This window comes from Vitis vinifera, chromosome 6 (assembly GCF_030704535.1).
Source record: "Vitis vinifera cultivar Pinot Noir 40024 chromosome 6, ASM3070453v1".
Lineage (NCBI taxonomy): Eukaryota > Viridiplantae > Streptophyta > Magnoliopsida > Vitales > Vitaceae > Vitis > Vitis vinifera.
This window is the reverse complement of record NC_081810.1, coordinates 7,739,400-7,810,454: the sequence shown is the minus strand read 5'-3', so window position 1 is coordinate 7,810,454 and position 71,055 is coordinate 7,739,400. Positions and strand designations below refer to the sequence as shown.

General features: G+C 34.7%; 8 protein-coding genes across 8 annotated transcripts; 3 read left to right on the top strand and 5 right to left on the bottom strand.

Moving 5' to 3' along the window:
- The first annotated feature begins 2,416 nt into the window (after positions 1-2,416).
- LOC100244897 (uncharacterized protein At3g28850) lies at positions 2,417-3,902 on the top strand. Its single transcript, XM_010652573.3, has one exon. It carries the CDS (start codon positions 2,852-2,854, stop codon positions 3,590-3,592), a length of 741 nt encoding a protein of 246 aa, XP_010650875.1. The 5' UTR covers positions 2,417-2,851; the 3' UTR covers positions 3,593-3,902.
- Positions 3,903-13,908: 10,006 nt separating this feature from the next.
- LOC100262036 (inactive receptor-like serine/threonine-protein kinase At2g40270) lies at positions 13,909-20,045 on the top strand. The gene is made up of 9 exons (XM_002278356.4): positions 13,909-14,338; positions 14,427-14,565; positions 15,529-15,600; positions 15,696-15,839; positions 15,922-16,062; positions 16,750-17,381; positions 18,091-18,281; positions 18,366-18,498; positions 19,164-20,045. Exons 1-9 carry the CDS (start codon positions 14,227-14,229, stop codon positions 19,760-19,762), a joined length of 2,163 nt encoding a protein of 720 aa, XP_002278392.1. The 5' UTR covers positions 13,909-14,226; the 3' UTR covers positions 19,763-20,045.
- A 302-nt stretch (positions 20,046-20,347) lies between these two features.
- Positions 20,348-26,324, bottom strand: LOC100256939 (ethylene-overproduction protein 1). The gene is made up of 4 exons (XM_002278378.4): positions 24,031-26,324; positions 23,445-23,736; positions 23,050-23,359; positions 20,348-21,181 (listed from the first exon to the last, which is right to left on the bottom strand). The coding sequence occupies exons 1-4, from the start codon at positions 25,974-25,976 to the stop codon at positions 20,946-20,948; spliced, it is 2,784 nt and encodes a 927-aa protein (XP_002278414.1). The 5' UTR covers positions 25,977-26,324; the 3' UTR covers positions 20,348-20,945.
- Positions 26,325-31,294: 4,970 nt separating this feature from the next.
- LOC100251804 (pentatricopeptide repeat-containing protein At2g30100, chloroplastic) lies at positions 31,295-35,164 on the bottom strand. The gene is made up of 2 exons (XM_002278398.4): positions 34,041-35,164; positions 31,295-32,523 (listed from the first exon to the last, which is right to left on the bottom strand). The coding sequence occupies exons 1-2, from the start codon at positions 34,800-34,802 to the stop codon at positions 31,750-31,752; spliced, it is 1,536 nt and encodes a 511-aa protein (XP_002278434.1). The 5' UTR covers positions 34,803-35,164; the 3' UTR covers positions 31,295-31,749.
- Positions 35,165-40,915: 5,751 nt separating this feature from the next.
- LOC100246669 (uncharacterized) lies at positions 40,916-42,421 on the top strand. The gene is made up of 5 exons (XM_002278420.4): positions 40,916-41,186; positions 41,325-41,401; positions 41,514-41,550; positions 41,656-41,761; positions 41,842-42,421. Exons 1-5 carry the CDS (start codon positions 40,916-40,918, stop codon positions 42,419-42,421), a joined length of 1,071 nt encoding a protein of 356 aa, XP_002278456.1.
- Positions 42,422-45,359: 2,938 nt separating this feature from the next.
- Positions 45,360-46,734, bottom strand: LOC104879605 (light-inducible protein CPRF2-like). The gene is made up of 4 exons (XM_010653125.2): positions 46,391-46,734; positions 46,183-46,273; positions 45,977-46,103; positions 45,360-45,893 (listed from the first exon to the last, which is right to left on the bottom strand). Exons 1-4 carry the CDS (start codon positions 46,732-46,734, stop codon positions 45,574-45,576), a joined length of 882 nt encoding a protein of 293 aa, XP_010651427.1. The 3' UTR covers positions 45,360-45,573.
- Positions 46,735-56,686: 9,952 nt separating this feature from the next.
- On the bottom strand, positions 56,687-58,194 carry LOC104879526 (bZIP transcription factor 30). Its single transcript, XM_010652576.3, has 4 exons — positions 57,761-58,194; positions 57,555-57,645; positions 57,319-57,445; positions 56,687-57,234 (listed from the first exon to the last, which is right to left on the bottom strand). Exons 1-4 carry the CDS (start codon positions 58,111-58,113, stop codon positions 56,915-56,917), a joined length of 891 nt encoding a protein of 296 aa, XP_010650878.1. The 5' UTR covers positions 58,114-58,194; the 3' UTR covers positions 56,687-56,914.
- Positions 58,195-63,930: 5,736 nt separating this feature from the next.
- Positions 63,931-65,037, bottom strand: LOC104879606 (basic leucine zipper 34-like). Its single transcript, XM_010653126.1, has 4 exons — positions 64,607-65,037; positions 64,372-64,462; positions 64,144-64,270; positions 63,931-64,043 (listed from the first exon to the last, which is right to left on the bottom strand). Exons 1-4 carry the CDS (start codon positions 65,035-65,037, stop codon positions 63,931-63,933), a joined length of 762 nt encoding a protein of 253 aa, XP_010651428.1.
- Positions 65,038-71,055: the final 6,018 nt, after the last annotated feature.

Sequence of the window (71,055 nt, the reverse complement as noted above, 5' to 3'; positions counted from 1 at the left end):
ATTAAGTTTGATGATTGATTTTACTGGCCTTAATGAGAAAAGTGTAATCTAGAATACCCAAGGTGGGGGTTGTTAAAATTTTCACACCTCCGGTGTCCCCTTAAGCCTCCACTTCTTCTAAGTGAAGGGTTTGAAGAGTGGAAGAGTGGAGGCTTTTTCTTTGAAAATAGGGCCAAACAATGACGGTTGTCCAAGCAATTGCTTCTTATGTTGATCCTTTTTCAAAAAGAATAGTCTTGAAAAGCTAAGTCATCTATCTTTGATGAGCTATTCTAGGTCAAACGGTTTTCTTAAGATGTTAAGCTTGTACAAGTCTGATATGAGAAGTATTATAGTTATAAGTTCGTTAAATTTCCTAAACCTCCACATTCTCAACTTGTTAGCGTAAAAGTACTCATTAATAATAATAGCACGACTATGCTGGTGCTCATTCATATGACTCTCATTGAAAACTCTCAATGGTAAATAAATATATTGTCTTGGTGGAAATGGGCTTGTCAATTTGCCAACCGGAAGAAAACTATCTATCATCCTGAAGACCAGCTTGGCCAAGTACGAACCATCCACCTTTGCATCTTATTCAAGCTAAGAAAGCATAACCAACAAATCAGAAAATGGGGAACAGGTCTTAATGGTTTGCTCTTGAGTAACACGAACTTAACCATGTTGCTTAATGCATCAGATTCCACTTTGAGCTATAACTAAACATGGTTTAAGTCATATAGATATATGTGCGTGTACATAGAGGTGAAGTCATTGATAAGATAAGCCAATCTAGACCAAAAAGGAAAACTTTACCAAATCCTATTATTTTTTCTCTCCTTATTGAATTAGAAATGCACCAGAAAAGACTCCAATCATCTTTATTACAGGCCCCTCTCGTTTTCCTCCTTGCCAACCTAGAAGGTGGACCTAGAGGGACTCTGAGATCATTGTTATTGCAGGTTCTAACACTTGCTTGTGACAAAATACGAAGAACATCTCATGGGTCTGAAAAAAGAAATTATTGGATGGCCTACCAGCCCTAGCCCATCTTGATTTCATCAACCGTATTAAGGTGAGCCTGTCCTGGGCGTCAATATGAAGGGTTGTGCATATAGTTGGCATGTGCAAATGATCCAAAGATTGATGGTAGGGTCTAGGTATGGTTTCACTTTAGCAACATTTGGAGACACTTATATGTGCTTGTTTCGTAACATCGCCATCATTATCATGTGCTGTCGAGCATGGATCTTCAGAAGGGCTCATCACTATCCACTCGTGTCTGGTGCACCTGTCCTAGGAACCTCACATAAGCTTATACGAGACAATGACGACTGCGAATATTATTGATCAGCAATTTGATGGTGCTATGCCCCACACAACATGACACCTCTCTTGGGCTCATTAAGAAGTTTGGTGTCTTAAAACTCCTGGGAATTCTAATTGCAATTGATACTCACGAGTAAACCCCATACCAGCTCTTGTTAGATGGAGTCAAACCTGCCTATTTGGATATTAGGATCCAGGTGGTGATAAATCTTGCTGGCTAGTAAAAGAAACCACCACAATTGATTTGGAAGGAAAACAAAGGGGTAGGTGAGGGTAGGAAGGAGATGAGCACCTTAATGAGGATGGCCCGGCATTGTTCCGAAAGTCAAAACAAATGACAATTTTGACATGCATGAGTGAGCTTTAAAGGGCATCTCTAGGTCTTCGATTCTTCCAGAATGGGCATGTGAGTTTAGCTCTCCACTTTCTCACCTCTGCCAGCATGTGAAGCTTTTCAGAACCACCACCCACTACTAGCTTGGTGGCTTTCACCTTTAGCTTTTAGAAACAATTCACTCGGTACCGCCATACACGCCTTGTCTCCGTTACAGTAGTTGCATACAATGGTCCCCGGAGTACCCGGTTGTCCCTTTTTTTTTTTTGGTTGTTTTTGGATTGGCATAATTCAGCTTTTCTACGGTATTATAAACACTTGGTGACAAACGCTATAATTATTAGGTAGCAATAGCATTGCTGTGTTAATATTTGAAAATGACAATGATACAAGGCATGTTCACTTTTACCTTTTACTTGTTCACTGCGTATTCACCCTTAATTTTTTAGTGAACTTGAACATTTCTAATTTAATATAGAATGATGAAGACTAGCAAGGTACTCGAACTCACTCCAATATAATCAGTCATAGGAGCTGATAAGAGCACGAGGGATGGTCAATTTGCTAGCATTTAACACATATCTAGACAATGAATACTGCTGTTCAGGACATTATCCCTCTTCTTGATCTGTCTTTTTCAGTAACTAATAGTTTTTCATTAAATTCCAGATGAATCATATTTTTCTCCGAGTAATTTGGATGAGGTGCTATATTAATAGCATATTCTTAAAAAACTAAACACTCAGGCAGACACCACTTTTGGAGGCCATGGAAGTATATGATGAGGAGACTTGGATTGACCGGGTCTAGGAGAAAAATATCTGCAATTAGGCTAATGATATCAGGTATTAACCAGGACCTCTCATCCGTTGTCTCTTAAAAACCCCCATTAAAGCAAACAAAACTACCCTCCCAACTAACTTAACAACCTCCTAACCCCATCCTGCTTCCCAAAATTTTTGTTACCTCCTGATTCTTTCTCTCTTTCTTTCTCTCTCTCTCTCTCTCGTTCAGTGCTAAAGAGAAAAGCTAACCTGCAACACCCGCTTTTGCAGCTACTCCTTCATTCCGCCAAAACGTTCTCTTTAAGCATATCATACCAGAAAACCCTATCTACATTTCGTCTCTTTCTTTCTCTATCCCTCTGTTTCTCCAAAGCTTTGATTTTTCTCTTGTTTGAATTCTGAATATTGATCCTTAGTCCTCATGTGGCAGCCGTGGGGAAAATCAACCGTTCGGATTCACACCCCATCCCCAACTACAAATTTCTCCTGCTCCTCATTTAAAGATATCCAACATCTCTGCAAAGACGAAACTGAGACACAAACTCCCAAGAAATCTTCCATCTTCCACCGAGTCCGTGTCGCCACAGCAGTCCTACGGTCGTGGGCACCCCACCCGGCCCAACAAGTAGAAACCAATGCAGCATCTGTGCCCGAAGAACCTCTCACTCCCTCTGAGCCATTGATCTCCATTCCCGGCGCCGAGAGTCGCATTGTTGTCTACTTCACCAGCCTCCGCGTGGTCCGCTCCACCTTCGAGGACTGCAGAGTCGTTCGGTCAATACTCCGAGGCTTTCGTGTCTCCATGGACGAACGAGATCTGGCGATGGACTCTGGATTCCTAGAGGAGCTACAAGGGATTTTGGGACAGACCAAGTTGACCCTACCTAGGGTTTTCATCGGCGGGAGGTACATTGGTGGCGCAGAGGAAATTCGGCAGCTTCACGAGATCGGCGAGCTGAAGAAATTCGTCGAAGGCCTGCCGGCGGCGGAGTCCGGAGTCTGCGAGATGTGCGGCGGTTACGGGTTCATTCTATGCCACGAATGCAACGGTAGCCACAAGTGTTACTCCGAGAAGGGTGACACCATTGGGTTCAGGAGCTGTACGGATTGCAACGAAAACGGTCTAATCAGGTGCCCTTCTTGTTCCGCTGTGGCACTTTGATCCGTTCAATCAGAAAAGAGAGGGAAAGGGAAAGAAGCGGAAAAAGAAAAGAAAATTGCAAAAAGAGAAGGGAGGGAGAAAAAACTCTGCCTTTCTAATTTTATATTTTTCTTTTTGGGGGGTTCAATTAGTTCGGTAGTTTCTTTACGGGTGAAGCAATCAGCAGCTATCTGATTGCTAGCCTTAAAGGGATATGATCTTTGTAAAGTAGCTAACACGAGGTAGAAGGATCATAACATTGTGTTTCTGTCTAATCATGGATCTTCAAAAGTAATCAAATTGGTGTGTATCATTCTCTTGGTCTTGCTTACATGTTCCCCGCAGGTTTTGAGTAGGGTTTTAAGGTTTTTGATGTTATTTTGCAGTAACTTCACTGTAATATGAACATATTGGAAGGTAGACAGATGGAAACGTATGTCACAGGAAAACCAAAATGAGATTACGAGTGTTTTACGATAAGGTAATTTTGATCTCACAAACCCCGGCAACTTTAAAATCGTTGTTATTCAACCCATTGAATAATGATTAGTTTCCCATTCATACTCAGGAAAGACAGTCCTAATCTGTTATCAGAGCTATTGGAGTAGTTGTCTTGTAGTCAATTGTATGTTTGGATTTTAAGAAACTTTTTCCATATTCATTTTGTAAGCTTAATTTGGATGTAGGCATACCTCCCAACCACATAACTCTGTGATCTAAGCTTTTTACTCCTGAAAATGTCTGGTTTCCAAAGTTGAAGCATCGAGAGGTTTTGCAATTTTAATTTGGATGTAAGGGCCAGCTTTGAACCACATAATTCCTTTATTTGCTTATTTTTTGTTGTTGTTTTTCACTTTTTTTGTCCTTTTCTTTTCTATGTTTGATTGTGTTTTATTTTTGTTATTATTTTGACATTGAGTTCGTGGGATGACAAAACACGGTGATCAAATAAAGACAAACTCGCAAGTTAAACTACAATAATAATTCTGTTTCTCCATTCCCTTGCAAAAAGTGAAAAAGGAGATAACTGCGCCCTCCAATAATTTTGGTCACTCAAATGATTGAAGAAGGGACCTTGAGTAGCTGGATAAGTTAGACATGCCAAATTCTACCATGGATAGTGCATATTAGGTGGAGTTATTTTTGCAATAAGTTCAATAGTACCTCGGCTCGTCCTACATTACTTCATAATATTGCTTAATCCATAGTTGTTTGCCTTGTAAATTTACTTCCAAATCTAAAATCGGTCAATAAGACGTGAAGAAAATTTCCATTTTCTTCATTCACAGCAACAAATTCGAACAACAAATTCAAAATTAGGTCAAATAAGAGATGGGTTATTGAGAGACTCCCCATACCAATTGAAGATCCTAATTTAGTGGCGTATCCACCTGTGCCATGTGCTCTAATGGATTGAACTTTTTACATGTGCGCTTTAGATAAGTATGTTTTATTCACCTACAATTTTAAAACAAAATTATTGTTTAATACAGACTTCCTACCCCGTAGGTTGTTGTGAATGTCTTCATGTCCATTATTATGAACTTCTGCTCGCGGAGGATTCTAAGGAAGTTTTACTTACCTACCTTAGGTTAAGATGATATTTATGAAGAAAAGGTTGCTGATTTCTCTATCCACAAGAAGGACCTCTCTACTCTCTCAATGTATAGCAATCAACCCCTATGGACGATGTTGATATGAACCCCAGAGATGGTATCAACAGAACGCTCCTTAGAATTGTGCTGATGAGATCTCCTAGGGAAGTTTCAGTATAATCCTCTAAGGGATTTTTTTTTTCTTTTTAAGGTAAAGAAAAATTTATTAGTAAAAACACAACCACATATACAGGGGCACATAAAGGATGCTGACAGGCACACCCACAAGGCCCCAAACCACTAAGGAGTCCCCTTATCAAAAGGCTACATCTCTTAGGATGGTGTCACTGTGGCCTTTTGATTGGTGACTTAAAGACGTGTGACTTTTTCCATAGGTAGACAGCCCTTGAATTTATTTTACTCAGCTACCACTTGGAATATCTTTGCACTTCCTTGAAAGCATTCACGTGGCATACATCCCTTTTACTGTATGCATGTCCAACTATAAAGCTAGGAGTAAAGTGATCCTACATAAATTTGGTGCACGTTGATAATGAGCTCCAATCTCTCATCATTCAGTACTTGATGAACACCTTGATTTGGTGGATAGAGAAGAGGGAAAATGAACACATAATATCAAAGCTATTCATGTCATCTTCAACACACTTTGGATCTATTAAGACCTAATTACTAGTTTTGGAGCCTCTTGTTCTTAGGAGGTACGGATTTTTTATGCTTTGAATTACAAGAGCATTTGAACTCATTTTGAGCTTTTTCAAGCACTCATGAGAGTTGAGAGCTCCAACTCCCCAAAGTCACTAGTAGTTGTTGGGGCAATAGCTTGATTTACATTGTTGACCGACTACTTCATAACTTAAGCTTTTAAGTTAATTAGTAACTTAACATCATGTTAGTCTTATTTGAAAGAAGGTCATGAGTTCAAATTTTAGGTCAATTGATAACTTCACACCAGCCTCTCCAATTTCCTTTTTCTTGTCAATTCATTTTACTAATCACTTCAATTCCCTTCATCAATTCATTCCTAGGGCTGTAGTCCAAATAAACTTGATATTCGTTATTGACCCCTATTTAACAACTTTTATAAGTAAACAGTAACTAATTCAACTCTCTTTCCCTTGTCAATTCATTCCTTATCTAAAACCCCACCTTGGATTGACATATTCTAATTATAAAAAAAAAAAAAAAAAATCTCATAAAAATTAGCGACTGGAACTCACCTCAAGTCTAATTTTCTCAGAGAAATTCACTGTTTGACAAATTTCACTTAATTCTTCACATGTACAAAAAAATTAACTTGATTATATTATCTTTGATAATAAGATTAACGCAACTGCTTTTATTAATATTTTTCAACCATTGGAAGGATTGAGTAGAAATCAATGAAAATCAAATAAACAAACAAGGGTTTTTTAAAGTAATCGTTTGTGATTGATAAAATGTTAGAACCTATTAGATGGTAGATCTTAATCGTTTAGTTTTTGATATGATAATGACTTGTGATGAAAAATTTGAGAACTGGATGATAATAGGTTAGCCTCAATCTAGTGTTAGATGCCATCTCCTAACTCTTACATTGTCGAGGGTTAATCAGGGAAAAAGTGAAAATTCTTAAGAATACAGAATGCAGGATCAAATTCTACAGGAAGCAAAAACATACCTGAAGTAGTAACCACACATGTGAAGGGAAAGTAAAATGTCTGGCTATAATCTTGTCACAGAAAAGATACAGCTGCGATGGTGGACTTCTGACGTCTTCTGTATTGGTGAAATGCCTCTGATCTAGTGGCAGAGCAGCACCGCACCCATGTTCCATCATCAAAGCTTGAGAGCAACTTGAGTTCTTGAGATGGAGTTATGAAGGATAGTGGGATAGTGAGGCTAATCTAGGATAGGTTTAAAAGTGAACCTGCATTTAGTGATTAGAAGAAACTCTCTTCCCGATGGGTTGTCCCCATTACCCTTTGCATTAATTCTCCAATTTCTAGACTTGTAACATCCTATATGGCCGTATCATAATTTGCATGAATAATGCATATATGATGCATATCAACATGATTTTGTGCCGAAGTCCATGGAAGCTATTTGGGTTGCACTGCAATCCATGGTAGCTATTCAGCAATTTCTGGGTAGGTAAGTTTAAAAATGACCTGCGGGAAGGCATGCCAACTTATGATCATAAACTAGATGTAGGGATTTTGATGTGAAAAGCTTATCTGACCTTAATATTGTAGAACTAAAAGAGAATGGATAAATTATACAATCCACACTTATGCTTTCTTCCATGTTTCAATTTAATTCCTAAACCTTTTTTTTTCTTTTTCTTTTTCTTTTTTTGAAACAATGTCACCCTTGAATATTCCCAATTGTCAGATAGACCCTTTGTTAGCAATTTTCATTAGAATGAATGGAGAAGCCCACATGACAAGCACATGGAAGCATACGTGATTTAGGCATGATTAAACTCTTCATATTTAATAAGTTATGTTTGATAAAAAGAAGAAAAAAAGATTAAAAACACTAAAGAGGAGATGATCATGTGCTTAGGGACTAAAGCCTGACGGTTTAGGGTTTATTAGGTGATGTTCTTAACTATGGAGGATTGAATTTTGGAGACTAAATATTTCCCCGTCTTCATGGATTGAGTTTAAGATCCAGAATTTGTTCCCTGGCATTGCACCTACAAGCTACAACCAAAACAGCTTGAACATTTCAATGCAGTGTATAGTGAAGTTGGTATCTACCCAAACGAGGATCTCCTACATTGTTTCTGGAATTCTCAAGTGTGTTTACAAACAATGTGTAGGCGCTCTTCACTTTGTTGTGCTTCTGTGGATGGAATCAGACACTTGAATCCTTCATCTTGAACCACCTTATTTGAGCCCAAGTCCATGCCGGGCCTCAACCCGTTCTGCAATCTCTATCTTCATTCACATGCACTTACACTGCATCCAACCTGATTTCCACACATTCCCTTTTCTTCTCCAAATCCTTTGGAACTTCTCCATCTCCTTCATCCTGATTTTCTGTTTACTGTGTTTTAATATATATATATTCTGTTGTGAAACAAAACCCATTAAATTTGAAGAGTTTAATCATGTCTAAATCACATCGTTATGCCCACATGCTTGTCACATGGGCTTTTGGATCCATTTTCACAAAAATTGCTAATGACAGTTTATTTGACATTCAAGGATGGTTAAATGGTTGCATTCTTTGGAAAAAAATATATGAGGGACTAAATTGAAATATGATGAAAATATATGGGTGGATTTGTAATTTACGTAAAGAAAATTGATGAATAATAACTTCCATACTTGTTTGATGGTTGCTAGTCCCCAAGACTTGCACTATTAATGTCTACACCTACTCTCATGTTTATGACGTAACACTTCCATACTCCTTAGTGATTCCTTAACAAGTTGAGAGGATATGATTCTATTTTGACGAACTCAAGAACAATGATGAAATCTTTTAACGTATGTTAAACATGGATACTAATGATGTAAAGTTTAGACACATAAAGGTGAAAATCGTATAATATGAGGTATATATATGCAGAATAAATCCTAATAAACTTAGATAAAATTTAGAAATCTATATATATATATATATATAGGAAACTCAAGAAACTTTAGAAACGGATAATTCTGGGTCAATTCAATGTTCAACCCTTGATCAATCCTTAAGTTGAATGCTCTTACATTAATTTTCATTTTTCAATTATGTTTCGAACATAGTTTCCTTTTGTCTTTTTATAAATTTTCAATTAAAATTATTTTTTAAATTAAGTAATTTAAGTTTATTCCTGATTTTCATATGAGGGACTATATTTTTTTTACATCATTCTTCCCAATTAACTCAATAACCTAACATATGTCATTGCTTTAACCAACTATAAATCATATGATTTATACCTAAATTCATAACATGATCAATACATAATTTTATCGTCCATATAACTCTATAACAACACCCATATGATTAAAGACAAAAACATGGTTTTACAAAACCCATATAATCCAACCAACTACTCTAAGTCTGGTGATTTGATAAATAATCACATCAAGTGTCATATAAATCCATTCCTTATAAGCTAGACTACCATCTGATTCTTTTATTTATTAATTACTTCTCACAAGAACATGGTTTACATACATAGTCAACCCTTGAACAAATTTTAGCCCCTATGTCAATCAATCAATCAACACCACAAAAACTTAGTTTACATTATTAGTAACCTTTAACAGCAATTCAACTATCTGATTCAACAATTAGCATCACAAATACTTGGCTACACAAATTTTCGATCAAAATCATCATAGCGTGATTTTTGAGCTGGTTGGATCGATAAATGAACATCTTAACCACACAATTTGACTACTAAAAATCATTTCAAACACAATTCAACCAGAATAAAATGATCTCAATTGGAAGAATAAAATAAATTATCCATTAACTTTCGGTAGCTCGTGAAACAAAGAAAGAAAAGGAAAACAAAAATTTTGGATTCAGAATTTTAAACTGTTTAGAATTTCAGAAAGAAAATGAAAAAATTATATGAAATAATTGTAATATCACTAGAGGCACGATCACCGGAGAAATCAAAACTATTATCTCCTTTCCTTATTCTATCTTCTCTCGGGAATCAAATGAAGTATAGATCAATTTCATACCTGATCAGTACGAGCCCAGCAACCAAATCATACCACATCAAAAACATCAGATACTTCATTTCCTCTATCGGAACCGATTTCATCGCCATTCAAAAAACCCGGTTTCGCTCTTAGATCTTTGGGGATCGTTTGCAGTCTTTCTTCCCGATCTCTTCTCCTCGGAAAAGATTTGTTTTGAACTCTCCAGAACCAGATCCAAATGCCTTTGAGTAATGTTATTGATATGATCGATTTCTAGGGTTTGTTATTCTTCATGTTTTTTTCCTCATGTTTGGGCTCTTTTTAGTTCTCTTTCAAACCTACTCTCATTTCGCTTCATTAAAACTTACGTTCCCGCCAACTCTTCGTTGTTCGTTGGCTCCACTCCCTCCAACATTTAAATATATATATATTTGAAAAAAAAAAAAAAAAAGTGTCTAACCATATGATTTTTAATATTTTAAATAATAAAATTATACCATGGAGACCCAAAATAGGGATCACATTTCTCATTATTCGGTCTGATCAATTGGACTATCCTTTATACCATATAAATATTTTTCCCCCTTTTTTTCCCTATCCACCTTTTTTAATAATAAATTAAATTATCTTAAGTGTATGTAATTTAATTAAGAAATGAATTTATTATATACTAACAAAAGTTATCAAAAAACTAAATATAACTAAAATAAATTTTATTTTTACCCATTTATTTCTCATTTCTCAAAAAAATTTATATTTAACTTTTTTCTATGAATTGTTACTAAAAATGAAACCAAAAACATAAAAAATTACTTAAAAATAAAAATAAATAATACTAAAAAAACAAAATTAGGAATAAAATAAATCTACTACAAAATTTAAAAACCCAATCTCTTATCTAATAACAAAACCAAAATATACAAACTATCATCGATCCCAATAATTTTTTAGTTAGACTAAATATCCACTAATTTCAATTAATTTTAAAAAAATAAAAAATTAGGATGCTTTCTCAAATTAAAAAAATTAATTTTAATAATAGATTACATATCTTAATCATAAATCTATAAATTTGCAAATATACAAATATGAAAATAAGTTTTAATTTAAGTGTTTTTACATTTTCTTAACAGCCAATCACAATTAGAAATTCTAATTATTATTTGATTACCAAATTCTTAATGTATTAAATATTTAATCATGATAGGAGTAATAAATTTTAATATTTTGGAAATTTGGTAAAGTATTGAATTAATTTTTTTTTTCAAATCATTAGTTTTAAATTAAAATAAAAAAAAAGTATTATAACTAATTTTGTAAATAATTTTAACATGTAAAAATCATTAACATACTTAAAACACTAATAAAAGCAAATAATTTGACATTTAATACCATTTCTACACTAATAAAAAATAGTCTAAATATTTAATGGCATTCAACTTCATTCAAATTTTGGTCAAATTCACATTTATTAAGATGATAAAATAAATAAATAAATAAACACCCGTGATTTAGAATTTTCTAGGTGATATCCTTAGGAAAATCTTAATTTTGTGACTATCCTGTTGCAGGCTCTGTTTTTCCAAGTAGACAAATTCAATATCTACCCTAACACCAAACTGCACGACCGTCCAAATCCATGTGGCAACCAAGATTTAAAAGGCCAATTGACTACAACAGTTAAAGGGTAGCTTCCCGGAAACTCCAGGCTCAGACCTTTTCCAAAGAAGCAAGCAGAGGGTGACCATGACTTTTTTTAGTCTCCCATCCCATTTCACAGATTGAATAGGTCACCCATCAGCAGTTTCTATAGCTGTGGACAGTAGGAAGGAGGTTAGAGAGTCCTTTTAAAAATGACCAAAAGGAGCCCCACTGCAGTTCGCTTGTCTGATTCCATTCAAAAACAACACCAGGAAAATTTCAGGAGCAAGTAAAATGTGGTCCAGCCCTGTTCATCATTGCTGGTTCCACCCCCAAGCTTCAGCCATATGTAATATAATGCCAATATTACAAGACACAACACAATGATTTAAGATTTTTTTTGCCCCCATTGCCATCTAAAGACATCCAAACAAAGGCTCATTTCCAATTTTTTGTAGGGTGGATGGTCAATTTATTGGTCCTTTGTAGCGTCACCAACAGTAGGTGCAAGAAAGAAACAACACATTGTTATTGTTCAATAATTGCAGGATTGCTCAAGTTAGACACATTAACTTTTGGATTTTCACAATGAGTACGTCCAAAGAGATCTAGGCATCATCAACACCCTTTTTTTCTCTCTTGTTAAATACCAAAATGTGGTATCAATATCATATATGAAAATTCTATTCCCAACTTTAAATATAAGTCTATGATTAAATTTTTACTATTGAACAAAGATACAAAAAGGAACTAAGATATAAAAAAGAAATTCATGATATTAAATTTGTATCATCGAACTTTTAATTTGAACAATTCAAAATATGTGTTGAAATGATGGTACAATCATATGAGATTGTTTCCCTGGTCATTATGTTTTTCTCTATCTCATTGATTTTCTATTTATATAATCCTCTAGTGTGTTTCAATTATTTGTCAAAGTTACGGAAATCTTTAAATAATTTTTACTTTTAACAAGAAGTGAAGTTTGTGATTGCCAAAACTCGGAATGCTTGTTTGTCTGCTTTAGGGATCATGATACAAATGAATGAAAGAATATAAGAAAAATATGCAATCAAAATATAAAATAATTGAACCAATATACAAAATAATGACACTCAAATGGAGCAATGAGATTCTATTTGCATACATGACATTACTTAAATGATGATGCATTTTCAATAGATATAAAAAAAATTACCTATCAATATTACCCTGAGTAGATCCAAGATATAAATATGAGATAAACTTAGAAATGAAAAATGAGAATATTATAATAAAACTATTGTTATAAGGTAGAAAGAAAGGGACTTGTAGTAACCATGTGACAACTTTAGTTTGGTTGGGTTGCACTCTCGCTTGAATACATTCCATCTTTTCATCTCCAAATGCGTTTACCTCTAATACTTGTACAACAAGAAATCTTTAAGAACAATTACTCCCATCCCATACATGTCCCTACGCCAGTCAGCCTCTCAGAAGATTACATTTCGTTTTCTCTTCCTTCTCCGCCCTGCTTCCAAAATTACATCCAAAGGCAACCTCCATACTTGGCTCACAAGCCACACAGATCGCCCATTATTGTTTACATGAACCATTATTATAATTGAGAAGCTATCACTTAGTGTTTACTTCTACTCCATGTACTTGTCCCATATTCAGAGCTGGGTCCATGGCACACATCCAAGTGGCTCTAAATTATTCATATTGTTCATGTCGTAGTAGTAGTGTCTACCTGCCGACCGCTTAGTTATCACTTGGACCTGTTCAAATTTGATAAGATAATGGGCTTAGATTATCGAGGGCATATCAAATGTTTATTAGACTAAGTTACCATGCCATGAATAAATGGTCAATGGGGGTGGGTGATACCAAAGTTTTAGAATTTTGAAGAAAATCAGCAGGGCCAATGAGACCGCAGTGAACACAAGGTTTTAAAGTCATATACTAGTATTCTTTATTGGAATGCGGCATGTGGCAAATAAAAGAGTCTCTGTGTAAGGACGCTTACTGTTGGGGTTCCTGTTCGGTTGGCGATTGAACAACCCGGATTTGAATTTTCACCATCCAAATTTAGTACGTTTGTTCAAAGGATGGGTAGCTGCATTTGACATGGGCAACTGCGACTTTAAATGCTTGGTTAAAAAATTGAGAATAGGGGTAATTTTATTCAATTATCTAACCAAATATTTATAAAGTAAAAATATATGTAAATGGAAATTCATTTTTTATATTTTAAATTATATTATATTATTTTATGTATTTTTAGAAATTAAGAAAAAGGAAAAAAATCTTACATCATATATCGGCATGTAATTTTTGTAGCCTTTTTTCCTTTTCTTCACGGGAGCACTTGCTGGGACAATTACACATACGTTGCCAAAAAGGGTAATTAGAAGAGGAATGGATAGAAAAGTACTAAATTATACGAGAAATGGAAAGGGAAAGTATTCAGCACGTGAGCAGCGAGTGGCTTTAGCGACGGTGCCTTTATATGGGATTCGCCTCCGGCAACGAGACAAGGAAACCAACGTCATCATTTTCAGAACCGGAGCGAAACTGAATCAGTTTATCCCCGATATTTCTGCCTCTCTCGGCATTTCTTTACGAAAATTCAAAAAGCGCCGATACAGGCGCTTTCTTCTCTACTCATCTGGACTCGGCTGCAGAGACAAAACGTTCTCTGGTCAGCTTGAATTTGGTTTGCGATTGAACGGAGTTTGACTCGAGTACATAGAGGTTTTGGAATCGGAAATTTGAGTTTGAAATGGATGGAAAGTGGAGATTCAATCGGTTCAAGCTGCGGGCAGCGATGACAATGGTGGTGATATCATTGCTTCACCAGCATCTGAGACTCTGTTGGTGTCTCAACAGCGAAGGTACTGCTGAATTCTACATGCCTGTAAAGTTTTGGAGTTTTGAAGAACTGCATTCAGCTATAAAGCGTGTTTATTGTGTGAATTGCAGGTTTGGCACTGTTGAAATTTCGGGAGAGTGTGGTAAAAGATCCATTTGGTGCTTTGTCGGATTGGAACGACAGTGGTGGCGAGGTTGATCACTGTTCCTGGTTCGGAGTCGAGTGCTCGGACGGAAAAGTTGTTATCTTGTGAGTAGTTCTTTGGTGAAATTGTTATTCGTTATTGATACTGCGATTTTGCTTGGCAAAGTTTCTTGACATTTCACCTTTGTTTGACTCTCGGGAAAGTCGACACAAAAAAGGAAAATGCTTAAGAAATTAATCAAATTTTTAGGCATTTTCAAGTTGTTTTTTATCGATCAAAGGTCAGAGGCATGGACCTGGACGAATCAATGCTATGATTTCTGATGTAATTTTTTTTTTCTCTCCCATTTCTTAATTGTTGCCATAAAAACATTCAGAATCGTGCAACTCTGAATTCCAATGGGATTCAGAAAACATCATATTTTATATGCTGTTAGAATCACTTTGTCAATCCCTTTATGGGTAGAGTATGAGAAGTTGCAATGCTCCCAAACTACATATACTTCCCTCAGGAACTTATTGATAAAGCATATGTAAGTAAAAGGGACATTGTTCAATGCTTTACATGGCCATAATATTGTCTTTGGGTCAAAGAATTTTAAGATTCAAATTAATATCGTTTTTAGGGTAGCGACTAGGGGCAGATCTGTGAATGTTTCAGGTTTGCTTGAGTTTCATGTTGTACCTGAAAAATTAACACTACCGGGAGGAAGGAAACTGTCCAAACTCAGATGATGTGAAGTCCTTTTGGAAGTAATAAAATGAAAAATATTCAATGCTGCACGCATAAAGATCATGTTGTAAATGGTTAGAAATAATCTAGACATGAATGGAGGAATCTTTTCATTTTCTAATGCTGTTTTTTGGTTTGTTGCATATCAAAGGTATTGTCCTCATTTGGATGCCTTTGAGTTTTCTTTTCATCCTTTTTAAAGTCGGTGTTGATGGAGTAGGTCTTCGAACTTTTTATGTTGTTTTATGGTTTATCACAGATCAAGGGTGCCTTTCTTAATTTTATTTTTCATTTTCATTTTACCCTAAAGTTCTACATATATTTTTTACTTGTAGGAATTTGAGAGATCTTTGTCTCGTAGGAACAATGGCACCTGAAGTTGGGAAGTTGGCCTTTATAAAATCTATGTAAGCATATATTACTATGTTCAATCAATTTTACAAGCATTATTTTTTAATTATTTTGTTTATATGCTGGTTTGGTTTGCATGTCTCCTATGTAGTATTCTACGGAATAATTCTTTCTCCGGAAACATTCCTAAAGATATTGGAGAGTTGAAGGAGCTGGAGGTGTTGGACCTGGGTTACAATAATTTTAGTGGATCATTCCCATCTGATTTTGGCAATAATCAGTCCCTGACAATCCTGTGAGTTGCTCTTTCAACCTTTTAATATAATCACCTGGTTTTCTTGTTCTTTACTTACTCCATCTTCTGATCATTATTGCAGTTTATTGGACAATAACGAGTTCCTTGGCAGCATATCTCCTGAAATCTACGAGCTTAAGATGCTTTCTGAATATCAGGTTGATGAAAACCAGCTATCTAGTGCTGCTTCAGGACCAACTTGCAAAAGTAGATCTATTTCTGGGTAAGTGCAGACCATCAATTTGAATTTATTTTTCCTATTAACATTAATGTAGGATATTTTCTGTAAACTATACATCTCCTTCGGTTTTCAGAAAATTTGAGGTGAAGGAATTGAAAATGCTTAGAGTACTTTAGAAAGGAAGCATCTTTTGATCATTTTAGAAGCATTTCCTTCATTTTGTTCTCTTGAGCTAAGAGGGTAAAAGTCTGTTTGGCTAGTGGAATACTGAACTTCAATAATTGGACAAGAATTTTCACATACCAGGCAATGTAACCTTGTGGATGGTTTGGATTTAAGGTGTTTGTCACACACACACGTGTGTATGTGTGTGTGTGTGTATTCAGAGCTGTGATTTTTCCTTCTTTAATGTCAAGTTTGGAACAGTTGCCTTAGTACATTAGAACTTCAGAATAAGAGAAGAATTAATACGTTGTTGTTTGTATGGGGTTACTAGTGACATTCATGGATTATTAAATAATACGTGTCAAACTTGTTTCATGCATTATGTTTATTGAGGCTTTTAGAATGGTCTTTAACTGCACCTGCAGCTGTACCATGGTACAAACAAGAAATTCAAATGTAGTTCTTGTGATCTTGATTTGACTTGTTTACAGTGGTTTTCAAGAAAACATGTTTGTATATTATTTCCTGGATCTGCCTTATGACAACTGCTTTTCTCTCTGTTAGGGACACTGCTCAACCTCGAGATGTATCTTATAGGAGGGTGCTGCAGGTGGTGGATGCTGTGGGTCCACCCAAAGAAAGGGAAAAAAATGCGAAAAGTGGATTTGAGTCATTACCATTGTCTTCACCTTCTTTGTCACCATCGCCCTCAGCTTCTTTGTCACCATCATCCTCAGCTTCTTTGTCACTATCACCCTCACCTTCTTTTTCATCATCACTATCACCATTTTTACCCTCAGACTCACCCTCGGCTCCTCCATCACCATCTCCAGCAGAGTTTTCGTTATCTTCCCCTGCAGCATCTCCCTTTACAAAATTTTGGCCGGGTCCACTCTCACCCAAACTACCACCAAGTCCAGCTTCACCAGTTCCATCAAATCCACCAATGATTGTTTCTGCACCCCCATCCAATTCAGCTCCAGTGCCTTCCCCTGCTCCAGCTCCTAGTCCAATGCTCAATAAAAGTTCTTATGGGAAGCATTATACAGTTCTAATTTTGTCTGGAGTTTTGGGGAGTTCTTTAGTCATATTTATTTCAGCCATGGGCATTATCTTCTGTAGAAGCCATAAGGTGGTTACCGTCAAGCCTTGGGCCACAGGTCTAAGCGGGCAGCTGCAGAAAGCATTTGTAACAGGTTAGTCTTCTTCCCATGAGAAAAAAGGATTTATCACATGTTTGCATTCTGAGAAAATTTAGGACTCCATGTACACAATAGGACAATTTGTTAACAGCCCAACAGCATAGCTGAATGTACAGTGGAGTGTGGGGGTCTGGTAAGTTGGTGCCCAATGGCCATCAACCTCAAAGGATAATCTTGGAACTATTACAGTTTGAAGGTTTTCTTTGGATCTCCTAGAAAGCATGCGAGGAAGGATAAGGAAAAGGAAGGAAACGGAAATAAAATAACAGTACAAACTTGAGCTCGATATACTTTTCTCCAATTTTTATTTACTTCATAAATAGAGATTCAATAATTTGAAAATGTAAGAGTTTTCAAATAATTTTCATTATATTTTATTTAACTTATTCCACCACAATCAAACAGCATAACTCAAGATTCTTTCCTATTTTATCTTTTTCTTTCTTTTTCTAGTACTTTCTGACATCCAAATGGAATCTAGGGATTTCTTTGCCCCCTCTATCTCAACTGTAGAGTAAACAGTTTATGATTATCCTCTTATGGTTGTATTTCCTAATAAGAACCATGGATAGAGACTCTCAATGCCTGCATTTGGGCAAGTGTAGAATGCAAATGTCATCTTTTAATCCATCCACTCTGGTGTAAGCATTCCTGCTGTTTCAATGTATGTGTCTATATGTTCACATTTGAGAGTGCATTTCAGGTGTACCAAAGCTCAATCGAGCAGAACTCGAAACAGCTTGTGAAGATTTCAGCAATATAATTGGTTCTCTATCAGATGGCACAGTGTACAAAGGAACTCTTTCAAATGGAGTTGAAATAGCAGTGACATCTAGTGCAGTGGCATCTCTTGGAGACTGGTCAAAGAATTTAGAAGCCCAGTTCAGAAAGAAGGTACTTTAAACCCAAATTTCACCAAACCTTATGTATCATCCATCCATTTGTGAATCTTACTGTTACTTTTGGTTACTATTTCAGATAGACACGTTATCAAAAGTGAACCACAAGAATTTTGTGAACCTTATTGGGTTTTGTGAAGAGGATAAGCCTTTTACGAGAATGATGGTTTTTGAATATGCTCCTAACGGAACGCTCTTTGAGCATCTGCACAGTGAGTATCTAGCTTTCCTCAATATATACAGCCATGCAGCATATTTTTCAAGGAAATATGTACTTCATTTAGTATATCATGATCTATTGCACAAACCAACATATGTGAATATGCCTGAGAAGAAGCATTTTCTATTTTCCCCACATTTATGGAAAATGAGATAAGTATGCAGAGGACTCATCTTTTAACAGTTTCCACTTCATGCAACTCAAATAAACTGACTGGGTGATCATCACAGCCAAAAGAGTTTCATTCCCTTGGAAAATTCATTAACTTGATTTGGGATTTAATCAAGTGTCAATATATAAGGTTCAATTAATCCATCTTCACTACCAAAGTTTGGTTCACTCTGATTCCTTTCCAAATCATAATCATTAAAAACTGTGTTTAACCTTCAATTGTCAGCTGCAAAAAGTGAGTCATATCCTGTAGGGTCAGCCACCATAATGTTCTGTGTCAAGGTGGTTGGAACTCATTACTGCTGACTACACCTGCATTTTAGAGCAATTATCTAAGTTCATAGTGTACCCTGTCATGGTGCAAACAACCGCATTGACTGTAGAAGACATGTGCCAAATCATGCATTAACCATTAAACATATAATGACCGAAGATAAATGTAGTGTTTGTATGGTTGGTTGATTTTGGATTGGGAACATGTTGCAGTAAAGGAAGCAGAGCACTTAGACTGGGGAATGCGGCTGCGGATAGCTATGGGCTTGGCATACTGCCTTGAATATATGCACCAGCTGAATCCACCCATAGCCCACCAAAAGCTACAATCTTCCTCTATATATCTGACCGAAGATTATGCAGCAAAAATATCAGACTTCAGTTTCTGGAATGAGGTAACTGCAGCAAAGATGGGATCAGTTGCCATGGAGCTCTTGGAAACCCCATCAGCAGATCCAGAGAGTAACGTTTACAGCTTGGGGGTAATATTGTTTGAGATGATAACAGGCAGGCTCCCATACTCTGTGGACAATGGTCCTTCCTCAGATTGGGCATCAGACTATTTGAAAATGGACCAACCCTCAAGAGAAATGGTGGATCCAACTCTAAAATCTTTCCAAGAGGAGGAGCTCAAGAAACTGCTTCAAGTAGTAAAAGATTGTGTCCATCCTGATCCAAGCCAGAGGCCAACAATGAGAGAGGTAACAGCTAGATTGAAGGAGATAACCACAATGGGGCCTGATGGAGCAACACCGAAACTATCTCCTCTTTGGTGGGCAGAACTTGAGATCATGTCTTCGGAAGCAAGTTAAGAGGTTAACTTGACCGCTAAATATTAAGTTAAAAAGTTTCTTGTTTTTCTTCCTCTAAAAGGGAGAAAAAAAATCCATCTCCTTCTCACCCCCCATTCTGTGTTCCATGTCTCATCTCAAAAGCAGGCTTCTATTTAAGGTAGATGAATGATGTTTGTATATAAACAGAGAAAGGGAGACCTGTTGGATTTTCTTGCTTGATTTTTCTCTTTACTAGTGGGTTGTGAAATTCTGATACCTAAAAACATACTTATGAAATCAATAAATACTGAGTTTCTCCAAATTATGATGTTGTATTCACTAGTCCGAGAATTCAACTGACACATTCGACTCATCTCTTAAAGGATTACCTGTTTTGAAGGTCCCCTATGGAGAATTCATTTGCAATTGCAAGTATGAGAGAATTTGCTTCCATGCTTTGGAATCTCCCTTTTCTATGGTAAGGAAACGGTAGGAGGTTAATATAGCACCCCATCTTCTATATGGTCATCATGATTGAAGGACTACCTTAGCAGCCATCTATCAAAAGAGTCATAAGTTCATAAGGGGCAAAATCCCATATTCCTGTGTCCCACTGCACAACACTCAAAACAAAAGTCTTTTTAAGTAAAAATGAAAAGGAATTACAGAGCACACCCATGATCTTTGCTACATGAAATAAGAAAATTTTAAATATTCCAGGATGAATGGATGTACAAATTTACCGTGGGGATATAGCTACCTTTCCAATAAATCAAACGAACGTGAATGGGTTGTCACAACTGGGACATAGTTGGATCTCTTAATGACATATCTCATGTGCAAGAGAAATGGTGTTTCTAAAGAGGCAAAATTTGAGAAACCTATACCATTCTCAAGAAACAATGATGTAGAAATTACAGTGATGAACCTTTTAAACAGCAACCCATTCACAAGAGGCAAATTTTGGTACTCCTTTTAACAGCGGCCTTCTACCCAGTACATGCTGTTCCATCATCATCAACCCCATGATGCCACCACACCTGTATACATTCTATGCTCTGCTTGATGTGTTCTCTTCTCATGGCCATGTCTGTTTCTCGTCCAGACTCTTTCTGGAAAAATTGAGCCAGGTGGAAAATTGGTCTAGTAGTTTTCTCCTGGAAATTGACATCAAAGTTGTTGTCAGACTTTGATTTTATGGGCAGCAATAAAATATGATGCTTCACTTCTGCTGCTGATGGGTAGCTTGATCCTGTGCTCGATTGTACAGATCGAGTGTGTCTGTGTGGTTGAGATCCAAGCAGAGAGCTGCCTCACAATCTTGGATTGCAGAAACGAAGTTGCCCATCGACTCGTAGAATGCTGCTCGAAGATGGAGCATTTGCAGGTCAGGCTTAAAAGCTATGGCCTTTGTGAGCTCTTCTACAGCTTCAGTTTCTTTTTGGTCATCCATCAACACTGGTAAGAAGAGGTTCAGATTATTAGTACAGGTTTCTCATTTCCTAGATAACCAGTAGATCAGAGCGACAACAAAACATAAAATGAAAAGCTGAGGCAAGTCTTTGTAGAACTTGTACAAGAAAATGTTCCTTATGGAACTACCACAGAAAGCTCATTTTTTCAGTGCAAGACAATGAAAAAGCCATAGCTTTCTTATTCTCTTGCATTTTTTCAGTTTAGTCAGGTTTCTGACAGTGCCATGGTCTTTTTTTTTTTTTTTTTTTCTGAACGAAGTAAAAATTTCCAACTCACAACCAATGTTATATAAATACTTCAAATGAAATACCCATGCCGAACATGATATGACAAAGTTTCGGGCGGTGGATATTTCTCTAATATACCTACCAGTCATATGTCCCCAGTAGGGATGTTGAACAATAAATTCCTATGTTGTTCAAAATAGCCTTGGGCTCGATATGAACGTGTTATCTTAATACACACTCTAATTGGGCAAAGGCATAGGATGAGGAGAGAAAAATGGACACTAGGTTTAACCATGTATCTGTATCCTAGGATGCGGTGATCAAACAAATCTAACACTTCGGTAGATACCAACATTTGACACTTGCATCCATGTTCATCTAATACAGCCCAATACAAACAAAATGAAATGGAATATTGTCTTTCTTGAGGAAAAGAACAGTAGGTTGGTGGCTGCAGTTACAGCATCAAGTAATGAACTACTCATTCATTTCCTTTGCCAGTACTTGAAATCATCTACAAGATAAAAGACAGATTTCCAATTTATTTTCTTTTGTTTAATCAAGTTGTTCCATAAACTCAAAGTGCCTCTCAAAGCCATGCCAGCAGGGGGCTAGCAGCCATCCACCTAGTTCACCCAAGATGACTAGAACATGATCTAAGGTCCAAAGACTCTAAAAAAATTCAGGCTGAAGGAAGAAGTACATAAACAGGTCTTCCTAGAATTAAAGGAGTTTCATTTTTTTTCTTTCTTTTTGATTGGTAAAATAAGAGAATATATTAAAAGTTCTAGGAATGGGTGCAACAACGCACACACAGAGTATACAAAAAGCGCCACTAAGACCAGCAAGAAAACAAAGGGAACAGCAAGGGACAACCCTCCAAAAAAAATCACCACCGTAACTACCCAGAAAACTATACTGTCCCCAGTTGACTCTCTTGCCCCTACTGCTCACAACACTAAGGGACAACTCATTTCTAGGCTTATAAGGCACCTTTGATTCTTCCTGCAACAAGAGCTGGATCCTTGCTGCTCCTCCCCCTGCCCCTAACCACCAGAGGAAAGCTTTTGTAATTTAATCGAACACTTGCAATTTCTCTCCCTCTTGAGACGGGAAGATGAGAAGAAGAGAAATGTGGCAAATATACACCATAATGTTAATTAAATACCACTGATGACTGCCAGGACCAGCAACCCAAGAGAATTTAGAGAAACTGACAATAGTTACACCTCTACACTGTCAACTGATCAAAGTGACTGTGTAATAGAATCATAAGAAAATCTGGATATTATCAATTGCCTAGATGTGGATCACTAAAACCATGATTGAGTCCCTCCAATCCCCCAAACTAGTATCTCTGGTTTCATGGACAGTACTGGAAGTAGGGAAAAAAACCTTTGCCTCAATAACCAAGATATTATTGATTGCCTACATATCATAAGATTTTCAGCTCCAAAGAACTTTATGCTTACAATTTAACTTATAGTTTTTACAACAGAGGTTAACATAACCATAACAAATTCAACAAGCAACACATGGAACAAGGGCAGTTTCATTGGGCATGACCTCACAATGAATCAAATTGCAAAGAAAAGACATAAACAAAGGGGCACAAAAAATTACCTGCTGCCCTGTATCTGTATGGGTAAGTTCTCAGTGGATCCAATCTTGTCGCCATACTTAGATCATTCATAGCCATCTCGCGATCACAGTATTCAGACCGCTTTTCATATGCTGATGCATTGTTTCTTGCCTTATCTATCAGCTTTGTCATCTCATTATAAGCAGCTTTCCTTTGATTTTTAAGATGACATACCCGTGCCAACCCTTGATGTGCTCTTGTATGCTTGATGTCAAGGGCATTCATGTAGCAGTCTGCGGCAAGATCCAGTTTACCACAATCCACATAAATACTTCCTAGGTTATTTAATGCCTGCAAAATATTGCAATATAACATCAAACAAACAGATCCTCAGACATAGGACAGCAATACACAAGGGTTTCACTATGTATAATACTTGTCCTTTCCGAAGACCATCTGAAGGACATTTAAGAGCTTCCTCCAGAAGTTGGATGACATAAGCTGATGATTCTGGATTCAGACTTGTATCTGCCAACACATATGCTTTGAGGAAAAAGGCTTCAAATGACCTCTGAAGAGCGATGGACTCCTCTGCCTTAGAGAGTGCTTCTTCACGATGGCCAGTATCATATGATATCCATCCTTCATACACAAGCCTTTCATGCTCAGAGCTAGAATGATTTCTCGCCAACCGCAAACTGCGCATTGCAGCCTTTTGACAATTTAACCTGTAATATTCTTGGATATTAGGCTATCTTCAATACGTTGAAATGAGTTCAATTTTGAAAATAATCACATTGTAGAATTCATAACTTCTTACTTGGACAAGATACAACTTCTAATGTGTCAGAGATCACAGAGATAGGACAAATTATTAAAATTTATCAAACCATTATCTAAGGAACTGCAAGTTTGAGGTTCCACATGAATTACTGGAAAAACTTTTGGGAATCAAGTTCTAGGCAAACAGTTAACAAACATTTTTTTAGGAGAATCATCTCAAGTTTAATCATAAAACTTACCGCAAAAGAAGAAGAGATTGCCGAAACCGTAGAAGGCTCTTATGAGGATCATTGACAAGCATCTGATGTATGACAGCCAGAGATCCAATATCATCAATGCAAGACCATCTATTATAGAGTTGCATCCAGCAATCAGCCTGACTCCACTGTTGAACACGACGACTGAGGAGCTCAACCAAGTGATCTGCACTCACCTTCCCATGAAACATGCTGTAATTCGGTTCCAATGCTAACAACGCCCGAATATCTCTCAGTGCACTTTGATAGTCCTCGAGTGCTATAAAGAACCAAGCCCGCAGTTCAAGGCAGTCAGGAGACACCTTAAATCCAATGATTTTGTCAATCTCAGTGATGGATGCTCTAATCTGTTTCTCCTCCATCAATGCAACAGCTCTGTATTTATAGGGAAACGAAAGTGTGGGATCCAGTTCAGTTGCAGTATTCAAATCAAAAATCTTCATCCTCCCACTGCAGTACAGAGATCGCTCCTGGTACATCCACCCAACTGATTTATAATCAGAGATGAGAGAATTCATCAGCTCATACGATGAATACTGGTGCCCTTGCTTGTACTTAGCTCTTGCAACACCAGCCACAGAATAAACATGACCCACCTCAGTTGCAGCTTCAAAGCAACATTCAGCATCCTCATACTCCTTCCTCTCAAGCCTCACACAGCCCAATTGATGAAATGCAAGTGCCTTCTGCCACTTTTCTGTAGCACACTCTCTCATTCTTTCCAGCAACATTACAGTTGTTTTTGATACCATATTCTCTTCCATAGCCACTTGACTAAGAAAATAATACAACAAAAAAGAAGCATGACCTACCATGGCCAGCCTCTCCTTTGCCTCAATACTACAAAAAATTTTCACAACCTTCAGATTATACAAAGAACTTGGAAGCTCTCTTAACAGCACTTGCAAGCAAGCAGCTACAAGAAGACTCGCAGTCTCCTCCAAACCATAATCAATAAGAATCAATGCATCCCCAATATTACAAACCAATGAAGCTAAATAAGCATCACAAGCACTCTTCATCTCCTCACAACAGAACCTATTTGCAAAGGATAGCATCTCCAAAACAATCTCAGGATGAAATGAATCTAATCTTCTGGTTCTACTAAATACTTCCACAGCTCTCATTCCCTCCACCGATATCCCGTTTTCTGAAAAATCAATCTTAACCCTTTTCGACTCAATAAAGCTACCATAAAGCATGGTCTCAAAAGGGCCAGAGAGGACTGCAATCTTATTTCTCACACAGTTGATCTCTTCATCATCAATACAAAAGGAAACATCACTATTCTCATTTGAAGTCGAACACTCATCATCCCCAACGATGATTCGCTTATCGGTTCCATCTACTGTGCCTAGACGACATCGGCAATGATCATAGAATGACTTGGGATCACACCCAGGTACCATTGCTGCCTTGGGACATTCAAGAATGTGCCCACCACATTCCATGGATGTTGACCCCGAAAGCTCATCCTCCCTCCTCTCGTAGCGTAACCACGCCGAGAGCACGACCTTTGACTGTATATCAGCAACGTTTTGCCGCGCCGTCCAAAGGCACCGGCGGAGCAGCTTCGGATCACCGAGGCTGCGCAAGAGCGAGTACTGCTCAAGGCATATCAACGATTTATCGAATTGTGAGCATGTCTGAAACCGACGATACAAGCTCGCTAGGGTTTCTACATGATTGACGGATTTGAGGTGGAGGTCTATGGGTGGCTCAATGAGCTCCGTCGTAGGGAGCCCATAAGGGAGAAGAGGCTCAGCTACTGACGCTGAGATGGCCTGACTCAGTTTCAGCCACTTGGAGTGGTGGTTGACCTTACCTGTTACAGCGCAGCTGGTGGTGCTACTGGGATTGGCGTCTGGAGGAGTTAGGGCATGAACTTGGGTGCTCTTGTATCGCTCTATAAGCTTGAAGCTACGCATTGGATCGGATGTGATTATATTCCAAGATTTGATTCAGAAATCTCTAGTTTTTCATTCAAAAACCAATGATGGAAACCGATGTGGGTATGAGTGATTGAACACCTCCGGCCCGCAAACACCACCGTGAGCCAGAGGGAGGCAAGCGAGAAGGAGGTGATGTTGGAGACTATGGACTCAAACGTTGGTGTTTGTTTCTCGGGAAAATTAAAACCAAAATTATATGTAGGCGCTTTTCATTAAGCCGGCCATGTTGACAGTTGACCGGCACTTTTGCATCTGATTGGGACTGGGCTGTATTCCACTTCTCTCCTCTCTATCTTTCCACTTACATGTATACCATTTTTGTATTTTTCTTCCCTACTTTTTTTTTTTCTTCTAATTTATGATTCTAAGTATTTCTAACGTATCTTATATATTTCTTCAACTACAAACACAACACAAATAAAATGTATATTAAATATTATCTTTTTAATCAAAATTATAAAATTAAAATATAGTTTTAATTTAAATATCATTTTATTTTTATCATCAAATTAAGCCAAGTAATAATTTAAACATATCTTAATGTCCATCATTTTTTTTTCAGGTTTTAATAACTAAATGTATAGTCCAAATGCTATGTGTAATTAACTTTATTTTAATATAAACTTTACTATAAAACTAATATTTAAAAATTTTGAACCATACAATACTTGAAATTGTGGTTAATGTCATGGTCTTGCACACATATTATCCTTTATTATTTATTTTTAATATAAATATAATTTATACATAAAAATTTAAAACCGTGCAATGATTTAAATAGTAAATTTGTGTTTATTTAAAAAGTGTTCTCGAAAGTTTTTGAATATTCCTATAATTCCATAATTCTATACAACATAACAAAAATATTGTATCTGGATTTTCGTGATATCTCACATCAATCATTAGAAGAAATTCTTGATACTACTCTTGAATATCCTCGTCGTTATATATGAGAACAATTTGTCAGGATGTCATCAAATTTCTCAATAGATACAAATATGGGATGAATTAGGCTTATTAATTAGGTAATAAGCATAGGTCAAAGCCAAATGAGGGTTTGTTAAGAAAAAGGAAAATGGTTGAGTAGCTTACAAACTATGGAATTAGTTAGCTCATGGGTCTCATAATTCAAAAGCGTATTCTGCAATCCATGAGGCCTTTTCTACAGTGTAAAGCAAACCCTGACCAATAATTCATGATGAGTTGACACCAAAATCTGGAGAATTACATTGCCAACCGTTTATGGTATATGATTGGTAGAACAGTAGTCTTGTTGTCTTCAATCATTTATGAAAAATACTATTGATGTTGCTTCTGATCTGTATCCACAAACCTCATACACCATGGAAGATCAGATAAAGAACTTATGAAAGCGGGGAGGAAATATGATTGGAGAGCAACCTTTCACCTTCCGGTGTTAATTCCAGTTGAGGAATTTTCAAACATATATTTACGGATAGAGCATGAAAAGATAACACTAAAATTTTTGAGTAAACACATTGCACACGATATACTCATTGTGGTTTGTCGATATTTCCTAACAAAATTTTGCGATTGATTCATAGTTGAAATGTCAAAATCAAGACCTAATTGGCGCACCGCCCCAAAATAAAAAAAATGGGGATTCAAGCTAATCGTAGAAGCCAAACATCCTAATCGTTTTTATTCGTAGGACAAGTGCCCAACACGTGAGTATGCATGCACCAAACAATACATTACGCCAATTATTCACTAAACTCATTGAGGGAGAGAGGCTCATGGCCCCAATTATTTATGGTTTGGTGACCATTAGATCTAGGGCACACCTTCCCATAATGTTTATTAAAAATAAATAAATTAAGGTACCATGTCCTCCAGGACAAGGGCTCTAGGCATTATTGGGTTACTAATAAACTAATTATTCTGGGAGAGAGAGAGAGAGAGAGAGAGAGAGTCAGCAAACATATCCGAAAGATTTGAGGGCATTTTTCAGTGGTGGGTGAGGTGGAACCGTGGAAGCAAATCCTGAAAAGAAGACAAGAGAATATATAGGGGAGGGGCTTGGAGGGAGGGAAGAGGATTGGGGGGAGGTGTCACGTGGCTTGGGGACTCCATGTGAGGCGCTGTGGAGCAGTCTGTTGCTGGCGAGTCAGAGTAGGACATGCGCATCGAGAGGAGATGGTGCACATGGGAAGAGACACCAATCAGTGTTTGGTTCCTTGTAGGGTCGAATCATCATCTCTGGGTGTGTTAAAAGACAAGCGTTTCAGACTCACTAGGGAGGGAAGTAGATGGTTAGATACTCCAAGGAAAAGTAACTAATTTTCGAAGCTTTTGAAGGGGGTGTTTGGTACATAGTAATAGAAAATGGGAAGTAAAAAATCATTCAGTTTTTTATTTGTTAATATTAATATACTTAAAATACTCATCTCATTGTCTTAAAAGATAAAACCCATTATTACAAAGAATTTGATTCCTCTTTTCCCATGCTATATTGCAAACACACCCTAAGAAAATGGTAAATTTGTGTAAATTTTTAAACGTTGGTTTTAACCTTTAAAAGGCCAATATTGCAAAATGGCAAAGTGGTAGGAGTAAGAAATGGAATGGTTTAGCCATACACATGGCCTATTTTGCCAACCTTGCAAGATTTGGGGGCATGAGGGCGGGCCAGGAAAAATGGAGATGCAGCCTTTTGGTGCCCATGGGTCCAGAAAAAGAATGCCTAATTCATCCCTCTTTCTTTCCTTCTTTTTATTTATTTTTTATTTTTTTATTTTGATGTAATTAAAGCATGGTATAAACAGCCAAGAAAGTACTACTTAAATTCATGAACACACGGACCTCTAGGAGCAAAATCCAAGGTGTGCTCTCATGAAACTAAGTGGCCAGCCAGCTTCTCTCTCTAATATCTTCACCGGGTTTTACTTTTAAATGACAATCTCAAGGCCTTAACTGCAAAAAAAATAATGTCAAATCCTTGGAGAGGACACACTGGAGACAGACAAGGAGCATGAAAGCTGTAGTTACCAGACCCAAATAAAACCCAAATAGACATTGGCAGCGTCTGCCCTACCTTCCGCACTACTTTTATGACCAATTCCATGGTACAGCAGATAAATCACATTAAAAAGCTTGTAAATTTATGTGGTTTTGAAGGCAAGACATTAATGCAGTGCACGTCTTTACAGACTTGGTGGCCCCGTAAACGCTGATAACTAAAACAACCTACTTGGATTGTCGCCCAGTCGCTGTTATGAAGTGTTACAGTTGACATCATAGGGCATCACACATTACATGTGAAGGGAGTTGATTCTGAAAAAACCTTCTAACCAATTAGGTTACCTATGTGACAGGAAATAAATTGTGCAGGCATCTACCAGAATAGCCATGGGCAAAATCATCACTATTTTATGTTTCAAGCAAGGATTGTGAGTTTGCTCAGCAAAGTAGGGGGATTAGTTAGCTTGGGATGTTGTGTAGTTTTGATTTCCAATGTGCCGCTGGTATAGTTGTATAAGGAAAATTCTAAGATTCTGAAGGTACTTGTTGAAAATGTAATATGGGTAATTGAAAGTGTATGTTTGAAATCTAGATGCTTGAACGAAGATATAAATATATGAAACCAAGGTACAAATAAATGAAACCAAAATATAAAAGAAAGAGATTAGGAGGGTGTTTGATAAATCAATCTAATGATTTAATAGGATTTGATGACTTAATTTAAGTGATTAAGAATATTAAAGAGTTTATTACACTTTATTCCTCTAACTTATAACATGTTTTGCACATTACCTCCTCAAGTTCAAAATTGAAAAATATACCCTACATTCTTTATAATTGTATATAATGTACATTTTTGAGAGACAATATTATTTTTTTTAAATGAAAATGCATGTGCTCTTCACGTTACTAAGGGCAAAATGGTCAATTTTTTTTAAAAAACCCTAACTAACCCTCCTCTTCCTTTGTTCATCTTCTTCTCTCTTCATTGTTTCTCTCTCCTCTCCAATCCTCAATCCTCTCTTTGATGAAAAAGCCAATTGGGAGGACTACATCTCTTGAAATTTCAATCTTGAAACCTCAATTATGGTAAGTATTCAGAGATGGGCTTTGAGGAAGGATGTGATGAAAACAACAAAAAACCCATATTTTAAACCCAAATTTTATTTTATTCTAATCGAGAGCTCCCACAATTCAACAAAATCAGGTTTATGGCTATAAGGAATTGAAATACCTCCGATTCACAACCAAAGATCCAAAAAATCAAGCTTTTTGAAAAAAACCCAAATCAAGAATCAAGACATTCTAGCAATTCTACAAATTTTTTGAGAAAAATCTTAACAAAACTAAAACTTTTCGTTGATAGGTATCTTTTGACAAAAGAAAAAAAGATGCCTAAGTGCTTATCTAGCATCGACCACAATGGAAAGAGGTAGGAGAGAGAGAGTGAAGAGAGAAGCAGAAGAAGAAGAAGGAAGAAGGACCGGTTAGGGTTTCAGAAAAAAAAAATTGACCATTTTGCCCTCAATCACATGAAGAACCTATGCCTTTCCATCCAAAAAAATAACTCAGTCTTTCAAAAAATGCATATTGCATGCAATTATAAAAGATAGATGATACATTGCTTAATTTTGAACTTGAAGGGACAATATGTAAAACACGCTATAAGTTGGGGGTAAGGTGTAATAAACCCAATATGAAATATGTTTGACAAAGTAACTTAATATTATAATTTAAAATTAAAAATAATTTTAATAAATCAATTTAATGAATTAATATTACTTAATAACTTAAGCATAGTTTAACTTAAAATTACTTTAAATCATTAATCATTAAGTAGTAAAATTTACCAAGTGCCCTCCAAAGTACAAAGCAAAGAGACCAGACTTAGGTGTAAAGAAATGGACCCTAAAATGTATATATGTCACGATTTGATTGGTCCCATTTTCCAGTATGTACTGAATCGGTAATGCAGCTGGACCCTATTATAATCCTGTGTACATAGATTCTGGCCTTTTTGTTAGGCTAACTGGTAATATTTTGTGTAGTGAAAGCCTTAAGATCATTCTTACTTGTAGTCAGCAGCCACATAAATCTAGACTTTTTTGGGCATGCCATAGCTGTTCTTATCTTTTAATGCTAGGGTTTATGCAAGGTTTTATACTAGGTTCCTTGTTCAAGAATCCTCCATTTCTCATGTCAGATGTTTGTAGGCGAGACAATATATCAAGGTACTCGAAAGAGTGACTTTTCTCCTATAAGTTAAAGCTGATATAAACAGAAAGAGAAGCATGCGCCATCAGAATTACGAATGATCATAACAGATGAACATAAAATATATAATAGAGGTCCAACATACATAAATTATCTTCTAATTTTGTTCTTTGTATAAGTATGACACTCAAGCAAGAAAGGAACAAGAATGCCATAAGAACACACCTGTAGTACGTATATGCAGTCTTTCAAGTTACATCATGTCGAAGGTTCTCGAATCTTGACTGTGTTTACAGGATCACCTTATTTACACATATTCGAGTCTGAGAGGAAGATTAACCAAAATGTATTTCTAATTCCCACAGGCACTCAATCTCCTAGACTGGTTCATCAGCATCATTTACTCTCTTATAGCATCCAAAACTATACAGGATTCGCACGTAAAAAAGGTTCCAGTACAATAAACTTTTGTGGTACAAAATCTGAACCATGAGTGCATGCTTCCAAAACAGATTTTGGAACACAGAATCTCGTAGCTTTTCTTCTGAATTATTCAAATCGTTTTTAAGATCCAAAGCTTATACTTCTTTATATACAGATATACAAGACAAGGTCCAATCAAATTGGCATCGGAAAGGTGCTTGCAAAGCTTGAGATAAGTTTCTACATTTCCTGTTTGTTGGATCCTATTTCTCAGTCCCTGCAGCACAGCTGCCCTGTCTAGATACTCTGGACACAGGCCCAAGTCAAGCATTTTAATAATTGTTTCTGAAGCATCATCAAAATGGCTTCCTTTAATGTAACCTCTCAACAACCATGATAAGGTTTTCTTCCTACGTATAGAACTTGTGACCTCCATTCCAGTAAGCAATCGTGAAATAGCACTGGCCTCTTTTTTGGAAGCACAGATGGCCAGGACAATGTCATAAAGCTCCCTATCGGCTTCTTTACCCACAAGCTTCATTTCCCACAATTGTCTTTCTGCCTCAAGTCCACGACCAGCACAAATGTACATAGCAAGGAGTCTCTCATAAACCACCCCATGAAGGGGAGACCTTCCCTCTTGAATCACCCAACTGGACAAGCGCACCCCATCAGCTAGAAGGTCAGATTGGTACTTCTCAATAAGTTCAACATTTTCTGCATCAAGTTCAGCTATCAAACCAGACTTTGTGAAACCTTTTAACTTGCGTAAAGCTTTTGCAAATTCATTCAGCTCTTTAACTACAGCTGTCATTGCAATGAGGTAGCTATAGACCTCTGGCTTCAACCCAGATTCTCTAAGATGAATCACCAATTTGACTGCACCCCTGTAGTTCCCCTCTGCCTGATAAAGTGGATTTTAAATGGATCATAACCATAACAAGCAAAAGGTAAGTACTTATAAGACATGCAAGCCAAAATATAACCAAGCCTGTAAAAAGGTACTGTAATTAAATTCACTATAAAATATGCCAAAGAATGCCTACCAATCAATCAATATTAAGTAGTTGATAAACACAGTTAGTTCGACCTGTCATGAGTGGAGTCCAAGTACATTTAAGAGACTTGTGATATATGAAAGAGCCCCCTTGCTTACTTCTTCAGCCTTGTGTCTGGACTGAGCATGATATGACTCACTAAGTTGATCCTCATTTGGTTGTTTACCAAAGTTTAACCCATGATCTCACTTTGATTAAATGCAAAAAAGCGAGTTTAGGTCTTACTTCACCTAAATGCAATAATTTTTTTTTGATAGGTAGAAGCAATTGTATTCAAAGCACCTAAAAAGAGCCCAAAAGTATACAACTTAAATGTAAGAATATGATTTGCCCAACAAAATTTCATGTGTTGATATTCATAAAACATGTCCATCTGACATCCCACCCGTTGTATGTAGGCCTATCATCGTGATCCAATCTCAACAAGTAGATTAGGTAAGTGATCCCATTACAAAAACCCATCAATGATCTAAATCTGTTTGATCCAACAACTAGAGGATTGAATTTGAATATAAGGAGATCTAATCTGCCTGGGGCCTAGTCTGTTTATACAATAATAAAATGCATAGATATTACAAACACTGTATACACAATATATGCTACATCGGATATCATATAACAACTAATATTCTATATGGCACTTAAAAAATATTTTTAGTTCCACCAGACTATATCAGGTTATAGATCTACTATTCAACAATATACGAATTAAAATCTAATTTCCTAAATTCAATCAGGTTAATGGATTGTATCAGTTCCCGATAATTTCTCAACGAACAGGACCCAGAAACCCCAATCTGATCCAAACCCTTTCCACTCAGAAGCATATTTGTAGGTCCACCAATTCAATACCTATGAAATACAAAAGAAACATTTAAGGATGCAACAATTTTTATTTTCCATAAATAGGAACTGGTATTTATGGGCTCTGAAAACCCATTAGTTGAAATTGCATAAGTGAACCTGACAACATGGTGTTTCAAAACCATTCCATAATCATCCAGTTAAGAGTTCTAATGTTATTTTAATGAGAATCAAGTTATCATGCAAACTCAATAACATGATAATAAGAATTTCAACTAGATCAAATACCACATGAAATTCCAATCCAATCACTAAAACAAAGGAATTCAACCCCACCAATAGAATCACAGAAACACAGAATGAGGAAGACAACAATGTCTCCTTGACATAAGATTAAGGGCCACATCATCTAGTCCTAATGCCCGGTATGAGATGGCTTCAATGTATTGTTCTTCTACAATCTATAATATGAGAAAAAACATTAATGGCATTCAAATTCAGAATAAAAAACAATTCATCTAGCCATAAAACCAAGAATTATAATTCAAAAAAAGTTTACCATCATCTTCCAAGCAAGATACCCAGTTGGGCCTCCTTTATGGCCATCCCCATCATCCTCAGAATAAGCAATTTCCCGTCTCAAAACCTCTTTCACAAACAAAACTGCCTTCTCCTTCTCCTCCATCTCCCAATACAGAGATATCACTTTCTCAATCATACTAAAACCAGGCTTGAGTCCAACACAATCCATGTCCACAAGAAGGTCGACCACATCCCCAACATCATGTTCCCCTTCAATCAGCTTCTTAACCCAACTGCACATTATCGAAACCATAAGCTCCATAGTCTCCTTATCAACTCGGTTCTCCTTCCTAAGCCACTCAAACACCTCCAGTGCACACCACGAGTCCCTTCCTTCTTGCGAAAAATACACCAGCACCAGCTGTAATTCACGAGCAGAAAGCCGATCATTCATTTCCTCGAGAACATCCGAGGGCTCCCTCGTCATTCGCTCTAATTCCTCTATGGCTTCGAAAAAGCCCTCGCTCATTTCATCTTCATCGTCACTCGTCAGAAACTGATCCAATTCAACCGATTTGAACAACCTAAATTCTCGAATTTTATCTCGTTTCGGGACTACAAACCTAGGGTTTTGGTGGTTGCAGATTGTAGTTGCCCTTGAACAATATTCCCCTAAAAAACTCCGAGAAAACTTGGGAACGATTAACCGGGGCCGTTGAATTGAGAAGGATGAAGAAAGTGTAAAGCCCAATTCGGTCGGACTCATCAGAGAAGAAGCAAATCCATGCGCAGAGGCCATGTCTTCACTTCACTTCACTTCACTTCAATTCAAGACTTTCGGGTCACATGAACAAAGCTACCAGAATCACACTGCGTTTGGTTGCCAAGAAACAAAGAAAAGAAAAGAAAATTTTGATTTTCAAAAGATGAACCGCCCATTCATACCAGACTCAGTTGAGTAAAAGCTTTTTTTTCCTTTTTCTTCTGGATTTCCAAATAGAAATTCAAAATTTAAGCTTCTGTTTCATTTTTCCCGGCAACCAAACACAATTGTCATGAAAAATGAAGTCCAAGAGAAAAGGGAATGCTGTCTGGCACATCCATTCATTCAGTAGCATCGCCAAGACAAACGAAAGAATAAAAGAGGAGACGTGTTCCAATGGAGTCTACTCAGCGAATCTAGCCACAGGGCCCAAATCCAGTGATACTGACCCCATTTTCCTTTCACACAAGGCCGAGCCCAGTATCAATGAGGTTGAATCCTCTGCCCAAACAAAACAAGCCCTGGCCCAATTAATTGTTTTCTTGGCCCTAATAAAATCAAAGCGATTACTGGACCACTAATAGAAGCTTAGCCTCATATAACCCATTGGTTTGAGGAAAATTATATCATCAGAATCGCTCGATGTTTGAACATCAATATTGATCGTTAGATCCAAAAACTATAATTTTTTTTTTCATTTTTCCATTATTGGGCCTAACATTAGGAAAAAATTTAATTTATTATATTAAGGACTGTGTGGACTTGATATATTGGAATTATTATCACAAAAGAGAGTTTCCTGTGCTAAAAACTAATCTAAACCATATCAAAAATTTGGGCTGGGCCTCTGCCGAGATGCCTCACGGCATGGGGGCATGGTGATATGATGGCACGATGAGATGATGGGTGAAGCAGCACGCATGGAAGAGAGAGGGAGGATGGTGGTGGAAAAAGGACAAATATGCTAATTCTGGAATAATGGTTTGATCCGCATTAATAGGGCTACGTATTTTCTCATGCAATAAAATAATATGGTTTCGGTGGAATGTAATAAATAAAAAAATGGGGATGGATTGTTGGGAGTTGACCTTTGAGCATTTCAAGTCTCACTCTGCATACCAAACAAACCATCAGTGTTTTAATAATTCTCACATGCAGGACAAGGCCCTCCCTTTTAATACTCACAAAACACCCACCTCCCCCACCCCCGCCTCCCTACAACTCTCCTTTCTTATTTATAAGCCACATTCATTCTTCAATAATTCATATGAAACTTTATACAACTTATAAATAAGTATGAGATTTATTCGTAGCTGTATTGGAGTCAAAAGTTTATATTAAGGAACCAAAAAAAAAAAAAAAAAAATTTTTATTTCGACTCTTTAAAGGAATAAATTTATTTCATATATCTTAAAATTTACTTTAATTTTTTTTAAATTCACGATAATTTAAATTTTTGTTTGATATCCCATTTTTTTAAACCGTTAACATTTTAATTTTTTTTTTTTTTATATTTTATATAAAGTTACTAAGGGTCTGTTTGAGAATTATTTTTTACAATAGTTTTCTGTTCTCAAGAAAAAAAAAATACAAAAAAAAACACATTTAACAACTAAAAAATGTTTTATGTTTTAAGTTCTTAAGAACAAAAAATATAGCATTTTTAAAGAACATCTTTTAGTTATTTTATGCTATTTTCATTTGTTTTCTAAGGGTTATTTTGAGAAATAATTATATATATATATATATAAAATAATTAAAAATAAAATACTAGATATAAAAATTATTTTTAAAACATATTTAAAAATATATAAAATATTTCAAGTTTTTTAAATAAATTTTTGTTCTACAAAAATTAGAAAACAATTGCCAAACAAATCCCCTAATATTTTCTTACTTTAAAAATAAAAAATAAGAAATACATCTAAGTATATGCTTATTTAGTGGCATAATATAATTAATTTTGTGTAAAATTTATTAAAAAACAATATTAAAGGCAATGTAATTATTTTATTATTATTATTATTATAATTTTGAGCAGACATCCGGGGGCCAAGGACAATATAAGTAAAAAAATAAAAGAATAAAAAAAAAGTTTATTGTATTTAAACAAAGGGAGGAGCTGAGGATAGAGATCTAACGTATAGAAATTGAGTGATGGGCTATCAACTTGAGGAGGCTGCGAGGCATTTGATTAAGAAGTCTGCGGTCTACGGTCTGCGGTCCCAATGTGAATGGGAAAATACATGCTGGCCATTGTCAATGATAAATGGACGTCATACTTAATCTGGGGGTCCACAGCTTATAGTAGAGGGAGAATATCATCCTTGATGAAGAAGCGTGAGGCTGAAGTGGCGTGATATCATCAGATGCCTAGATTCCTATACATCTGGCTGTGCCTGTCACTTCTAATCAGACATTTTCATAGACAAGGGTCCAGTTACACTATGACTTTGTCTCCAACCTCAATTTCTACATTGGTCAAGAGTGTAATGCCATTCTCATATAAGAAAATGGATGCTCCTGACAACAAATCCACATTATGTTATATTTTTCTCCCATTTGTATGAACATATTAGTCTGATTCTTTAAGCTCCATCCTTGCCACATTTCCATGGGAAAAGGGCTGGTTTTTTTTGTGTTCAAATGATCAATTGAACAATAATTTTTGCACCAATTCCGATTTATTTGAATGGCAACACCATGGAGCCTTTGAGTAAATGAGAATTTATGATGGAATAGCTAGACAATCCCAAAAAAGAATAATCTTAAGGGCCTATTTGGTAAATGTATATTTTCAAAATATTATTCAGTTTTTTAGAATAAAAAAAATAAGAAAATATATTTGATAGTTAAAAATAAAAAAATATTTTTATTCTTAAAAACAAAAAAAAAAATGATTTTTTTAGAGAATATCTTTCAATTGTTTTTAATTATTTCACTTTTTTTGAGGATTGTTTTAAAAAATAATTAAAAATAAAAAATTACATTTAAAATATATTTAAAAATATAAACATTTGTTTTATATAATAAAGAATAATTTTCCATTTTTTTTTATTTTTAAAATGTTTTCCAAAATAGTTTTCAAAAACAGTTATCAACACACCTTAATTTGTCTAAAAAAATCATTAACAAAGCATATAGTTAGGCATATGATGTATATTTAATTATGAAAATTTTCTGAAGTGTACTATTTTAGACTCATGGGTACACTAATGAATATTATCACCATTGTCTTGTAATGAACTTTCGAACATACAAATGAATATATAATCAAGTAGTCATATCATGATGCATGATTCATATATAGAAACAATTTGAAGAGTCCAACAAGAACACATCGCTTTCCTGATGAATTCAATGCTCACCTTTTCCACACTTGATTCTTAGCAGCCCAGATTGACTACAGCCAACGACATAATATATTAAGGGTTTTATCAGAAGAGGCTCCTCAGAGATTGTGCTGTTCCTCCTTGATGGATGAACTAGTAGCCCTGAAGCATCATCCTGACGATCCATCATACAATTAATTAATTATGGGAACAATGAATATATTAAGCTTTAGGTATTGGAAAGGAGCATTCAATATTGTGATGGATTTGAGGAGCAAACCATACTATATACTATATACCAACCCCATATAAAGATAAGGAATCTTGGGGATGAAAAATACAACTTTTGGTGTTATTAGGTGCGGTCATATGGTAAGAAGTGAAGACAAATCCGTGAACACCGACAGCAAGCATCATCACCACAGACTTCCCAAGGCCTTGCTTCCCAACATTTACATTTTTATTTGCCTTCCCTTCCCTCACTTGCCTCTGAAACGCGTGGGAGGAAATCGATTCATGCCATGAAAGTGAAGCAAACTCACCGAAGTTGTGTACTCAATATGGGTTTTTGGTTTTGTTGCCAAGAGTTCGGATTCTGAGGAGTCAAAAAGAAAAAAAATTATGAAGGGAAATGATTTTTTTATATTTAGATGTTATAAAAAAAACTAATAAAAAAAAGAAGAAGAAAAGACGAAAATGTTAAAAGATTTTTCTTATAATTTTTTTAGATTATATTTGGTGATTAGAAAGTATTAAGAAAAGAAAAAAATATGATAAGAAAAATTAATTTTGTCTTATGAAAAATATTAAAAAAAATCAAATATATTTAAAATTAGTTAAAAATTTATGTATTTTTATTTTTATATGAAAGAATCAAAACAAGTTAAATGAATTCAATACTAAATAAAAATAATTTATTAAATTAAAATTTATTTATTTTTCATTTTTTTGACCTTTTTTTTTTTTATTTTCTTTCTCTGATATTTTTTGGAAATCAATCATAATCTAAATAAACATGATAAATGTTTTGTATACTCAATAGTTTAATTTTCTTTTGATCATTTTTTCCATAAACAATCAAATAAGAGTAAATTTTAATAACTTTTTCTCTTTTCCTTATATTTTTCCATCCATTTTCTTCTCTCAAACTTTTTGGGAATAGAAAGTAGCTTTGTACTTGTTAATGAAAGCAAACATATATAAATTTTAAATTCATTCCAACTTAGCTATCATATGATCAAATTTGTGTCTTACAAGTTTCATTAACAAATTCGTGTCTAATAAGTTTCTTTAACAAGCATATTGACATGAATATTTATGGTATCTGATTGATGATTAAGAATGCTACTCTTTATATATGTTGATTATAAAGGGTAACATGAATCACATGTTGTGGTCCATTCACAACCATTACTTTATTTTGAAGAATAGCATGATTCAAACGGGCAATTCTAAATTAAATACAAAAGCGAGGGCCCAATGAATTAATTTTCAACAAATTTCATGTAGGTTTAACCCTTCAAATTAAGGACTATGAGCACAAATAAATTAAGAAGCTCCACCCTTTGATATATATATATATATATATATATATATATATATATATATATATATGAACTGAAATTCGGAAGAACCCTCTAATATGATCATAAAAAGCATAAGCATGAGGCTTGTTGCGCCGACCAAACCATTTGAGTTCAAAAATATAAAGATAAAATAATTAACATAAAAATACATATGGTTTTAACGTGATTTAACTAAATATGTTTATATTTAAAAACAAGAGAAAATCATTTCACTATATAATAAATGTGGGAAAACTTTGGATTACCCTTTTGAAATGTCCAAGATTTAAAAAATAGTTGTTTCATTGTTAAATTTTTCGGCTTAAGTCTTGAATGAAATCACATTAAAATTGAGCATCACTTCATTTTACAATAGAAAAACCTTTTCACCTTCTTTTGTAGAGAACTTTTCTTTCCAAGCTCACTCTATTTTTTTATTTTTTATTTTTTATTGTGGTGGGTTTTAAGCCATTTTTTTTCCGGTTCCATCTCTCAAAAATTGTTCTCCCATTATCTTATTTGATTGGATCGGGTAGGGTCACTCCGACTTAAATACCCATCCAACAATAAATAATATTATAGAAGAACAAAACCAAAATTGGGTTTTCGAAACATTTCAATCTTTTCTCATTTATGCACTAAACCATAAGTCCTTTGACTCGATATCTCTCATTTTTACTCAAATCTATCTCCACTTCAAATTCAAACTCTGCATACATTACATAAAGAAAGAAAGAAAGAAATAAGATCAATGAAGTCCACTATAATGTTCTAGCCCCATAGTTGTAGGGGAGTATATACGAAGCGAATACGTGAGAGGAATATGCTATGCACGCGCTGGAGAGTACTTGGGTCTAACATTTGACTAGGGTTTCATTATACAATGTGCTGTTCCTCTTCAATTTGGCAAAGCTAGCCCATTCTACTTTACATGTATTCCCATACCATGCATTAATGAATGATGATGATGATGTTATGATATCGCATGTATGGCTACATGACTAAGAACATCAGCATCTACATATGCTAAGACTTTAAGAGTTAGGGTTTCTATATTTCCATCTCTAAATAAAAAAAAATTCAATCTTCCAGTTGAAGAAATTTGCTCATGTGTTGGAAATATTGACAGAAGGAAGATGATAAATAGGGAGCTGTCCATACCAAGAAAGCTCTAATGCCCAATTGTAATTTGTTCTAGTCATGCCTTGCCGTTGAAGTGTCTCAACTTCCTTTTTAGATCGAGTTTAAAGCCATGGAAAGAAGCATGGAGGAAAGTGGAAAAGATGACGGTTCTAAGACAATTGATCCTTTTGATGGGAAGGATGATGAACAGGAAGATGATGGAAATAAGACTAAAACTAGTGTCAGCTCAGGCAACAGCGTAGTTGATCAGGAGAGTGAAAAGAAGACAACCTCCAATGGGGTGAGGCAGTATGTGAGATCAAAGGTGCCAAGGCTTCGATGGACTCCTAATCTTCATCTTTGTTTTGTTCGAGCCGTAGAGAGACTCGGCGGTCAAGAAAGTAAGTTTCATGAATTTTGTTCACTCTTTCATGATCATTGCAACTAAATTCTACTATATATCCACCAAAGCTTTTGGGGCTTCCTATTTGTAAGAACATGGCTTGATCTCCGTATTTCAATTTTTTTAATTGATATAGGAGCAACTCCTAAGCTAGTTCAGCAACTGATGAACATCAAGGGCCTCAGCATTGCTCATGTCAAGAGCCATTTACAGGTAATATAAGATTACATAAAATGAAATGAGAAGCAAATTGAATTTTCAGTTTAATTTACTGTTTCAATTATCATTAAGATCAAAATTTTTTCCATGGACTTTGTTGTGACAGATGTATCGAAGCAAGAAGATCGATGATAAGGGTCAAGGTATACGCATTCAAATTGTTGTTCTAGGAGATTTAGCAATTAGTTAAGGTTAATCCTTGGTCATCTAGGATGATTTTAATAATGTAACATGAGTGTGTTTGACAGTTATAAATTCTAGAGGACAATTGCATCCCAACGGGAGTGCAGTTCACAACCTTTGGCAACTTCCCACATTTGAAAGTATTGACCAAAGGGTTGGTTTCAACTTCAGGTATAAAACTATGTGTGCTTGTTTTGATTTATATAAGTGTTGATAAATTTTATCGTCTTAACATCACGGCATCTCTCTAGATATAGCAACATTTCGTGGGGTGGACATGGGGACTGGATATCCAGACCTTCTATGCCTGCTATGGGAGCCGGCTTTCATGATTCAGTAGCTGGAAGGATCTCTAAAGGAATCGGCACCAGTCTAAACAGAAGGAATGAGGTTTTCTACATGAATAATGATTGCACTTTGATCACTGAGCAATACAGCAAGAGACCCCATGAATTCCGGGAAGAATTTCAGATGTTTCATGATCGAGAACACATCCGTGCGCTAACCTGCAGATCAATCCCTACAGAAACCACTTGCACAATACAATTGCATAGAAGAGGAGTGCAAGATAAAGGCTTTAACAATTCAATTTCCCTAGATGGGAACTGGAGTAGTAATAGGGAAGATCAAAACTCGCTCAAAAGGAAAGCTCCAGATAGTGATATTGATCTGAATCTGTCACTGAATACAAGATCAAGAAAAGAGGCTAGGAAAGTGGCTTTGGATGAGGAAGAAGTACTGGACAACAATTTATCTCTTTCTTTGTCTTCTCCTTTAAAGAAAGTAATCTATTCTATAGATCTAAACATGCCCTCAAAGTTTGCAGGTTGAAAGAAGGTATATAGTACAAATGAAGAAGCCAAGGTTGGCAAGTACTCTGGATCTGACTCTATGAATTAGAGAATTCTAGTGAGATCTTGTTGGTACTTGGACACAAGGATATTGTTGTGTGTTGACATGTAAGGCTATGTCAAACCGTACTTCTATATCATTTATGCAACTCATTTTGTTCTTCCAAAAACATTTTCTTGGTCCAGAATTTCAGTTCACTTACATTTCTAGCCTAGTTTTCTTTCTCTCATGTAGCTTGAATTTACCCTTGAAAATGCGAAGTATATATCTGATTTTTTTTCTTTTATACAGAGTGACTGACTAACTAATTAAGTCCTTAAGAGCAATCTTATACTGAGACCTATGTGAGTTCGTGCCCTGGTTGTACCTGCCATTGATCATCTATTATATCAGTCTAGCTATCAGACAACACATCTTGTCCTTTTCTTTTTTCTCGAGGGAGTGACCAATGGATTTGGAGCTTTTAGAGTTATTATTAACTTGATTAATTTTTAGGAGTAATCTTATGCTAAGAACTATGCGACCACATCCCTATTGATTGTAGATTACATATATTTTTTATAAAGCTCACATATCGGAGTGATTTTTATATGAAGATAGTCCAAATTGTATGCTCCACTCTTGCTTGCAAACAATAGTAATCCCGCTGCAAAGCTTAAGAACCATACAAAGGTTGCAAAAGTCATAATTTATGTTATGGGTGCAGGGTGTTTTCTCAATCTTTTCTAAGCAACATATTCCAAAGGTTTTTTTTTTTTTTTTTTGACATTTTTGTATTTTTAAGAAGGGGTTTTTCTTTTGTGAGAGTCACAACCCTGAAAGAGTATGCTTTCTGGGTTTAAGAAACAGGTGATTGAAGGCCTGAAGATGCTCTAAACCCATCCTCATATAAAATGAAGTTCATCTAATTTCATCCATATATATACACACCATGAATCTTGTGTCTTTTTTGCTAGGCATCAGATTTTCAGTAATTTGGCAATGAACATTTCGCGGGGTATGTCAATTAGAAAAAAAACCTAAGAGTGATTTCGTAGTGTTTTTAAATTTAAAGAAAATAAATGTTCTCGAGTCCGAGTACTTTAAGTTTAAAGAAAAGGACAGGGAAAAGGAAAAAAATTCTGGAGTTCAGTAGTGCGCATATCTCTGGCAATTCCACTGCATGAACTAAATACATATAGCAAGTAGCCTGTTTAATTTCCACGTACCGAAAGGCTAGCTAAGGCAACTTCTACTATTCTAGGGGGAAAAAAAACTTGCAATTTTACAACAGCCACTTCAAGTTTGAGTAGGAATGAACTAAAGCACAGTCATGGCATAGCCCAAGTAAAATTGTCATCTGAAAAACATAAACAGGCATGCATCTGTTCTGGGAAGTGCTGCAATTTCATATTAACTCACATAATGCTTTGCCAGGGGTGAAAACTGCATGGCACTCGGGCATATTTGCTCACTTTATAAAATCACTAACAGTTTAACAATTCTAGCATATTAATTTGGACCTAAACAACAAAGCTAGAATCCATTAGCCAGGTTCGTTTTGGAAAAGCCAGAATTTCTTTTCAAAGTAAATAATACTTCATATTTGACTATCTTTCTTTAAACAAACTCATGACTTTAGAAAAATGTTAATATGAAAGTTATGAAAATATATTACTTGTGATACAATTTTTTTTTCCTGTTTAATTTTGCTTCTAGCAGAACGTGGAAGCAAGAAGCCTTAAATAAGACTTCAGAGAGGACTGGGCCACAATGTTAACCCATTAATCAGTGGCTTGGCCTTGTCTTGTGTTTGTGCCTGAATGGTGGCTGGTTTACACATACAGAGAATTATAAAAAGCCTTGCAGGTTACCAAGAGCAGATGAACAAGATTAAGAATCATTCCTTCAAAACCCCTTTACTGATCTTAGTCAAATTTGAAAAATTCCTTATGCAATTATCCAGAATCTGAAGTATCTGCATACTAACGTAGATGTGTACTCTTCTTTTCTCAAACTTGCCCTAATAATATTATGTTGGTTGGATGTTCAATGGAAATGAATATAATTAACCTAAACTTTATCTTCCAAAGCTTATCCCATATCATATTTTTTTTGCAAATTATATATATATATATATATATATATATATATATATATATATATATAATCTCAATTGGGGCTAAGCTTGGATATAATTTGGCTTGGAGGGAAAATTCCCGCTCAAATCCTGTACAATTCATACTTAATTACACACCTAATAATTATGTTTAATTAAGTTTTCAAAATTCTCATTTTGATGCACTTTTGGTTTTACTATTTTAAAAGTAGAAAACCTAAATAAATTTTTAATTTTTATAAATATCAAACATGATTCCATAATTCTAATTTTATTATTTTCTTGTTTAAGATAAAAAATAAGAAACATATTTGCAAGTTTTGTCAATTTTTCAATAATCATGGTTGCAAGTGAGTGTGTTTTAATTTCTTATTTTAAGATTTGTTTAAACACACATATAATTAAATTTTTTTTTTGATACCTTTCCCTTTTTTTATTTTTGGTATTAAATTTTAAAACAAAAAGGTAAAAATAGGTTAAAAAAATGATTCATAAATTGTTTTAAAAATGTTTATTCAATAAATATAGAATAAAAAATTTGCAACCAAACATACCTTTAATATAAAAGATAAGTGTACATTTGAATTTGATGGCAGTTTGTTTTTAAAGTATTAAGGGTCACAAAATTAACAAAATAAATTGAATAAATGAAAAATATATTTTAATTAATGGTTGATTATGAGGATGATTCTGATTTTTAAAAACAACTCAATCACATTCAAGGAAATAATAACAAGGTTTATTTAGAGTTGTGTTCCAGCTAGGATTCAGACTTTAGCAGTTCTCTTTTGAGTTGGAACTTGAAAGATACACCATGGATAACAGCAAAGATAAGCATTCAACAACAGCCAATTTTACAGAAGATAAAGACATTCAACACAGAACTTAATGAAAAACAAACACAAGAAAATAAACAAAACATGGAAGGAGATGATTAAGTTCAAAGAAAACAGACCAAGGACTAAAGAAAGTTCAATTGAAGCTACTGGGGACCTTGAAGATTCGGTGAGTTAAAGCCTTAACTTGTTCACCTCTAGTCTACCCCACCAGGCTGATATTTTCCTGGATCTGCCATCCGTTCCTGCCCAGGTTGATATGCCTCAGAAGCCACTATCTGATCGACCTTAGTCATGGATATTCCCAAATTCTCCATCTTCTCAGACCCAGATGGTTGGCGCATGTTGGGATGAGCAAACTGCTGCTCTGCCCAAGGTTGATAATACATGCCTTGATTTGCGATATAATCCTCCTGCCCAGATGCCCAAGCGGCCATCCATCCTTGTTTTTGCTGTTGTTGCAGTTCAAAGAGTTGCCTGAGGTGATATAATTCTGTTTGGTGAGTATCGGTTTCGGCTGCCAAAGGTGAGCATTAGTGTCAGCGAGGGGGAGAGAGAGGGAGTTAGAGAGCGAGAAGAGAAAGATTGGGTGGTACGTACCATTTTTGAGATTTATATGTTCTTGCAGCTTTGTCTCCTTTTGTTTCATGAGCTCATTATCCATTTGCAATAGCTTTTTCTTACGCTGGATCAATACCACTTCTGGAGAGAGTTGCGCTATTTGAGCCTGTACATATGCATATAGATATTAGAAAATGAAAGAAAAAATTGCTGATACTTATAGATTCTCCATAAATGTTGATTACCTCAAATTCTTTCACCTGGGTTTCCATTTCATTAATGTAGTTGGTCCTTCTCAGTCTAGATCTCTGGGCGGAAATTCGGTTTGAAAGAAGCCTGTGAGCCAACATAATATGAAAATGCTTAGAGTGCTCTCCATCATTAGAAGAATCAAGACCAAAATGATAGATAGGTTCTTGAAAAGAAAAGAGGTGAAAGCAGAAATGGACAAACCGTCTGAGTCTCCTGTCGTCCAAGTTAGGGTCTGGTTGAGGACCCCTGGTGGCATCAGGCACAGTCACTGGTTCAGTTCTGGAAGAGACTTCCGTACCACCACCGGCAGAGATTGGATGATTTTGAGGGTGTTGAGATTGATAATGGGGAATGATGCTGCGGCTCAATCCTTCTGGAAGTGGTCTGTTGCCACCCCCGCTATGGACTGTCAGCTGGTGTTGCCTTCCATGTTGGGATGAAATAGGGGGCAACACTTGGGTTGATGGAGCCACCCTCGACCTTGGGGGCGGTGGAGGTGGCGGTCGCAGAAGTCCGAAGTGATCCTTTTTGTTAATTCCATCCATTGCTTCGCCTGAAAAAACAACCACAAAGCAACTACTGTTTTAACAAAAGATAAAGAAAACCTGAGGAAAAAAATAGACCGAGTATACTAACCCTAACAAGATATGGTTTTGGCATTTTCAAAAGGAAAGCTTTGTATACATAGGGTAAGAAAATAAATATATTAGTAAGAGAAATTACTAAATATAAACCTACTTTATTGCACTATAATTAATTTCACTCACAATGTGAAAATAATGCCATAAATTTAAGAACCAATTAATATTATATTTGACTAATTAAATGCACTTGGTGGAGTCAGATTTTTTAGTCTAAATGCTAACATTATCTCTAACGAGAAGAGCATGGAGATGGAGAAAATTATTGGTTAATTTTGGAAAGCTTTGTTATTAAAATTCAGTGGAGTAACTCTTTTTAATGAGAAATTTGAAGGCTTTCAGGTTGATAGATAAGGATTAAGGCATCTTATTTTCAAATTCGAAGCCAAATAAAGGACATATATATGCAATGATAAAAGAGCAAGGGTGTTCTCTCATCAACTCTTTAAATAAGTTTTTCAATATGCATAAAAGCTGTTCAAGGGTGCACTGATGCTTTTACGTTTCAAAAAGCATCACTTATTATAGATTCATACTGTAAATTCCATGCTTGGGAAGAGGAATTAAAGACCATATAGTAATGGTATAAAAAAACACACTTTCTATTTCTAAAAAAATTAAAACTCATAAAAAAGAGCCCAAATTTCAGAAAAATGACAAGCATATTCAACACAAACCATAATGAAAAACAAATAGAAAATGCTAATACAAACTGTTGCTGCACCCGAGGTTGATATATGATTTGTACTAGCCAAGCTTAGTGTTTTTTATTACCTTCAATCATCTTCCTTTAATAATCATTAGACCCATCTCATATGTGAGAAATTTGAAAGCAGTCAAGTTGAATGAACAAAGATTAAGGCATCTTATTTTGAAGTTTGAATGGACATTGGACAATGATCATCAGCATGGTACAACCCCATGTCCTTCTTGGTGCCTAATCCACCTAATGGAGTCTTACTAACAAAATGTGTGTAATTATGATTATTAGCATTTGATCTAGCTAGGTATAAGGTTGCATTTCATTTTCCAAGTTTTTAGAATTCTTGATTAATGCCTAGTAGTTAAAATATGTGTGTTCATGATTATCAACATTCCTAAGTTGTGATGCCAAATAATGAATATGAAATTATAAGAGGAACATCTGTGTTTCCTATAAATAAATTTTCCAATATGAACAAGAGATGCACAAATGCTTTTATTGTTGTAAATTAAACAATGAAAACCATTGCCATTATGCTAGCTTATCAAATAAGAAATTCAAAGAATTCATTAATTAAAATAAACAAATAATTTCTAGTATGAAAATATGCTCATTTCATAGTTCTTTTCATTGAGAAAAAGAAAAAGAGAAAAAGAGAAAAAGAGAGAAGTCATTGCCACCCTTGAGACTAGAAGTTCCAAGGATTATTGTGAGATTAAATTTGAATTCAAACTCAAGACTAATACTCACAGTAAGACAAAAGATAAGTAATTGGTGGAACATGTTAGTATTTTGCTAGATATGCCTTGCCCCATGATATGAAAAGTTTTATGAAACCACTCAAATATTATTAGGGTTCCTAGTTTCTGTAGGCAAGACCTATACATTCCATGCTTAATTGCAAAGAAGAGTTCAATTCCATGGTAATAGCATAAAGAGAGAACACATTCAAATTCCATAAAATTCATACCTACAAACAACCCAAGTTTTAGAAAAATAACAAGCATTCAAGACAACCCTATAATGAAAAGCAACACATGAAACACGCATAAGCATTACAAAGAAAAAAAATAAAAAGGATATCCATGGGTTTAAAGACAACCAACCAAACACTAAAAAGGTTCAATTGAAGCTATGAGGGTCTTCAAGATGCAATGAATTAAAAGCCTTTGTTTGCCTCTGCCCACCTCCATAGAGGACATCTATTGATCTTCCCTCTTGCGATTTTTTTATTGGATTTGACATGGCTTCTTGCCTTTAAATACACTATTCGATCAAGCTAAAAAACATATATTCCCAAATTTTCCATATGCTCCAATCTAGGTGGTTGGTGCATGTTGGGATTCACAAATTGTTGCTACACCCAAGGTTGATACATGTTTTGTGCTAGGTAAGCTTGATATTATTGAAGAGCATGATATACATTGTGAACCTAAATCCTACAAGTTTAAGTTTTTAGAAAAATTGCTTTTTCAACATAGTATCAGAGCCTTGTTTGGTGGAGGTCATGTGTTCGAATCTCACCACCATAAGTTTATTTCCCTAATTTACTAAGTCTGTGTGTAAGCCTAAAAAAAAGGCTATATATCAGGGAAGGTGTTGAAGAGCATGATATATCTTGTTTAATACAAGATAACTCCTAGAAGTTTCTAGCAACTAGAAGTTTTCCTCTTGATCAAGTTCCTTATAATTGCTCAATCTTCCCAAACTTAATGCTCAATGTCCATAATATGACATTATTCATTCTTTCCTCAGAGGGCCTTAGACTAACAACTAAGGGTTGACAAACTCTTACATCTATTTTTGATGCAATTGTATATATTATCATGACTTAAACAAATCAAGGGGAATACTTCTAAGTCTTTTCTCTTATTCTTTAATTGTTCTTTTAATGTTTTTCTATAAAAAAATTTTAGACCATCCCCATATCAAGCGATAATTAAAAATGTCACAAGTTGTTAATTAGATAATAGAAGTAAATACCCTAGAAAGGGCCTTAAGGATCCCACTTTAGAAATAGGCATGAGTACCAAACCATTTGCATTCCCATCGCATCTAGACACACTCTACATAATTTTAATTTTTTTCATTTCCTCATTATTTTATAATCCAAACAAAAGCGTAAGTAAATGTCAAAAAATCAAGATGTTGTTTGTTGGTTGTCATAATTTTTTTCATTTATTTATTCAAAGATACATACTATTTTAACCATTGATCTTTTGACAACTAACTATACTAGCTATAAACTCAGAATTGAATTGCTAAAACTTGTAAATGTTGATAAAGCTCATTTATATTAGTAACATGATTGAAACTAAAACCTCAATTTTTGATCAATTGTTGTCTATATAATAGAACAACTTGACACTAATTGAACATCAAAAAAATAAAATAAAATGATGCTAATGAACATGAATTCCAATATTTAGCAACTTGATATTGACCAAACATTCGAAAACAATGGACATTATATAATGGAATGCAACCTTTTATATCAAATGCTAATGATTATGAGAGCATGCGTTTAACAACTTGACATTTGTTGGACATTCAAAGGTAACAAATAACAAGAATGCTATCTTTTAGAGTAAATGTTATATTACAAGAAAATTTATTATTTGTCATGAATTTTCATTCATGACTAATAGCCATCTATGACAAAAATGTTTACCTTTAGTCATGGCCAATAGTTAGCCCATGATTATAATGAAAGTTTTTTGTGATGGATTTAGGTGAGACAATCACGTTTCTATGACCTTGACCAAAAGTTATATTTTTTGTGAAATTAATAATCATACTCATGTTCATATTAACTACTAGGCATTAATCGAGTCTCTAACAACATGAAGAATGGAATCACAAAAGCACAAGTACTGTTACTAGTATAAGCAACTACTTAAAATAGGCAACAAGAGAGAATAGGTTGTCCATATAGGAAAAAAAAAATTGAGTGACAATTTCTATTGTATATATATTAGGTGTGTATTGAAGACAAGAAACCTTGAATCTTCATTTGTTCAACTTTGATAGCTTTCAAATTTCGCACATATGATACTATTTTAATTGTCATCAAAGAGGGCATTTCAATTAACATAATAAAAAAGATAGAGTTACTATTTAGGCTAAAGTACACTGTAAAAACAACTCAAACACATATAATTATAGTCTTCACACTCTTCTCCTTGTTTTAAGGCTAATATTGACATTTAGTCCAAAAAACTGGCTCCACTAGGTACATTTGAGTCAATTGTAACAAGACAGGATTTTTGAATATGACATTATCATCAAATTAGAAAGTAAAATTTGAATATGACATTATTTCTCTAAAATGAGTTATTTATTTTCCTGCCTATATAATAAAGGAAAAACAAAGGTTTTCCATCTCAGGAAAGTTATTAAATACTACATCTTGCTAAGGTTTGCACAAATAGATATTTTAGCTTTTCCATATTAGCTTTCCTCTATTTTCTACTAAAATGAGTGGTTTTCTATGTTTGTTTTTGTAGGCAAAACAACGGATGGCATTAACAAAAAGGATTGCCTCGGACTTGTACTAGGCATAGCCACCAAGGTCTACATGGGCTTCATTAGACCTTGTGTTGTCACCTAGTTCATCTCAATACTTAAGTCCAATTGATGATCCACGGTAAGGGAAGCAATAGGCCATTTCTGTAGGGATTGAACCACAACATCATTCCCTAAAATCAATCTCAACACTCCCAAAATTATCTAATCTTTTCTAATCTTGTAGTCTTCACCATAGGTGGTGGTTCAAGAATTTCTTTTATAACTGAAATATGATTGTGGATAATGGTAGGGTCATCAAGTAGACCCTAACATGGGCCACAGGACACTCAAGACAATTATATAATTTCTACCTTCAATCTTTTTTTTTTTTTCAATTACCTATCAATTGTTTTTATTATTATTCTTTCAATGGTGGAAAACACTTTAGTATTTGCATATTTTGTTTGCTCATGGGCTTCTTTTCAACAAATTTTCTACTTAAATATCTAGAATATATGAGAAGGGCTAACTAAGTTAATGAAATGGAAACTCAAGTGAAACAACTTGAGGTAATCAATTTTGTTCCTTAAATTCTTCATAATCGAAAATCTAAAAAGTGTCAACTTTCTTTCTATTAACATTTATATATAAGTCCATATAGCACATTTTTCTCTTAAAATAATATTTTTCCAACGCAAATGAACATCGTTACAAGTGGACAATGAGCTGATGAAACAAAAAAGAGACCACGATTCAAGAACAAATGAATCTCAAACATGGTATCACTTAATTTCACTCTCATGTTCTTCCTTTCTCTTTTGCCGCTCTAACAATTATGCAATCTTGGGCAACTGAAACTAAGACCCACTAGATAGAATTATATCACCTTAGGCAACTCTTTGATAGGTAATAACAACAAAACTTAGCATTTATGGTTGCTTGGACATATAATTTGTGGATCATGTCTTGTATTAACACATTTATCAGGCTTACCAAACACAAAACATGTATTAACCTTGGGTGTAGCAACAATTTATGAATCCCAACATGCACCAACCAACTAGGGAGCATACAAAAAATTTGGGAATATCTATTTCTAATCTCGGTTAGATAATGTGTTCCAAAGCATATCAAACTAGGCAAAAGGTCATGGCAGATCTATGCAAAAATCAGCCTAGGGAAGATTAGTAGATGTCTTCTATGGAGGTAGGGCAAAGTTTTTTGGGATAAAACTTTTAAAAATAAGACATGATGTAACAAAGTTAGAATTGAGTTCCTATTCATCTATAATTTGTTTGTAATATTGATATTTAAGCATTCAGGCCTACATCACTTGCATTGTTCATGACTACGTATTTGCACGATTCAAATTATGAATTCCTTGTAAGATTGATGAGTTGGTGACAATTGATTCATGTACCTAGGCAATCCATTCGAGGTTGTAAGAATAACTTGTGTTGGTCATCAAAATAGTTAGGTTTCCCATAGTGAGTATACTAGTGTACATGGTTGGTTACCTATAAAACAAGACTTATAAAGAATCACGACATTAATTATCAACACCAAAATACTATACTACATGGACTCTCAATTTTGAAAGGATTTTGAGTTTGTGTTGAAATCATTAGTAACTTTAGATTGAGTCACTGTTGATAAAGGTTGGTAGCAATAAGTATTCTTCATATAGGCATCATGATCTTTCATAAGTTTTAGATGGTATATCCTCTTGGATGATTCTAAGGACATATTATAAAAAATAAAAACAAAAACTATGATTATAATAATTCCTTAATTAGAATATGACATACGTTTTTTGTAAGTAAGAGTATGTCAATTGATTATATAATAAGATAATCTATAACTCAAGAATTGGAGAGGTAATCTTGAGAGATTAATAACACATACCTTATTAGACTACGATCATCAGTTTATGAGGAGTCTACATGTAGTGAATAGTAGGTTACAAACTTGAGTTTTATAATATTACAATTGATTCCCCATGCTCTCTTGTTGTTCTAGGGCAAATGTTGGTATCTAGTCCAAAAAATTGGCTCCACCAAGTATATTTGAGTCAATTGTAATGGGATATGATTATTAAATATGGTATTATCATCAAATTAGAGAGTAAAATTATGGTGCAATAAAATAAGACTGTATTTGATGATTTCTCTTAAATGAGTTATTTATTTTCTTACCTATATAATAAAGGGAAAGCAAAGGCTCTCCATCTTAAGAAAGTTATTAAATACTACATCTTACTAGGGTTAGTACAAACTAATAGTTCAATTTTTCCTTTATTAGACTTGCATATAGTAGGCGCAGCCACTAAGGGTACATAGGCTTCATCAAACCTTGTGTTGTCACCTAGCTTATCTCAATACTAAAGAGAAAATCCCAATTTCATGGTAGGGGAAGCAATAGGCTATTTCTAAAGGGATTGAGCCACAATATCATTCCCCAAAATCAATCTTAATACTCTCATAATTATCCAATCTCTTCTAGTTTTGAAGTCTTCACCACAAATGTTGGTTTTAGAGTCTCTTCCATAACTGAATCTATGATTATGGATGATGCTAAGGGTCATAAAGCAAACCCTAACTGAATCAATTGCTTTTGCTATTATTATTTTAATGGTGGAGAGCACTTTAGCATTTGCATACTCTGTTTGCTCATAAGCTTCTTTCCAGCTAAGTTTTTGTTTAAAGATTTGGAATGGAAAGGGCTAACTAAGTTAATGAAATGGAAACCCAAGTGAAACAACTTGAGGTAATCGATTTTGTGCCTAAAATTATTTGTTTTTGAACATAAAACTATTTATGGAAAATCTAAAAGTATCTACTTTATTTCTATTAATATCTATATGTGTAGGTCCATATAGCACACTTTTCTCCTAAAGTAATTTTCTTCGAACACAAACAAACACTGTTACAAGTGGATAATAAGCTAATGAAACAAAAGAAGACCACGATTCAAGAACAGATGAAGCTCAAACATGGTATCACTTAATTTCTCTCCCCATCTCTTCCTTTGCAACTCTTTGAGAGGCAACAACAACAAAACCTACTCGAGCATCTAATTTGGTGGATCGTATCATGAATTGACACATATTTATTGAACAACCAATTTTTCTAAAAACTTAAGCTTGTAGGATTTGGGTTCACAATGTATATCTTGCTCAAGAGGAAAACTTCTAGTTGTTTGAAACTTCTAGCAGTTATCTTGTATTCAACAAGATTTGTTTCAAACTTTTTAGTGTCATGTGATCTTTCTTATTATGATCTTTCTTATCATGCACCCTCAAGCTAGAGATGGGAAACTAGTGAACTCCTAGCTTAAATCGAAAAAAATGATGTTGAGTGGAACAAAAGAGACTTGGCAAGTATTTTAACAATATGAGAAGAAACAAGAATGTCTGGTAATGAATGCTCCAATTTGTTACATTTTCTCATGTGAAGCGATTATCAAAGTCAACATTTTTGTTTTACAATGAAGATAGGAGTTTTGGACGTCTGAGAACTACTGAAGTGGTTTAAGCAATTGAATACTAATATCTTGAAGAAGGAAGGTAATCCACATGAGTTTTATAGCCATAGAACGCCTAGAGATCTGTATTTAGCTTCAGTATACTAGAACAATCAATTAATGGTCATTTGTTTCTTTGAACACCATGATTTACAACATGCTCCAAGGAAAATGCAATAACCTATTGTGCTTCATCATGTTATAAGATAGGCAGGAGTAAGTAAAGAATAAGAAAATCAAAGGAGAAACAAAAATTGAGGTTAGTGTTGGGATCAATCCAACTGTGACCTATTTTGTGAAACTTTTACTCCCATCATGAGATCCTTGTGCAAAATGAATGTTAGAAAAGTAGCCAATAAGACTTCTCTAACTATTAAATAAAGATAATGAACTAGAAAAGAAGAAAATGTGATGGTTGGAAAACGAAAATTTGCCCTATTTGGAAAAGGCATATATAATATATCCATCTATAGCCAAAATAAACTTTATTTTATCTCTAATTTCCATTTTGATCATCATCAATCTCCACCTATTTTACTGGGGAAAAAAGAAAAGAGAATTGAGATTAGTTCTTAGTAGTGTTGAATGGTCTGGGTTAGCCTAATGTTACTTGAAAGTTTTAGGAAGTTTTAGGAAGTTCTTAGATTAGTCCTTTTAGTCAAGAAATTAAAAGGAGAAACAAAAGACAAGTTTTAGGAAGTTAGAAGCTATGTGTTTATGTGGATGTGCTTATGTTGAACTTATCACTAGTAAAAGAAAGGGTGTTTGTAGTGTGTGGATGTGCTTGCATTTTCTCTCCTCCCTACCCTTACCATTGCCTTTTGAATTATATATATCACAAATCACATTTCCATCATTTAGTAGGAGAAAATAGAAAATAGTGGATTATTGAACAATGTTTCATATCTTGAAATTAAATTCCACACATAAAATACCAATCCTTTCCTTGAAATTAGGTTCCAAAGGTTGATGTAGAAAGAAACAAGAAAAAAAGAAAATCATGATCATCGTTTTAAATTATCCTAAAAATAGTGGGTTGTTGTAGAGTGAAGCTTTTCATACGCTTGAGTAAGGTCTAGGCCTAATTAATTGTGTATATGTTTGTGTGCGCGCACATAAAATTTACCACCAAAAAGAGAAGGCAAGAGAAAAGGAGAGGAATACAAGGAAATAATAGATAAATCATCGCAAAGACAATGAGAATGGCTATGGAATGGAAACTTGCATGTGCTCAAGAATAAGGTCTAAGCATAACTGTGATCAAGGGTTCTATGTCAGTCTAGGTCCAACTGTCAAGGGCACCAAGCTATGACTCAAAATATCAAGTTGAGCTAAAAGATGAAGGCCATTTTTGCAGTCATGTGGAACTATACAATATATGTATGTCTATTATAATTATTATTTAAGAGAAGTAGAACATTTTCTCTCCTCAAGACCCTTACCATTGGTTTTTGAACTATATATATGTAAATCACATTTCCATCATTTAGTAGGAGAAAATAAAAAATAGTGAATTCTTGAACAATGTTACATGTCTTGAAATTATATTCCACACATAAAATAACAAACCTTTTCTTGAAATTAAAATTTGTCTTACAAAGTAAGGCCATCACCAATAACATCAAAAGGCAAACAGGTGGCTACCTCCTAGAATTAAGTCCCCAACATTTAATTATTCCACATATATATAAACACTCTCTCTTCTTATAAGCTCCTCAAATATTAATAGCTAGTATACATAATATTTGAAGTAGCGGTGCCAAATAATTGGTTCCCTTCTTAGAATTAAATCTACTGAAAAAAAAGAGGCCAAGACTCTAATCTTTTATCTGCAGTGTCAACAGGCCAACCATTGTAAAGAACTGTCAGCAGTACACATGCAATTCCATTACCCAAGTTTGCAATCATCTTTACCTATTTTATTATCTTGATTAATTATATATCTTCATGTTCATATTTCTTTCGATAATTTAATGTCTGTTTTTTCAATTCGTTCTTAGGTTCAGACATAACACCCTCATTTCCTGATATTACAGTTTTTTCCCTTTTTGATTCAATCCATAGCAAATAAATTATCTGGCAGCAGACCACAGGGAAAGATAAATTTGGTTGGCAATAAGAGGGAGCACACTAAATAGCTGGACCAGTTTGAATTTCAAAGAAAGCCATAAAAGGACAAAAAAAGGACCTAAACCATAGAAACAAACTAAGCAATTCAAATCAGAAGGGAAAAAAAACGCAATCGTCCTCTAAGCCAACCAGCCTGGCTAGAGTTTTCAATCTGTTCATTCATGAAAATGCAATATCCTAAACCAGCAATCCTCAACCTTGCATTTTCTGTTGTTGGAGCCTTTATATCTCCTTAAGCCCCTTCACTTCCGAAGCAGGTTGATATGCCTCGGAAGTCACCTTCTCATTAGGCTCAGAAATTGATATTCCCAAACTCCCTGAATGCTCCCACCCGGTTGGTTGAAGGATGTCGGGATTCTCAGCCTGCTCCACCCAAGGTTGATACATGTTCTGAACAGGCCAAGCCTGATACATGCCTTGATTTGTGATATAATCCACCTGCCCAGATGTGCAGGAGGACATCCATGCCTGGTTTTGCTGCTGTTGCATCTCAAAAAGTTGCTTAAGGTGATAAATTTCCTTTTGGTGAGCCTTAGTTTCAGCTGCCGGAAATGAGCATTACCGTCAGAGAGAGGAAAAAGAGGGAGGCCAGGGAGAGATGGAGAGAAAAAATGAGTGATATATACCATGTTTGAGATTCAGATGTTCTTGAATCATGGTCTTCTTTTGTTTCATCAACTCATTCTCCAGTTGTAGCAGCTTTTTCTTCCCTTGGTATACTATCAATTCAGGAGAGAGTTCTGCTATCCGGGTCTGAACATATACACATATAGATAATAATAATAATAATAAAAGCTGATACCTGCAGGTTTTAGGAGAGAGTTCTGTTATGTTGAATAACCAAGAATTTTAGGGACAGTACCTCAAGTTCTTTCACATGGTTTTCCAATTCATTAATGTAGTTAGTCCTTCTCATTCTAGATCTCTGAGCAGACACTCGGTTTGAAAGAAGCCTGTGAACCAACAGAATAATTGCAAATGCTTAGGGGCTCCCCATCATTGAAAGAATAACAAAAGTAATTGATAGGTGATTGAAAAGAAAAGAGATGAAAGCAGAAATGGGCCAACCGTCTGAGTCTCCTGTCATCCATGTTAGGGTCTGGTTGTGTACCCCTGGCATCACTCACAGTCATGGATTCAGTTCTGAAAGTGACTCCAGTACCAACACCAGCGGCGGAGACTACAAGACCAGTGGAGATTGGATCATTTTCAGGGTGTTGAGACTGATTCTGGGGAATGATGTTGCGGCTCAATCCTTCTGGAAATGGCCTCCTGCCATCCCCACCACTGATCATCATCAACTGGGGTTGCCTCCCAAGTTGAGATGGCATAGGGGGTACAAGGGTTGAAGGAGCCCTAGACCGAGGTGGCTGTGGCAGAGGCGGAAGTCCGAAGCGATCCTTTCTGTTCATGCCATCCATTGCTATGCCTGCAAAACAAGCAGGCAACAGCTATGTTAGCAGAAAATACATGAAACGGAAAAAAGGACTCACAATTTATACTAACCCTAAGAAGATGTGATAATTTTCTGGAGATAGAGAACCTTGCCTTTCCCCTCTATATATATATAGATAGGCAGAAAACAAGTACATTAATTCAGACAAATCACCAAACATAACCCTACTTTATTATACTTTAATTTCAGTGTGCAATTTGAAGATACTGCCAGAAATTTAAGAACCATTTCCTGACTCAAATGCACCTGGTGGGGTCAGATTTCTAGGTCTAAATATCGTTATTAGCCCTAGAACAATGAGAATAGCATGAAGATGGAAAATATTATCGTTAGGTTTGGACTGTTTTGTCAGTAAAGTTCAGTCTAGCTGGGTTTTGCAAACTACTGATGCACTGAAAATATGCTCTGAGCCAGTAGGTTATTGCATGTTCAGATTTGCAAATTGCTGCTGTACCCAAGATTGATACATGTTCTGTGCTAGCCAAGCCCAATATAGCACAGTCAAGTAAGTCTTTTTAGTCTTTGTGATTTTCTTTTATGAATCCTCTTTAATGATCATTAGAACTCTTTTATGAATGTGTGCGAAATTTGAAAGCTACCAAGTTAGATGAATGAGGATTAAGACCTCTTATTTTCAAAACTGACTTCAGGCTAATATGCCATGATCATTATCACTCTACAGACCACATGAGTAAGAAAAACTTTCCCATATTGATGGCCTATGTCTTTCTTGGTGTTATTCCACCCAATAAGACATATATACTAATAAAATGTGTGTACTCATGATTATTAGCATATGATCTAGCTCTTACGCTGCATTCCATTCTTCATTTTATTAGAGGCCATTAGGGCCTAGAAGTTAAAATGTGCTTGTACCTGCTTATTACTGTTCATAATAGAAGGTAGCATTATTGTTATCTGTTATTTCCTTTGTGTTCGACATATATTAAGTTATTGAATGCATATATTAATGATAATTAGCATTTGATCTAGAAGGTCACATTTCATCATCTGACATATGTTATTTTCAAATGATATGTTAACTTCAAATCGTTAAAAAAAAGTAGTAAATGCACGTGTTTATGACAATTTGCATATGATTTGGAAGGTATCGCATTTCATTCTCTGACATCTGTTAACTTCAAATGATATGTCAACATCTAGTTGTTAAAAACCGATATTTATGATCGTTAGTATCTAAATTAAAATGTTGCAACCATTTTTTGTTATTTTTAATATGCAAGTAGTGTCAACTTGTTCCGTTACATACATACGACAAATTTTCAAGATTATATATAATCAATCATTAAGGTAAAGAGAAATCAAGGGTTTAGAAATTTCAATCATATTACTATTTCAAGTTAATTATTTACTTATAAACTGGTCATTTGACATCCATTGCATTTCGTTATCTAACATTTGTTATTTTCAAATGATTTGTCAACGTCAAGTAGTTAAAATACTAATATTTCTAATCATAAGTATGTCTAATTTAGAATGTTTCATTTTGTCATTTTTAATATGCAATTACTGTCAACTTGTAAGGACAATTGGTCAAGAGTAATAAAGGGTTTAGCAATTTCGATCATGTTGCTATTTCAAATTAATTAATCACTTATTACATGCAATTAAACTATATGATTCTTTAGTTAGTATAGTTGTTGATAATTGGAGGTTAAAGGACGAATGTAGCTCTGAATAAAAAAGAAAAGAAAAAAGGACTTTATATTAGTGAATCATATTTCTCAAGGCATTACAGGGACTAAAGAACATGGTCTTGATTTTCAAAGATTTACTAAAAACCTTGTATGAGTCTCAAAAATAGTAGGTAAATGAAAAAGGAGAATTGTTCAAATGATTGGCTAGGTATGTTGATGGCATGGTACTTAGACTTGCTTTGCTTTGAGCTAAACTAAGATTCTTGACTTGTAGCCCTTTTGTATTAATTACTAATATTGATTGGCAACTTCTGAAATTTCTAGAGTTTCCTTAACAAATTAAGTAGTAGCATCCCTCTATTTAATTACCTCGTGATCTACAACCAACCTTCACCTACAATTTCCAAATTCATGGACTATATATGCATATGCATCAATAAGACCTAGTGTGCTAAGCTTGAAAGACGTCTGTTGAAGTATAAAGTAACTGTGAGGAAATACTAAAGTCTTCCTAGTATTGATGTTTTTTATAATTATTATTGTATGACCTCAAACTAAAGCATGGTTTTCTTGCACTTGTAGACTAAAGGGCTTCGACAAAATGATACATGACTACATTTATTCTTGATAATAACATCACTAGTCATTTAGAAATAAAGATTCAATTTTTTGTTTTGTTTTGTTTTTTTTGTGGATTATAGATTGGTTGTTAGCTTATATTAGGAATGTTCTTAATCAATTCAAAAGAAGAATGTCAAAGGATGTAGAGGCATGATTCATTGAAGTGTGATGTCTCAAGTCTTGGAAAGGGTTCGCATAGTTGTCATAGGCATGCTATTGATCTAAGCAGGTTATTTTAGTTTCACCTAATTTTCTTATTTGGTTTAGTGTGAAAGATATAATATAATGAAATTTTTGTTTCAAATTCTATGTTTTTGTATAAAAAAAAAATTATAATTGAAAGAAAGATGAGACGAAAAAAATTATGTTTAAATTTATATTTTATTTACCCTTGATTTTCATTTTTTTTCTTTCTCACTAATATTTTTTTATTCATCTTTACTTGAACTTTGTATAATTCAAATGAAGTCTTATAGCATGTATTTGCTAGTTATGTGTTAGTGCTAAGACTAGCTCTAGTTTTACATTCTCAAGTGTGAACTCATAACATTCCTCATGATAATGGTAAAGTACTGCAAAACGTTTGCACTCACTCAAAGAACTCTTTAGTAGAGGTTAACACAATTTGAATTTGAAATAGCAACACTTATTGGCTTAAGTCACGCAAAAAACTCTTTGGTAGAATTTAATACAATTTGAATTTCAAATAGAATCCCCTTATTGGTTTAAGAATGTTTAATTTATGTATATTTATTATTCGAATAGATCACTTATTTAGCATTTGGATATGTCCATGACATAGAAACATGCATGGGAACACGAATCAAGGTAAGGGCCCAATCAAAGAGACATAGGATCAATAGGTTGTTAACTTACTAAGGAATTAAAGTAAGGATTAAATTTAAGTTCCATGAAAATTTAATATATATGTATGTATGTATGTATGTATGTCCATGACATAGAAACATGCATAGGAACACAAATCAAGGTAAGGGCCCAATCAAAGAGACGTAGGATCAAATATTGGTTAACTCACTAAGGAAAGTCTATAACCCAAATTTAAAGTTCTATACATTTATATATATATATATATATGCTTGTATGTAGTATGTATGTGAATATATAACAAGAAAAAATTTGTTATTATGAAAGAAGGAGATGAGGATTATATAGTAGAAGTGATCACTTTTATAATTATAGAAATTTGTATGTACTTTACATTGAAGTAGAAAAACTGGTTCATTAATTAAGATAGAAAGAACACGAAAAGAAGGGGTAAGGAAAGAGTAAAAGAAAAGAAGAATAAGAAAGGGAAAAATAATAGTTGATGTTAGTATTGGGATTGATCCAACCATGAGTCACTTCGTGAAACTTTCACCCCCACAACTAAATGGGAAAGTATGTTTGGGTATACTCTTTTGAGGAAATAAATAAATAGAAATCCTCTAAAAATAATTCAAATTTCATACAATCTAATATTAAATATAATATTCATTCAAGTTAAAAAGATAATGCCTTTAACCTAAAAGTGCACAAATGCTAAATATTTTGAGTTGATTGTATTAAGTTTGAATTTTATAAATCTTAATCTTCTTTTGTATTTTTTCCTAAAAGAATGTACTAAAACATACTTTTCCTCAACTAAATACCTATGCAAAAGGAATGCCATGGTGAGCGTTCTTTAACTGTCATGCAAATAAGGATATTGGAAAAGAAGGAAAACAACGGAAATGATAGAGAGATTGAATATTACCACCCTATTCTAAGAACATACTAGATATTTACAACAAAAGACGTGGCAATCCTTATCTTTGATTGATGTTTGCCTTTATGAGCCTCTACAAGAAAAAAAGAATTAATGACATTTTTAAAATATCATGGATATAATGATGCTTCATAGAAACATAATATTATTGACGGTCAAGAAATGAATATAGCATATGCTATCTTTTGTGTCACTAATAATCATTAACGCTTATTACAATCATCATCTTTCCACAAAAGAGTCATCGTTTATCGAAAGTGTTTTCCTTGATACTTGTAATAAACGTCATTGTTTTGTAGTCAATTTACCAAATTGTCACCACAAATTAAAGTCATTGTTTGTTTGATTAGTAATATCAACACTTATAGAAAGTGTCATCATATGTGCAATAACAAAGACAATGATGTTTTTTATAGGCACTATATATATTCAATTGCTTTTTTACCTTGACACTTATAGAAGCGTCATTGTATTTTATGTTTGTTTTTACATCAACCTTAACACTCTTTACAAGGTCATGCTAGGGTGATTAATAGTTGTCTTCTAAATTTCTAACAGCTTGCTAGTAGATCGTTGATATCTTGTTGGAGTGTGAGAGTGACTAATGTAGTTTTGTAGTTGTGTTTTCATGGGTAGATCTTTGATGTATCTTGTCAAGGTATGAGAGTGAAGGGAACTCTATTTGGTGGGTCTATTTTGCGGTGTGAAGCTGAAATTTTAGAAAAAGGTATATATAGGCTATTAGAAGATGGTGCTTCACAAAAGTGCCAAGGATAAGAAAAGGTAAATTATTTAAGGATGCTTGTACAAATTAAACGCCAAGGATTCCAATAACAAGTGTCATTATTACACATTACACTCAATATCGGTGCTTTTTTTAAGAGCCATGGAAAAAAGCGTCATTGTCTGTCTATTTTGTAGTAGATAAAATAATAATAATAATAAAAACACTACGGAAAGAAGTGTTGTTGTTTATCTATTTTGTAGTGGTGAGATAAAGGGAACTAAACACTAATTAGGCTTTTGTCTCTAATTTTAGCATTGAATTGCTTGCACAGCCCCATGTTCCTTGAAAGAAAGTTGCCTTAGTGCTTGGTTTGAAAGACATACGTCCATGGACAATTTGATGTCCTTCTGGTTAAGAAAAGAAAGAAAGGCACACATGTGTCTTGTGTACATGTACGTGTTTGTGTGAAACTTAGCAGCATATTAAGAGAGCTCAGGAGAAGGGAGAGAAAGAAGGAATAAAAATAAGGAAATAAGAGAAAAAAAAAAAAAAAAGCCAGCGGGGTTCCATAGGTTGATAATTAAAGAAAACGATATCACCATTAAGAGAGTGTAGAAGGGGAAGAAAGGAGAAAGCATACTGATAAGTAAACAAGAGATAGGTGCCATGGAGGTGACAAAGATTGATAGAGAAACAAAAATAACAGATCAAAAGCCATGATTTCCTAATCAATTATTACAAAGACAATGATAGTGATTGTGTTTGAAAATAAATTTGGTTTGCAATAAAAGGAAGCACACAACAATAATCTAACCTGTCTGGAGTCCACATAAAAAGGAAGCCAAAAAAGGAGATTCCACAATGAACAAATTAAGACAAGAAAACATGTCCTAAACCCTAAAAACAAAGGAAGATCAATTACAGGAGTGGAGATATTTGAATCATAAGGGGAAAAAAAGAAAATTATTCTCTATCCCCACCATCATGGCTGTTTGAGTTTTTGATCATCATTCACATGAATCCCATTTTCCAACCGAACATTCCTCTACCCTGGATTTGCTGTTGTTGAAGCCTGTAAATCTCCTTAAGCCTCCTCACTTCCTCTCTTTTCTGTTCCACTACAGCTGCAAACAAAAGAAAAGACGTTAATTTTTTAAACCACATACTTTTTCTCATTGATCAATAGGGTTTCTGTGTGGTAGAGAAAGGGGGTTGCACTCCAACCATCTTTTATCACATTCTTCTCTTCCACGGAAGCCAACTTTTGATTCAAGAAACTGTTCTCCATTTTCAATAATTCAACCCGGTGTTCCTGAACTGCTACTTGAGGAGTGAGCAAAGATATTTCAGCCTGTTTATGTAGAAAAGATTGATGAATAATTAAATATTATTAGTCATTGTTTGTAGCTTTGAATATCATGGTGTTATGTTGAATAGAGAGAGCTCTGTTACCTCTAAGGCTTTCACCTTTCTTTCCATTTCATCAATGTATTGAAATTTTTTCTGCCTAGATTTTTGAGCGGAAAGTCTGTTTGAAAGAATCCTACAACCAAAATCAACATTAAAAAAAAAAAAGAGAAAAAAAAATTAATAGAGAGAAAGTTGGAAACAAAATAGAAATGGAACAATTTCTACAAACGAACTGCAGTATTGATCATAGCAATTAATACAAGAAAAAATCCTTCACCTTTTGAGCTTTTTCGGATCCATGTTAGAATTGTTCAGGTTCCGATCCCATTTGGACTTTGGTTGATTTCCAGGCTTATCAGAATCCAAAGGCAAACCACTGCTAGAAGATGCTGCTACTCCATCACCCGAGATTGGTGCCTTATCTGATGGTTGATGTTGCATCAATATTTGCTTGTTTCTATCATCTGGAGTACTGAGCTTACCTTGGGAAGGCTCTGGATATTGCTTCATAGTCCCACTGCGGCCATCTCCAACATGGTTCATGAAGGAGGGTTTTTTGAATAAAGGAAATGGAGCAGTACCGCATGGAATATCCACCGGAGAAATCATCTTAAAGGCCTGGCTACCAGTGGAAGAAGGCGCTCCATTCGGGTTTATGTTTTTTGTTAACTGTAGCCCCTTGGTGCAAGGCTGCTTCCCATTCTCCATTTCTGCAACACGTCTTCACCTGCAAAAACAAAGCAGTAAATGCAAATTTTAGAGGAAACCCAAGAAGATCTTGCAAAGATAATTCACTTTCTACTTAGTACAATTAGGTACCCACATTCAAGGGAATGATACAAAAAATGAGACTGCATTCTGGTTATATTTATACAGCATTTTCCATGTTCAATTGTCCTAAAATGTAACAATTGGCAAATATAGATCTCTCCTTATATGGTTTCTGCCTTATTTTCCTTTCATTTTCTCCATTTATTGTACTTGAAACCAACTTGAACGAAGCCCACCCACTTGACTTCGGATTCAGAACTGAGAGCAAGACTCTTCTTGAGAGAGAGAGAGCATGGTCAGAAAACAGAAACAAAATCTATGTTCTGATTTCAAGAACTGTGTTATCACTTTCGTAAGGTTTTTGATGATGGTACTGAAAGGACCGGAGCACCACAAGTCATAAGATTCAAACCTACCAAATTTTTATTATACATAATTTGAAAATGATTTGTGATTTCTAATTAATTTTATTTTTCTTTAATTGCTCATGTTTCCATCAATTCTTTGAAAGCAAAATAGGTAGTAACACAATTGATCAAATGTATATAAATATATATATATTAAAGTTCTAGCATGAGGCACATAGTATGTCTTTGAAAAAAAAGCATACATCTAAGGAGCACTATTAGAGAAAAATAGATCTCTGTCTTTTCGAAGGCAAGAATAAAAAGATAGGGTTAATTTTATCGGGACCTCTTGAGGGTTTGGTATAAATACACTCAATTATCATTTGTTTCAAATTTCATCAATTAACATCCTTATAAATTTATTTCGTTTATTAAATATATTTTCTAAAAAAATTTTAAGTAAAAATATTTTAAATAGGAGTTTTTAATAATTCTCTAAAAATTAAATTTTATTCTTTAAAATATAAAATTTAAATATGAAATACATTTATAAAAGTACACGAAATTGGAAACTTGTGGTGACTTAGTATATTTACATTAAACTTGGGAAATCTCAATAAAATTAACCCTAAAAAGATATTTATCTCTTGCAGAAGAGAAGAATAAAAAGGTATCTATGTGGTGGAGTCCTTGCAAACTAATATGAGACCATAATGACCATTAATTCTATCAAAATTAAAATGTCCCTTATTTAGTGATAAAAATAATAATAATTTTACCTTGATTTTGTACAATATTTTTCCCATATGTGGCGCACTAAACAATTGTGATATACTCATTATATCTCATAATAAGGGTTTGTCATTCAATGAATTTAAATGTTGATATGGCAAGTCGATAATTATTTGCACTTATAAGGTATGTAATTATAGCCTAAAATCTAAAAATAAATCCTGCATTTAATTTAAATATTTTAATTCTGTGTCAAATTTTATAACAATTTTTTTGTTATACTTATTGAGCTCTTGATTTCTGTAAGTAATTAATGGTGTTGGAAGCAGGAAACAATTAACTTCTACATGCTATCATATATGCATTGAATCTTAAGCATGAATTTGTTGAACCCCAAGGCATAAAAATAGTACATGAGGCCTATATGGACTCTTTGTGATAGCATTTAGAGATGACAAGAAAAAACAAATGGTGCAATCTATAGACTAATAATAGATTCCTTTTTAAAAATATTTTATGATGTAATTTAATAGTGAATTTATTTTGAAATCATTTTCTTTCGCTTGTCTATACATTTGATTTTAGAGAAGGAAGTACAAGACAATTAACTTCTAGATGGTATCATATAGGCATTGGATCTCAAGCATGAATTTGGGAAACTCACTCTTTGTGATAGCATTTGGAGGTGACACGATAAACCCAATTGCACAATCCATTAAATAATCGAATATTCACTTTTAAAATATTTTATGATTTAATTTAGTATTGAATTTATTTTGAGTTTAATATATGCGGGTAAAATTGAAATTGTCTTCTTTTACTGGCATATAGAATTGATATAATTTGCATCTAGATGCTATCATATATACATTGAATCTTAAACATGAATTTGTAAAACTTAAAGCATAAAGACTCTTAATTTATGATAGCATTTCAAGGTGACAAGAAAAACCAAGATATGCAATCTATACTCATATTCACTTTTAAAAATATTTTATGATTTAATTTAATATTAAATTTATTTTGAGTTCAATATCATATCATATGTCGTGAAAATTGAGTGAGTAATTAAAGGTGAATATATATATATATATATATATATATATATATATATATATATATAGAAAACAAATGGTGCAGTAATTACTCAAATAATACTCAACTTTGGGTAATGCCATTGGTTGCTTGTTCAATGCCATGAATTCATGAATTAAGATCTGATCAGAGAAGTCATTGGCAAAATCAATCATCTTTATTAGAAGTCAATGACACAATTTGGTGGAGGAGAAAACCTTGAACCTTCCAATGTTCTATGATTTAACTTAACATTTACTGTCAAGAATGGAACTCCACATTTATTCCTCAATTTTTCATGATTATGTACTCCCAAAGAGAAACCTTTTATTCTCTCCTTTGGCAACCGAGAAAGAGGCTGGAGGAGAAAAGTGCCTTCATCAGATACAGCAGAAATTATGAATTCAAACTCAAATTCATCATCTCTCCCACACCAATTGGGTAAAAGCTAATTCACATTCCCAATCTGTTGAAACTTGGGCAGTTCAGCATATTCTTAGTCCCTGGAGGCTGGTTGAAGCTCATGTTCAGCACAGGCTGCAACCCAGGTCTGATAAACCGCTGTGGCCCAGCTTGGTTCACGTTCATATTCGCCATTGTGTCCACACCTTGCCCCACCATCTGACCATGACCCATCAATTGACCAGGACCCACCAGCTGCCCAGCTCGTGGTTGGTTCCAGTTCATGTTGTTCATGGCCTGAAGCCCAGGATCCGGCGGCGCCATGCTTGACTGTTGTAGACGGCGTTGGCGTTGCAGCATATAAAGCTGGGTCAGCATCTCCCTCTCCAGTGTCAGATTCTCGTATTTAGCTGCAAAATTTTAGAATACATAAATTATGATTGTCTCAATTTTATGGAAATGTGGGAGAAGAGATATCTAGAGATGTATAGCAAACCTCTTTTGGACACAAGTTCATTAGTATAGACTGAGATTTTTTGCTCAATCAAACTACTTTGCATTTTCAGAGAAGAATTATGCCGATCAAAATACTTGATCCTTGTGGGAGCAATCGCAACCTCGATCTTCATGTAACAAGCAAACAAACAGACAGAATAATATAGTAGATGCTTTGGATCGTGTTAAGAGTCTAGAAAATGTACAAAATTGTAGACTTAGTTACTTCGAGAGCTTTCACTTGTCCCTCAAGTTCCAAAGCATACTGGCGCTTTCGAAGACGAGTTCTCTGCGCGGATTGCCTCTTAGCCAGCATTCTACATGCCACAAAAGGAGAGATATCCAAATGTTAAACCAAAAATAAATAAATAAAAAGAAAAATAAAATATTCCATTTTGTTTGTTTAATTCGAGTTTGAGAATTCAGTGGAAAGGATAACAGAAAGGTTCAGGTATATGTATATCCACCGTCGAAGCTTCTTGGGGTCCTTGTCTCCATCTCCGCTTCGACCCTGGTTCATCTGGGGTTCAGTCACTAGCTCAGTTTCATTCTGAACTTCTCCTTCCTCTGGGCCCTCGGTGCTCTCATTCCTTGGTCTGGCAGAGGGCATTGCCGGCACCACGGTCTTTTCCTCACCACTTACTCGCCTGAAAGACCTCCACCAAAACCAATTACCACTAAAAAAGAACCAAAAACGAACTCTACAAACACACATAAGATGCAACATTTTTTATGTTCATATGCTGAAAAACACATAGAAGGGTTCCTCCACCTCTTGCGCTTGGGTTTGGTTTTCGCAGTGCGGCCTTTGTTAGGGACAGGATCTGGATTCTCCTGAACCAAATGGGTCTCGGTCTCCTGCTCGGTTTCAGTAGACACCACCTCTTTTTCTTTTCCAGGGCTTTCAACCTTGTTCTGATCCTCCAACCCATTTTGGGGTCGAATTTGGCTGATTCCCATGTTCAAAATCCAGGTCAAATCCTCCATTCCTTCAATACTGAAACACCTGGACAATCAAAACCCATATCAGTAGAAAGGAGATGAATTTAAGAAGGAAAGTGAAATCCAACTCAAATCATTCAAATCAAAGCTTTTCGGGTTTTCAAACACTATCCCTACCACAATCACCAAATGAATCTTGCAGTGACGAACTCTCCCTTTATATAGAAAGAAACATTTCCCCGTAACTCACCAGCCAATCCCTGTTGTCCGGTCGCAAACACATAGCCTTTTAACAATCGTGAATACCAAATCTACCCCTGCATAAATGGAATATAAAAATGCTAAACATATTTTGGCTTGTTTATTTTGGTCATTACATGTTAATCCCTAAATGAGAAATGTCCTGGAATGGGTGGGATATTATATTGCGTATTTTGGGAGATTACATCTGGGGGGTATTTAAAATATTGTCAAAGGGAAAAATGAGTCATTTAAAAAAAAGGAAAAAAAAAAAAGGGACAAGCATTAAAAATAATTTTTTATGCAAAAATGAATGAAACATGGGTCGATGCTTCTAAAACTAAATCAAAGAATGCACCATTGTTTGAAATATAGGAGAGAAATTTATCCCAATTTAACTCTTTTAATCATTTGGGTTAATTATTTAAAAATAATATAAAAATATAGAGGTATTTTTTTTTATCACATGTTGTCGTGATATTTACAAAGAAAAATATTATAAAAAAAAATTGTGCAAAAAGTTTATATAATATAAGATGAACAAAGTCGTTATGATTAAATTAATTTTACTTTAAAACAAACAATAAAAATAGCATTATTTTGTTTTATGCAAACAATGATGTAAAATCTTTTATTTGTATATGTAATATTATTTTTCCGTTATTATAAAATAAAATTACTAAGTTCATCAACGTCTTATAACTAATATTATAAAGACATGATCAATACAAACTACATAATTTTTTTTTCTATTTATATAGATAGCATCGTTGTTTGTTCTAAAATCGAATAATTGAACTTATTATTGTCCTGGTACTCTATTATTTTTCTGTTATCATAAAATAAAATTACTGAGTTTGTTAACATCTTATAACTAATATTATAAAGATACGATTGATATAGACCACGTAATTTTTTTTCTATTTATATAGATAGCATCGTTGTATGTTCTAAAATCGAATAATTGAACTTATTATTGTCTTGTAATGAATATTAAAGTTCTATTAATTTTTAAATTATTGAAATTAATTGACACTATAAAAATTTGATTGGTTATAATTAACACTAGATTTTTTGCGTTAATTTTAACTAGATGAAATTAATTATTTTTTTAACCAATACTTTTTTTTAATAATTATCAAATTTGGTTCAAATTTTATTTTTCTTCCTGTTCCTTACCAATAATTTTTAATAGTAATTAAGCCCTTTTCAGCCCACTGATTTATTGTTCCATGATGAAATCCCAACTACATGAATACTTAGATATGCATGCACTTATTTTTCAAAGTACTATACATTCCCCCCCCCCCCCCCCCCCCCCCCCACAAGTAAAGGGGCAAAAGACCAAGAAAAGCCCAATATTGCTTATGAGTGACATTTCATTTGGCATTATTTTTCATATCTTGGACCATACTTTATTATTTATTATAGGATGTTAATTTATCAGTGATAATTACATGCATATTTTTGGTTATTATATTCATATATAAATGAATCAAAGCTCTAGATTTTGTGATTCTCTTAATAAGTTGTGTAATCAATTATAACACATACCTTTTATATACCTCGCCCAGTTATAAATAGAACAATATCACTTCTTTTGGAGAATCTTATCCTTCACAATCTTAAAAGATCTCAACCACTACTTTTGCAAATGTATATGATTAATCTATAACACATATGGAATGCCCTCTAAATTTTTTCTTAAAAAATAAAAATACCA

Excerpts from the sequence above, each read along its gene's own strand:
- LOC100244897 (XM_010652573.3), top strand. The coding sequence starts at position 2,852 with ATGTGGCAGCCGTGGGGAAAATCAACCGTTCGGATTCACACCCCATCC.
- LOC100262036 (XM_002278356.4), top strand. The coding sequence starts at position 14,227 with ATGGATGGAAAGTGGAGATTCAATCGGTTCAAGCTGCGGGCAGCGATG. Across the intron at positions 15,601-15,695 it reads TTGGCCTTTATAAAATCTAT|TATTCTACGGAATAATTCTT; the intron begins GTAAGCATATAT and ends TCTCCTATGTAG. Across the intron at positions 18,282-18,365 it reads AAGCCCAGTTCAGAAAGAAG|ATAGACACGTTATCAAAAGT; the intron begins GTACTTTAAACC and ends TTACTATTTCAG.
- LOC100256939 (XM_002278378.4), bottom strand. The coding sequence starts at position 25,976 with ATGCGTAGCTTCAAGCTTATAGAGCGATACAAGAGCACCCAAGTTCAT. Across the intron at positions 23,360-23,444 it reads ATGGTCTTCGGAAAGGACAA|GCATTAAATAACCTAGGAAG; the intron begins GTATTATACATA and ends AATATTTTGCAG. Across the intron at positions 21,182-23,049 it reads ATACAGATACAGGGCAGCAG|TGTTGATGGATGACCAAAAA; the intron begins GTAATTTTTTGT and ends TCTTCTTACCAG.
- LOC100251804 (XM_002278398.4), bottom strand. The coding sequence starts at position 34,802 with ATGGCCTCTGCGCATGGATTTGCTTCTTCTCTGATGAGTCCGACCGAA. Across the intron at positions 32,524-34,040 it reads ATCTTGCTTGGAAGATGATG|GCAGAGGGGAACTACAGGGG; the intron begins GTAAACTTTTTT and ends CCACTTTATCAG.
- LOC100246669 (XM_002278420.4), top strand. The coding sequence starts at position 40,916 with ATGGAAAGAAGCATGGAGGAAAGTGGAAAAGATGACGGTTCTAAGACA. Across the intron at positions 41,402-41,513 it reads ATGTCAAGAGCCATTTACAG|ATGTATCGAAGCAAGAAGAT; the intron begins GTAATATAAGAT and ends TTGTTGTGACAG. Across the intron at positions 41,551-41,655 it reads GATCGATGATAAGGGTCAAG|TTATAAATTCTAGAGGACAA; the intron begins GTATACGCATTC and ends TGTGTTTGACAG.
- LOC104879605 (XM_010653125.2), bottom strand. The coding sequence starts at position 46,734 with ATGGATGGAATTAACAAAAAGGATCACTTCGGACTTCTGCGACCGCCA. Across the intron at positions 46,104-46,182 it reads CCCAGGTGAAAGAATTTGAG|GCTCAAATAGCGCAACTCTC; the intron begins GTAATCAACATT and ends GCATATGTACAG. Across the intron at positions 45,894-45,976 it reads ACATATAAATCTCAAAAATG|CCGAAACCGATACTCACCAA; the intron begins GTACGTACCACC and ends CACCTTTGGCAG.
- LOC104879526 (XM_010652576.3), bottom strand. The coding sequence starts at position 58,113 with ATGGATGGCATGAACAGAAAGGATCGCTTCGGACTTCCGCCTCTGCCA. Across the intron at positions 57,646-57,760 it reads GATGACAGGAGACTCAGACG|GCTTCTTTCAAACCGAGTGT; the intron begins GTTGGCCCATTT and ends GTTGGTTCACAG. Across the intron at positions 57,235-57,318 it reads ACATCTGAATCTCAAACATG|CTGAAACTAAGGCTCACCAA; the intron begins GTATATATCACT and ends CATTTCCGGCAG.
- LOC104879606 (XM_010653126.1), bottom strand. The coding sequence starts at position 65,037 with ATGGAGAATGGGAAGCAGCCTTGCACCAAGGGGCTACAGTTAACAAAA. Across the intron at positions 64,463-64,606 it reads GATCCGAAAAAGCTCAAAAG|GATTCTTTCAAACAGACTTT; the intron begins GTGAAGGATTTT and ends TTTTGGTTGTAG. Across the intron at positions 64,271-64,371 it reads GAAAGGTGAAAGCCTTAGAG|GCTGAAATATCTTTGCTCAC; the intron begins GTAACAGAGCTC and ends CTACATAAACAG.